The sequence below is a fragment of the Platalea leucorodia genome, assembly GCF_965183815.1.
Source record: "Platalea leucorodia genome assembly, chromosome: 3".
In the NCBI taxonomy this organism is placed as follows: Eukaryota; Metazoa; Chordata; class Aves; order Pelecaniformes; family Threskiornithidae; genus Platalea; species Platalea leucorodia.
This window is the reverse complement of record NC_138825.1, coordinates 124192324-124261614: the sequence shown is the minus strand read 5'-3', so window position 1 is coordinate 124261614 and position 69291 is coordinate 124192324. Positions and strand designations below refer to the sequence as shown.

The 69291-nt window shown below is 52.1% G+C and overlaps 4 protein-coding genes across 6 annotated transcripts in view; 2 read left to right on the top strand and 2 right to left on the bottom strand.

Moving 5' to 3' along the window:
• Positions 1-28710: 28710 nt before the first annotated feature.
• Positions 28711-29255, bottom strand: DEFB1 (defensin beta 1; the record flags this gene model as incomplete). Its single annotated transcript, XM_082305506.1, has 2 exons — positions 28711-28835; positions 29201-29255. The coding sequence occupies 2 exons, from the start codon at positions 29253-29255 to the stop codon at positions 28711-28713; spliced, it is 180 nt and encodes a 59-aa protein (XP_082161632.1).
• Positions 29256-32713: 3458 nt separating this feature from the next.
• Positions 32714-40557, top strand: XKR5 (XK related 5; the record flags this gene model as incomplete). Of its 3 annotated transcripts, XM_082307289.1 has the most annotated exons (7): positions 32714-32813; positions 33253-33436; positions 33538-33719; positions 34765-34974; positions 35092-35261; positions 35683-35794; positions 37199-40557. In XM_082307289.1, the coding sequence occupies 7 exons, from the start codon at positions 32756-32758 to the stop codon at positions 38284-38286; spliced, it is 2004 nt and encodes a 667-aa protein (XP_082163415.1). In that variant the 3' UTR covers positions 38287-40557. The 3 variants fall into 3 exon arrangements, with proteins under 3 accessions (XP_082163415.1, XP_082163416.1, XP_082163417.1); XM_082307290.1 differs by lacking the exon at positions 32714-32813 and having other exon boundaries at positions 33361-33436; positions 33557-33719; XM_082307291.1 differs by lacking the exons at positions 32714-32813; positions 33253-33436; positions 33538-33719 and adding an exon at positions 33453-33537.
• A 5104-nt stretch (positions 40558-45661) lies between these two features.
• Positions 45662-66911, top strand: TRAM2 (translocation associated membrane protein 2). The gene is made up of 11 exons (XM_082307280.1): positions 45662-45834; positions 54579-54642; positions 57056-57165; positions 57393-57509; positions 59184-59242; positions 59799-59883; positions 60021-60091; positions 60683-60787; positions 60924-61082; positions 61970-62133; positions 62385-66911. The coding sequence occupies exons 1-11, from the start codon at positions 45715-45717 to the stop codon at positions 62456-62458; spliced, it is 1128 nt and encodes a 375-aa protein (XP_082163406.1). The 5' UTR covers positions 45662-45714; the 3' UTR covers positions 62459-66911.
• A 1758-nt stretch (positions 66912-68669) lies between these two features.
• Positions 68670-69291, bottom strand: part of EFHC1 (EF-hand domain containing 1) — a gene marked incomplete at both ends in the record, with an annotated part of 17639 nt that continues 17017 nt past the window's right edge. The window contains one exon of the mRNA XM_082305505.1: positions 68670-68741. Coding sequence (XP_082161631.1) covers positions 68670-68741 — 72 coding nt within the window. The remainder of the gene's footprint in view (positions 68742-69291) is intronic.

Genomic DNA, 69291 nt, shown 5'->3' with positions numbered 1-69291 from the left:
AGCCCAGCCGCCACCTGCAGAGAGTGCAGGGGCCTTCCTGGGCTCTGGCTAGTCTCATATTTGCCCAGCCAATAGCAAGATTGGGAGTGAGTTTCCAGTGTGTGCACAAATAAACAAACACAAATGTACAGTCTGACCCTTCCCGTTGGAGCAATGTCCTAGTCAATTTGGGCACAGACATCTCCTGCATAGCATCCCAGGAGACTCCTTTCTCACTGAGCAGCAGGACGGTGCCTCCCTTGAACTCCTCACTTGGGCTGAGCACTTATCACATGGAAGGACCATTACCCACCACAAAAAGAGACTGACGTGGAAGTAGGGTCCTGGAAAAAGAAAGAAGTCTGGGCCTATGAAAACCAGGACAGGGCTCCCGCTCTCCAGGAGGGAGCACGCACACAGCAGCTCCATCACACCCACAGCAAACACCCTGGCCTGGCACAGACTGGCAGGCTTGGTGTCCCCACACCACGGCCGGGCAAGAGCATCCCCAGGGACACATGCGGTCGTCACCCCCAGCAGCCCCAGGCACTTCTCCTGACACCAACCCACCATCCCCTCCCTAGCGAGCAGGCACGGCACACCCTCCGTCACAAGGAAACGACCACACGTCCCACCCGCTGCAATGCCAAACTGCTCATCTTTATTCAAGCTGGGAAAAGCAACCTCTGCCCAAACACCACCAGGCCCGTGACGGGATGTCTCCAGCCCAAAAACACCCGGGCACCCAGCAGGAGCAGCGCTTCCACTCCTGCTCTCACACCACCTGGGGACGGCAGAGGCAGGGAGGGGAGAGGACGTCAGGAGATGGTTGCAGGAGCCAGAAGCGAGCGGGACGTCCTGCTGACAGAGTTGAGGGACTCAACCCCAGATACTGTACAAAGAAAGCAGAGAAGCACATCACCTGTTGTAACTCCCACTCTCTCCCACCTCCTCTCCTATGACAAGCAAGTGCAGGGAGATATGACTCAACCTCACAGAGGTCAACTCCAGTCATTTCAGTTGGCTTGGACCTGTGCTGTCCTTAGGGGTGGCAGCCTTAGCTCCAAGGCTTTTTAGAGACATCAGGAGAACGATCCTGTGCTTCAGACTACCCAATGGGCAGCTTTCTCATTTGGACAACACAGCTGAGCTTTCTGTATTGACAGTGGGCAAGCCTCGTGGGGCTGAAGGAGAGTGGGGAGACACTGGCTGACCTTGGGCTCCTTCAGCCCCACAACAGGCAGGTCCAAACCCACAAGGACTTTTTCTTCTTTCCCTGGCTTTTGCCTTTGTAGCATGAATGCATGAACCTGTGAACCAGGAGCTCGCTTGAAAGACAACAATAACTATGTCAATAAGAGCAAACCATTTCCAGAACTTACAATTTGCAGCAGTGGCTGAACGTTGAACAAACTCCCACAAATTTATAGGGGAAACGGCAGCCCCCCAAAACGCAGAATCCTCCTTTTCGTATGCATTGGTCTGTGTTTCCTGCTGCCATGGAAGATCAGGCACAGAGAAAGAGTTAAAACAATAACCTGGGAGAGCCGTGTGTGGTTGCAGAAAGGATGATGCTCCCCATGCGTTTCAGGCCAATACATGTGCTCCTCTTCAACCTTACCATAGCTGTGTCTTCTATAGCAATGTGTCTCACCTAGAAGGACTCTTTCACACCAGTGTGGGTGCACGCAAGAGCAGACATCAAGAGGGACCAGCGTCAGGTTGAGGAAGAGCCGTGCTGGCTCCCCAGCTGCATGTCCACCCCAGCTACGTGTCCACCACTGCCTGGCCCAGCAGAGCTGGCAAGCGGGGCACTCCTCGCATGCCACATCTCTGTCCTGTCTGTGCCCCGCCTTTGAGTGACTTCTCATGGAAAACCCTTGCCCAGCCCTTGCAGGGGTCATGGATAGGGGCAATAGTGTTTTGGGACACTCGGGTTCAATGCTACTGGACAGCATGACTGGTGTAGCCTAGAGAGGTCTAAGCTAGAGACCTGGTATCCAGCTGCCTCTGGCCATTGGGGTGCAGAATGCCATGCCATGGCCTCCAGCCACCCTCCAAATTGTTCACCTCCATGAGAACATGTCAGCTAGGTCAGACAGTACTGGGATGGCTTGGAGGTCTAAGAGCAAAACATGTCAAAAAGTCCCCAAACTGCGCTACGTACCATGGGCAGACAACTCTGCCCCAAAGTGTCTGCATCTTGGACAGCTAGGATGGTCTGTGTAGGCTGCACCTACAGTGACTGCAACAGTAGTTCATCTAGAGAGCTCCCCCAGAGAGCAGCAGCAAATCACAAGGGTTGGAGCCCAGAGCTGAATCCCTCCCTAACCTGCAGAAGCAGCCAAGCCCTTTCTTTGGGCTTCTTCCACACGCACTGCAAATGGTAACAGCTGCAAGCACACCCAGATGTATGCCATTGCATGGCTTTTCACATAGGAGCTCTAAGACGACCACAAAGCCATTCCCCTCCTCGTCTCTGATAAAGGTGGTCACTTCCCAGGACATGGAAGACTCCACTGATGGGGGCTCACACCTCACCCCGTCTCCCCTCTTCCCCCTCACCTGCAGCACCCTGGACCAACAGGAGGAAGAAGGGGAAGAGCAGGTACAGGATCCGCATGGCTGATGCCGATCCCAGGTCTTCACGGGGCTGTGGAGGGGAGACACCAAAACTCCTGGAAATGACAGCACACAGTAAGATGCCAAATTGCAGAGGGCCTATCTCAAGTAATAGAAGACAATGTCTTCTGTGGCCTGTTCCCAAGGATGTCTGTCAGATATGCACCTTTTGGATCTCCTGGGAGCAGCTGGGGAAGTATTAGCCTGTTGGGCAATCCAGCTGATGCTTTTCCATCATCTTATTTCTCACTTTTCTCTTTGTATTTTCTTGAAAACACGTGGGAGAAGTAATGCCTGACTATTGCACTTCTAAGCAAAACAACATTCAAAGACGTGTGGAAAATGCAAACAGAATATTTTCCCTTGGAAGCTCTACTCCCTCAGGCCTTATGCATCCAACCCTTATCTCTCGAGGAGAACTAAATATGTTTCTGGAGAGACAGAGCCAAGGGTGAGACAAGATACACTTCAAATGTAGTTACCAGACCAGATGCATTGCTCGTGCATTTGGTCTCACACTTCTGCTTCTCCTTAGCCAAGCGCCAAAGCAGAGAAGGTTTGCATATCAGGTGCCATCACTGAACACAATGCCAATAGTCAAACTGGGGTCAAGAACCGATCCAGGTTCTGGAGTTGAGGGAAATGCATGTACCCAGAGATGCCCTGCACTTGGTGAGGGAGGCCCCTGGTGACCAACATGGTCAATACAAAGCAACCTTCCAAGTTAATGTAAACCTGAAAGGATGGAAAACCTCTGTACTGCTGCTTGAATAGCATCTCCCTACTTTGTCCGGGACAGTCCCCATGTGCCCCAGAACACGAGGTCTCAGGGACCTTCCTCAAGCCTCAAGACACCTTTCCAGTCTCTCTTGTAGTCAGGAAAGCCAGTTTCACTTGCAGCGTATTCTGGGCTCTGATAATCACTGGCTCATACAACTAGTGCTCTTTCTTGGAAAGCTCAGATGGCCTCATTATATGCACGGATACTTCCAGCAGTTTGTCATTTAGATGAGTCTAGGGTGATGGGACTTGAACAAAGAAGCTGAATGGGCAGTTTTCCAGAGATGCACCCGGCAATTACCTACCTGATGAAGGTCTTGGTGTTCCGGCAGTAACAAACCCAGCAGGAACCGCTGGCGTCCAGATGCCCTTGAGTCCAAGGAGTACTCTTTTGGCCAAAACAGCCTGGTTTTATACCACTGCTGGTGGGTGGGACACACGTTTATTGCTGCTGACACATCTCCCCTTGGCCAATCAGAAAGTGACCCATCTGTGTGGGGATGATGGGGCTGTACCTTATCCCTTCCTGATGCTGTGGGAGAGGCTGAGGTGCCTCCTGGGGGCTGTTGCAATCTTCACCGTTATCCTCACGCAACACGTCTTGTGACACCCCACTGCTTGGGCATGAACTGCCTGGGATGGACAAAGCAGACTGGTTCATGCAGGGAATAATAGCACTGAGTAGCAAGTGTGCTCTCTTATTTTATTGATGATAGAAATAATCAGCTAGCGTGAGATGTGCAAGATCATGCCGAATATTGCAAACGTGTTCACCTCCGTACATTGCGAGGAAACTTTACCTCTCATTTTACTTCAAGAGGTTTTTCTGGGTAGTTTGGAAATAGCACATTAACTGCTGCAGGGATACAGCTGTATGAGCTGATGAACACACAGAAACATGCCCACATCTCAGCTCACTACCTCCACGTCAGTCGTCCTACATATGACAGGGAAGAGAAGAGGTCATGTATTCTAGATAAAAGACAGCCTTTCTCTCTTTCTCCCTCTTTCCCTTTCTCTCCTCTCTGTCTGCACTCTGAAACTCATGAGGCGACTCTCCACAACACCATTAGTCTGGTTAGAGATGTTCAGGGCCAAGGAACCCCTGGGGCAGTGGAACGGCATTGCACTGCAGAGATGAAGGGTACATGTGGTGACTGCTGCAGGCTCAATATAATGAGAGGTGATGCCCTGGTTTCAGCTGGGACAGAGTTAATTTTCTTCCTAGTAGCTGGTAGAGTGCTGTGTTTTGGATTTAGGATGAGAATAATGTTGACAACACACTGATGGTTTAGTTGTTGCTAAGTAGTGCTCACACTGGTCAAGGACATTCCAGCTTCCCATGCTCTGCCCGGTGCACAAGAAGCTGGGAGGGGGCACGGCCAGGACAGCTGACCCGGACTGGCCAAAGGGCTATTCCATACCGTATGACATCATGCCCAGTATAGAAACTGGGGGGAGTTGGCCAGGGGACAGTAATCGCTGCTCAGGGATGGGCTGGGCATCGGTCAGCGGGTGGTGAGCAATTCCATTGTGCATTACTTGTTTATTCTTTTATCATCATCATCACCATCACCATCATTATTATTATCATTTTCTCTTCCTCTGCTGTCCTATTAAACCATCTTTATCTCAACCCATGGGTTTCACCTTTTTTTTCCTGATTCTCTCCCCCATCCCACTGGCGGGGAAAGGGTGAGCGAACAGCTGTGTGGTGCTTAGTTGGTGACTGGGGTTAAACCACAACAGGTAAGCACAGGTGGGGAAAGGCCACAGTAGGCAGGGATGATCTGAACATCCCTCACCGAACTCTCCAGTTCCGGAAAGCAATGGCAGTGAAGGCTTTGCCTTCTCGGAAGGGAAAGCCTTCGCTGAAACAGCCAGGGTCACTAGTTGCTCCCATACGCATGTGTGCATGGGCACACACATGTATTGAACCACTCAGGGAACCTAAAGCATGAGGTTTGCTTTTGCAGACAGGTAGAGGTCACTGCCTTTGACAGAGAAGAGCATTGTCATCCCAGATTGCCTCCAGGTGGCAGACAGGAGAAGGCACCCTGCTTACTCCCTGTGGGACCACAAATTTGGGCTTTTCCAGGCCATAGTCAACAGGACCTGTTTCAGGTCACCTGGAGCAGGAGCTGCATAACCTCCTCCTCCTCCTGCCTTGTGGGATGGGGTGTGGACCACCACAGCTCCCTCATGGCCCATAGCAAGGAGGGCTGCAGCATGCTGGAGGAGGACAAGGAGGAGCAGCAGGGCCTCTAGGAGAGGTCGGGTGGGCAGGCCTGGCCATGAACACCCAAGGGGCACACCACCCAGCACAGCCCTGCGCAGGAAGCTGTGGCTGCCAGGGACAAGGGACAGTTGTGACCAGCAGGACCAGGACAGGGCTCCCGCTCTCCAGGAGGGAGCACGCACACAGCAGCTCCATCACACCCACAGCAAACACCCTGGCCTGGCACAGACTGGCAGGCTTGGTGTCCCCACACCACGGCCGGGCAAGAGCATCCCCAGGGACACATGCGGAGGTCACCCCCAGCAGCCCCAGGCACTTCTCCTGACACCAACCCACCATCCCCTCCCTAGCGAGCAGGCACGGCACACCCTCCGTCACAAGGAAACGACCACACGTCCCACCCGCTGCAATGCCAAACTGCTCATCTTTATTCAAGCTGGGAAAAGCAACCTCTGCCCAAACACCACCAGGCCCGTGACGGGATGTCTCCAGCCCAAAACCACCCGGGCACCCAGCAGGAGCAGCGCTTCCACTCCTGCTCTCACACCACCTGGGGACGGCAGAGGCAGGGAGGGGAGAGGACGTCAGGAGATGGTTGCAGGAGCCAGAAGCGAGCGGGACGTCCTGCTTGGAAAGTTCAGGGACTCAACCCCAAACGCTGTACAAAGAAAGCAGAGAAGCACATCACCTGCTGTAACTTACTTTCCTCTCCCTCCCACTCGCTCCCACCCGCGCTGTGATGACAAGCAAGTCTATGGTGCAGGAGAATCAGGCTCAAGGGAGGGGAGGTTCAGTCCTTATTGCAGACAGTTTGCACCCCCGTTATTCTAGTGTTGGCAGCCCTCACTCCAAGCCTATGCAGATGCAGCAAAACCAGGATCGTGTCCTCGATGCTGCCCAAGGACAGTGAATGCTTCACTCTTTGCTAGCTTGGGAGAGCCCTCTGCAAAGCCTGAATGAGTCTCACGGGACTGAAGGAGAGTGGGGACACGCTGCCTGACCTTGGGCTCCTCCAGCCCCACAGCAGGCAGGTCCAAACCCACAAGGGCTTTTTATTTCATTCTTGGGCCTCTGCCAAAAAGTATAAATGCAGGAGTGTATTTACCAGGCATTGGCTAGAAAGAAATTTTTAACACATATTTCTGTGGACATAGGAGGGAATTCTTTCCTCAGCCAGGGATCTAGACCTTACTTTTTGCAGCATTGCTGAAAATTCGAACATCTTCCAATAGATCTTGCAGGGTAGCGGCAGTTCCCAAAAGTGCAGATTCCCCCTCTTTGAATGCATCGGAATGGGCTTCCTGTTTCCGTGGGGAATGATACACACAAAACAATTAAAGTGATAATCTGGTATAGCAGTCTGTGGTTGCAGAAAGGCTGACACTCCCCAATTTGAGGCCAATATATGGACTCATCTTCAACCTCACCATAGCCACATCTTCAATAGCAACCTGTCTCACCTAGAAGGACTCTTTCGCTCTAGAGTGGGTGCACAGAAGAACAGACAGTGGGAAGGACTAGCATGAGGTTGAGGAAGAGCCACGCTGTCTCCCCAGCTGCGTGTCCACCGCCACCTGGACCGGCAGAGCTGGCAAGCAGGGCACTCCTTGCATCCCACGTCCCTGTTCTGGCTGCACCCTGCCTTTGAGTGACCTCTGATGGAAAGTCCTTGCCCAGCCCTTGCAGGGATCATGCCTTGTGCTAATGAGGTTTTGGGACACTCAGCTGAGACACCATTAGATGACAAGGGACAGCTTTATGCCCCAGGCAACTCACCAAGCCAACAGTCCCTTGGGGCTCTCTCCCATTCCCACACAGGGCAAATGATCATCCAGAGACACCCAAAGAAGAACAGCTGTGTGCAGGGTTGGAGCCTGAAACCAAACCCCTTCCTGACGCACAGAAGAAGCCAGGCTTCTATTTCTAGTGGCTCTCTCCACCCCCAGTCCATGTCCTCTTGGAAGGGCACCCAGAAAACGCCTTTTCCTCAATCCCCCCTAACCTTTGCGTCACTCCAATTAATATGGTCACTTACTGGGACATGGAGGACCCCACTGATGGGGGTTTATACCTTGCCCATCTCCCCTCTTCCCCTCTCACCTGCAGCACCCTGGACCAACAGGAGGAAGAAGGGGAAGAGCAGGTACAGGATCTTCATGGCTGACGCCTGGCCCAGATCTTCACAGGGCTGCAGAGGGGGACACCAAGGCAATAAGGACATAGAGGACCCCAGGTGGTGTAGAAGCCTGGGTACTGTGGTACACCAAACTGCAGAGGGGCTATGTCCAAGTAAAGCAGATGATGTTTCCTCTACCTTTCTCTTAAGAGCAGTTCCTAGGTCTGTACCACGCTCCATATCTTGGGAGTATTTCATGATGTCTCACTCTCTTGGAAACTGATTACCTAAGCTGATGTTTTTCCATTAACTTTCTCAAAGGTCTTTCATAGACCTTACCCAAAGCACAGACTGCAGACCTTGGGGCCAACTGTTGCCAATTCAACCAAAACAACATCCAGTGAACTTTGGAAAATGCAGATATAAAACGGCCATTGAAAGTTACAGAACTAATGAACTTTTACTCCCTCATGCTTCATGTATCAAACACTTTTCACATTAACAAAATACACATATATTCCCTGATTGCTGGAAAGACCCTAAGTTCCAAGGTTCTCTGAAGGTGCTAAATTCCTATGGCCTGAAATGGTCTGTCTCTAGGGTTGTCCCCAATCAAGGAATGAAACATGACATGATTTCAAGCAGATCAGAATTACTGCTTGTGACTTTCCTCTCTTATTTCTGCCTCTCCTTAACCAAGGACCAGAGCAGGGAAGGTTTGCACATCGGGAGATGCTTGTGTCAACCCTCAATGCCATGCCTATAGTCAGACTACATGAAAGAAAGGATCTAGGCTCTGGAATTTAGGGAAATGCATGTACCTGGAGAGGCCATGCCATATGAAGGGTTAGCTGGTGCTCTTCATCACCTCAGCCACTCCAAAGCTGGCTGCCCAAACCACCCTGCCCCGTCACCTCTGCTTCCTTGGGCTCAGGAAAGTCCTCCCAGCTCAGCTTGCGAGTGCTCGTCCTCAACTCAGTTCCCAGGCTTCCCAGCAAAGACACTCCCCAGCCCCACATTTCCTGCCCCTGGCCCGTGCAGCACCGACCCAGGGAGGAGCAAGGGGGCAGGGAAGTGTCTTGGTGGCCAGGAATGGAAACACAAGTCCACCTTTTGAGTCCACTGAAAGCCGGAAAGGATGGAAAATCTCTGTACTGCTGTGGGAGAAGCATCTCCTTACTTTGCTGAGGAACGTCCCCGTTCTCCCAGAACAGAAAGTCTTAGGGTCCCTCCTCCAGCATCAAGGCACCTTTCCCGTCTCTCCTTGACTCAGGAAAATCTGGTTCCATCTTCCACATGCTCTGGGCTCTTAAGACTCCTATGGAGGTTTGTATTCTCTTTCCCAGGCATCTCAGATGGCCTCATTATATGCACGGATACTTCCAGCAGGTTGTCATTTAGATGAGTCTAGGGTGATGGGACTTGAACAAAGAAGCTGAATGGGCAGTTTTCCAGAGAGGCACCCGGCAATTACCTACCTGATGAAGGTCTTGGTGTTCCGGCAGTAACGAACCCAGCAGGAATCACTGGCGTCCAGATGCCCTTGAGTCCAAGGAGTACTCTTTTGGCCAAAACAGCCCGGTTTTATACCACTGCTGGTGGGTGGGACACACGTTTATTGCTGCTGACACATCTCCCCTTGGCCAATCAGAAAGTGACCCATCTGTGTGGGGATGATGGGGCTGTACCTTATCCCTTCCTGATGCTGTGGGAGAGGCTGAGGTGCCTCCTGGGGGCTGTTGCAATCTTCACCGTTATCCTCATGCAACACGTCTTGTGACACCCCGTGCCACAGTGGGCACACGAGCTGCGGTGGCTCACCGTGAACTGCCTGGGATGGACAAAGCAGACTGGTTGGTGTAGACACTAGTAGCAACCAGTCCCATAAAAGGATAAAATATTTGTCTCTTCCTTTCCTCTCAGTTTACCTAGTAAGCAGGTAGTGTGTCACATGCAGGATCATGCAAAATATTTTCATCTTCTCCTCTTTTAACATTACAGGAACAGCTTCATCCTTGCCAAGGTGATTTGCATTTGACATGTCAGGATGTGAGAAGCATAAGGCTACCTTTCTGATGGCTGCTCAGATAAACAGTGAAGAGAGGAAAAGCAATCAGGTGAGACCACGGCTCACCTAATTCTGTCTGAATTCACTGCTCTTAAAACTGTCGCTCCTGGTACAAAACCCACAAATGTGCTTCAATAGAAAAAAGTGTCTGTGTAAAGGTATGCAAACTAAGGGAGACTACTGAGTGAAGGTGAAGGACTTATTAGGCCTTGGAGATGTGGACTTGATCAAGAGAGTTCGTGGATTTATAGGAGTTATGTGATGCTTCAGAAAGGTAAAGATCAAGGTGGGTCATGGAGGAACGGGTCACAGAGGAACAGTTCATGAGAAAAAAAGAGAAGCAAAGGATAACAGGGGCCAAGCTCATACAAGCAGGCTACTGGTCAATATGTTCCTCTGGCCATGCCCTACATCTAATCACCATAATTTGTCCTATATTCCTAGTAACCTTTATTTCTAGCTATTTTTTGTACAATCTGTCTATGGTGTGTCTGCATGGTTGTGCAGTCCTCTAGTAAACTTCGAGACAGAGTACTGGGTGTGGGAAAGAGTACCAAGAGTGCTGGTCCATTGTCCAGAGAGACCAAAGCTCCGGGATTTGGATCCTGGAGAGAACAAAGGGTCTTGGGGTTGGCTACATCAGAGAGAAAGGGTCTGGTGCCATCTATCAGAGACACGCATGATGGGGATTTTCCCTGAGTGGCAATCCATAGAAGTAGAATTGGGTGTCCGTGGTGGTATTTTCACGGGTATAAGGGTCCTGAGAGCGTCTTCATTCCTGGACTTCCACCGCATACTGCAGGGAGGCCATGGCTGGGTCCAACCACTGCCCAGGGGAACTACTTTGAGGTAGGGATCTTGTGCTGGACCCCACCAGAGCTGCAGCTTGGCCCTGCTGATCCAGACCTGGTCCTTGACCCACAGCTGATGTCCCTGCCTGGCCTTGGCCTGTGCCCACAGAGGTGCCCAATGCCCCAGGCTGAGGCTGCTCCCAGCCCCCCGTCCTGCCCTGCTCCCTGGCTGGGGACAGCGGCATGATCCCTGCCCTGCCAGCCTCTAGGGTGACTGCCCCATGGCAGTGCAGGGGACACCCCCACAGCCACCCTGAGCTGAGTGTCATCGATCTGCCCCAAGGCTCGCCCACAATGCTGGCCCACAGCCTGGCCCTGGGCTCCTAACTGACCTCCCCAGCCCAGCCCCAGGTCTTGAACCCCCCCCAGCGCTGACTCCCAACTCAATCCCAAGCTCCTGAGTGGCCCCCTGGCAAAGCCATCTGTCCCTATTTCCTCAGGGGCAGAATGACTTCCCCCACCACCCCAGCTACCCCTGAACCTCACAACACCCCCCTGGTGCCATGCACTCAGACCCCACAGCTGGGGATGGACCCAAGGCTGCCAGAGACCCATGGGGACTCCTGACCCAGCTTGGGACCCTGTGGACAACCATCAGGCACCCACTGAAGTTAGGGGGTTCATAGCAACCCCCCCATCCCTGACCCTGGATGTGAGGTGCAGGGATGCCCCTGCTGAGAGAGAAGGCTGGTGTTGGGGTCCCTGTGGGTCCCCCCACACACTGGGAGGGATGCTGCTGTGGCTTGGGGCCAACTTGGAGAGAGGGTAGGGTGTGTGTTTGTGGGTCCATGCCTATCGGGAATTCACCCTGTCTCCTCCACCTTTCCGTGCATGCAGAGAAAAGAGATGCACGCCCGCACATTGCTCCCTGAGGACACACGCACACACACTCCTTGGCAGTGGGAATGCAAACCACCACCTTGTATTGGGGACATTGGGGTAAGGGATTCCCATGGGACCGCGGTCTGGCTGTCCAGGGTTGCCGCCGTTCCCGGCCGTGCTTGGTGCCTTCACGCAGCATCGCCCCAACCACGCTGCGAGGGCATGGGCTGGTCTCAGAGGGCTGCTCAGAGATCGGCGCCGGGGACCCAGGAGCCCATCAGGGATACCATCGCCTGCGGAAAGAAAGGTCTGGCAGTGCCTGTCCCAACCAGGACAGCAGTGAGGGCTCAGGGATGTCCCCGTGCCCTTGGGTTGCATATTCTCCCCTCTTTGTCCAACAGCCTCACCTCTAACCCCAACAGGCAGCAACCTCAGCCCTTCGGGCAGCCGTGAACATACCTCCGACAGCAGAAGACTTGCTCAGAGCAAATGCCAATGCGACCGATCCCCGGAGGGCATGACCTGTGAGAGCAGAAGCCCCCGCGGCGCTCACAGTCCTGGGGCAATCCTCGAGCGAGGGACAGCCCTGCAGAGCACAGAAAAAGGAGACCTTTGGCATGGCCCTGCTGAGATGCTGAGTGCAGCCCCTGGTCCCTGTGTGGCCAGCATTAGCCCACCACTGATTGTCCCCTGCCACAAATGCCCAGGCAGGCATCTGCAGCAGAAATCAAGGTGATGTTTATGGCACTTAGGTGGGACACACTCACTACCATCCCTCAGCAGCCTCTAGGAAAGGCTCTCCAACAAGTCTGCTGGGTCCCTCCTGGCACAAGGGAGGGCTCCGAGGGTAGAAGCAGGATCTGCCGTTCTCCGTCCTCCCCCTCCTCTCCAGCAGGGCTGCTGTGTCCAATGCTGCTGACTCAGAAAGGCAAGGGCCAGGAGGTACAAAGATAGCACATCCTCATCTATGGAGCACAAGAGCTTTGCAACAAAGTCCCAGCTCTTGTCCCAGCTGCAGAACCTGCAGCAGGAGCCTTTTCTTAAAGGTATGGGGTGTGACGGACCCCAAGGGGGATGCCACAGCAACCAGGAAAAGTCACACGTGACTCATCATCTCAGCTGGCAAATCCTCCCTACAAAATATTGACAAAGGACAAATCCTCCATGTGCCCCCCACACCATTTCTTACCTGCTGCTCCCTGGAGCATCAGGAGGAGGAAAGCACAGAGGAGGGGAAGGATCCGCATGGCTGGCAGTCGCTGGCAGGGATGCAGCTCTGGGGAGAAGAGAAAGGGGGCAGAGATGAACAGGACAGTCCCTGACGGCGTGCCGTGTAGCACCTGCACAGGGACGGGACTGAGGAGAGGGGACAGCCCATCCAGGAGGAGACGTGACCAGTCACCGGTGGGAGGATGCGCTCGAGAGCCTGGGGGTAGGAGCCTCCCGCAGCTTCTCAGCTCCCGGCGGCAGCAGCAGCAGCAGTTTGGTCCCAGCCAGCTGGTCTCTCCACGTGGCAAAGTGTCCCTTGGGATGGCTGACACCTCAAAACATCCAGCTTAAAAGCTCCTTTTCCTGCTTATCCCCCCCGCCAGAGAAAAAGAGGCATCGCTTTCCTCTTCTAACACCTCTGAGAAGGATTCCCAGGCCTCCAGCCAGGGGTCTTGTGTCATCCCACCTTGCGTAAGGGGCATTCGGCGCTGTGGTTTGCTGGACACGTCTTGGGACACACTGCATCCCTGTTCGTTAGACCTTGGCAAGCAATCTGCTTTCGCAACACAAAGGAGCTCTGTATTCCTCCCCCCAAGTGAAGCTTGCTCTTTATGCTTCACTTGAAAATAACTGGGAAGACGCCACATGGGATGACATCTCCGTCCAACTGGCAATCCCATGAATGACAAGCTTTAATTGTGACTTTGTTGTGTTAAGAGTTTGCTGTGTGTAACCCTTTATTGGTTCTTAGCGTATTGATGGCCCCATCTTTGTATACTTTTTCAACCTTGTTGCAGATTCAGCAAGCATATGTATATATGTGTGTATGTATATAAAAAACATGCTCATGCATAATGTATATTTGCGGAGTGGTTACATGAATATACCTTTTATCATCATATTTCATTGCTCTTTCCAGCCTCAATTTCTCCCCTCAGCGAGGGAAATTGCACAAAGTATTTGCAGGTCTGACTCTGGGGGAATCTCTTGGCAGCCAACACTACGCTGCCATGGTGGTTAGGAGCAGGGCGCTCAGGACAGCTCCTCATTTCCTCCATCACCCCAAAACTAAGCTAGTGCATGTGTTGAAAAGCAACAGCACAACTGCCACCTTAACGAAACTCTGTAAGGAGCCTGACCACCAGATGCAGCTGCTCCCAGCCCATGTCCTCCTGTGACTCTGATGCCATGACAGCTCAACAGACAAAAAATGTTTGGACCAAGGTCTTTTCCCTTTTTCTGGCTGCAGCTGTAGGATCAGCATGCCATCAGGATAAGTGACAGTCCTTGCCTGGCAGGAGGGGGCTGTGCTGCATGCCTGAGTTTTGTGTTGCCTGTTGAGATGTTTGAAAGGGTACTCATGATTCTCCCAGCTACCAGGGGCTGCCTGCTGGGGATTTTGGCCGTGGAGGTTGGCAGCTGGGTTTTTCCTTCTCCCACCTTGTCAAGATGCCAGTGCCTGTGTGATCCAGCCACTGCAGAAATGTTGGAAGACAGCTGCTGCATGCTTGGACAAAGCAGAAGAGCCATGGACCCAGCAGGTTGGTCTGGGACTTTGCTGGGAGACAGAAGTCCTCTTGCAGGGGCTCACCTGTGACACAAGGATGGGAGCTGTGGAGGGTCCAGGAGGAGGCCACCGGCTGTTGCTCTTCCAAGGTGCCATCCTGCTTAGCACAACAGCTTGTCAATGCCTGCTGGACGAGGTGACACAGTTGAAACAAGAGCACTTGTCAACACATACCAGGGGCAGGACTCAGCTGGCCACATGCAGATTTTTGCAGTGATGAAGCAGTTGGGCTGAGCTCTTCATCTTCATCTCCCGCTCCTTCCACAGCAGATGGAGCACAAGTCATGTCATCCTCATGGTGATGTCCAAAACAGGCCTGGTGAATCCCACTTAAAAAACTCCTGTTTCTCTGCCATGGTCTATAAAGGGAACTTACCATGACCAGCTCTGACACAGATGTCTGTATCATTGTCATCGAATGTTAAGTGCAGATGAAACCACCTTGGATGACACTGGCTTCTCTGAATAGACTTCCAATCTATTCGCCAGTCCCTCCTGAAACAAGAAAACTGCTAATTCCACAGCCTGCTTCTAAGGAAATGTTATTTCTGTGTACTGTGATTACAAGAAGGACACTGAAAGTTGGTCCCCTCCCATGATATTTCGGACTCATGCAAACCAACACTAAACCAGTCTATTCCTCAGGCCAGCCGTCTCAGCCTTACCCCTGCGTAGCTGCATCCAAGCTGTTTATGGGGACTGGTCTTGCCCCATACACACCCAAGTCCTCCCTGAACATTTGTGTGTGCTCACCTTGAGGTAAGACTGAGCTCACAACTCCACGTCCTGCTCCACATTCATCATCTCTGTGACAGATGTCAGTCCACACCAAGCAGCATACTATGGAAAAGAGAGACCCAGACAGTGCTGCTAACACTGCTGTGCCTCCAGTGAGGTGCTGGGAGCGTCTGTCTTCTCCAGTGAAGCTTCATGTGCAAAGAGGGCTGCTGAGTCACTGGGGTGAACAGATCTCCTGTTCTTCATGCCTTTGTGCCATGAAACAATGATGTCCTCTCTCAGACCTGCACAGAGAGAGAGGGGCTGTGCTAAAAGAGTGACAGCAGTACCATTGGGGGATGTAGTAGAGTCCTAGTAGCACAAACTGTGATTTTGCATGACCAGCCATTCCACCAAGGGCTTGATGTGTATCTGCAATGAGCTTTAGATGCTGCACACCCTTACATTTGGCCATGGCATGGCCAGTCCCACTCCACTAGTTCTGGTGCTATCTGTATGGTATTTTCTATTCCATCCTCAGCAGCATCTCTGCCTCCTGGGAAGAGCTGTGAGATGAATTCAAATATGTGCAGAGTGCTGGGGAGATGGAAATGGGGTAAGAAGCAGGGAGGAGACGTGCAGCATGGATTCTAGAAGGTGAGGTTTCAGCCTGTGTTTCACTCTCAGCTGGCTCTTGAAGCCATTCCCCAGCGATAAATGCAAGGGCAGCAATTTGTGGCAGTGAGCTAAAAGCGTGATGATACAGTATTCTGCGTGATGCTAGCTACAGACACTGGATCATCTCCAGAGCTGAATCTAAAATAATAAGGGCTGAACCCTCTCTGCAAAGTCTTCGGTCCTTGAGCAAAACATCTTGTGCCATTCCAGTTTGTGAAAGAAACACTCACCTACTGTGGATTGTGCAAAACTTCTTAGGACATAAACTGTAAATTGCTGGTTTGGTTCCACTTGGCAACTTCCTCAGGTCTCCATCCAGGGGAATCCCTGCGAGGTGGCCGTTGGCCCAGTTTCCTGCCCTTCACAAGGCTGTGGTTTCAATGGTGGCAGAGTCATTTGCAGAAGCATCTGCTTTGAAGGGAGGCTGGATGCTTTGACACAAATGGCAAGCTCGGGGCTTCGAGTCAGTCCTTTGCATGTAGGCACTTGGGTTGGTTGTTTCCCTTAAAAGCCAAGTGAAAGGTCCTGCACCTGGGTCAGGGCAACCCCCAGTATCAATACAGGATGGGGGATGAAGGGATTGAGAACAGCCCTGAGGAGAAGAACTTGGGGCTACTGATGATTGAAAAGTTGGACATGAGCCGGCAATGTGCTCTCACAGCCCAGAAAGCCCAGCGTCTCCTGGGCTGCATCCCCCGCAGCGTGGGCAGCGGGGCGAGGGAGGGGATTCTGCCCCTCTGCCCCGCTCTGGGGAGACCCCCTGGAGCCCTGCGTCCAGCTTGGGGGTCCTCAGCACGGGAAGGACATGGAGCTGTGGGAGCGGGGCCAGGGGAGGCCACCAAAATGATCAAAGGGCTGGAGCACCTCTGCTATGAGGAAAGGCTGAGAGAGCTGCGGGTGTTCAGCCTGGAGAAGAGAAGGCTGCGGGGAGACCTTATTGTGGCCTTTCAATACTTAAAGGGGGCTTATAAGAAAGGTGGAGACAGATTTTTCTAATGGCGCCTGTTGTGCTAGAACAAGGGGTAATGGTTTTAAACTAAAGGAGGGTAGATTCAGGCTAGATAGAAGGAAGAAATTTTTTACGATGAGGGTGGTGAAACACTGGAACAGGTTGTCCGGAGAGGTGGTAGATGCCCCAACCTTGGAAACATTCAAGGTCAGGTTGGACAGGGCTCTGAGCAACCTGATCTGGTTGTAGATGTCCCCGCTCATTGCAGGGGGGATGGACTAGATGACCTTTAAAGGTCCCTTCAAACCCAAACTATTCTATGATTCTATGATTCTATGATTCTGTGATTAGTGTTCCTACCTTTGCTGAGCATCCATGAGTGCTGCCTTTCACACAGGCCACAGGAGAGCTGAGGTCGGTTCCCACTGTATTTCAGAGATGCATGTATTCCCCTTACCCCCAAAGATGTTCCCTAAGAGCAGCTAGCCCAGCCTGGCCATGTTTGCTATTAAATTCCCTCTGTTTGTGGGAAAGGGTTGCTACATCCAGTCTGATTTTTCAGAAGGGTCCTTGGCCTGTGCTAAGCCCCAGGGTTATTCTGGCACAGTGCTTGCTGGCGGGAGCTCAGTCCCTGGCAATAGCTGGGCAGGGCTCAGGAGACAGCGTGAGCACAGGACAGTTGTGAACAAACAAAGGCTACCCGGCTTTGGAGGCTGAGCTTGGCTGTACGTGCACAAATTCTGCCCTGCCAGCTGGTCTCAGGGCAGAAAACTATCTACTGCCTGCAGCCACGGAGTGCTAGTCTGGAAGCTGACTGCTCTGCACAAGGATGCTCCTGACCATGCAAGAGCAGCTGCAGAGACAGGAGCTCACTGAGCAACCTGCACCTTCTGAGTTTTCTATTAGGGTTCAGGGCAGGGCAGGAGAAACCTCTTGCAAGAAGAGTGATTTAAGTAGCAGGGGTATTGGCCTTCTGTACATTTTGTCTAATTTCTCAATGTCGTAGGTCTAACTCCGATCTCCTGATTTGCTACTGCAGCTGATATAAATTTTGCAGATTTACTCCAAATTTATACCAGCCAAAATAACCACGGGTAAAACCAAGCTTCAAGTCTTAAAATGGGGTCACCTGCCTGCTTTTGTTCTCCTCAGTGTCTCCTCCTTAGTTTACATAACAAAGCAGGACACTCTTCCCAGGTCTTAAACTTCTGGACTAGGAGGTGGGAAAGTTTTCAGAGCGGAGGTGCTATGAAGCATCACACTGGAGAAGATTTGCAGGCTCCCTATGGAAACGGTGACTGACCCCAGCTTTGGTCACGGCAGAGGATTCCTAGCAGGCATGAGTGGAGAACATGCCAGCACTCATTCAATCAGCAACCCAAGAGGGGAAAATATTTTGGTAAATGAAGCATTCCTGGTAGGTTTAACCTGATTTCAGAATTCGTGCTCAAATTTCTAAAGGCAAATAACACTTCTAAAGAAAAGAATGACAACACCACGCACAGCTGCCATACAGCCTCCCCAGATCTTGCATTTATTGAAAGAAGAATGTCAAATTCTTGATGACCGGTACAACGGTTCCCTGAATCCAACGATGTGAGAAGCGATCATCCCCAGATCCCTGGAGATCCTGTGCAATTAACCACACTACAACCTACACAAAGGAAAGAATATTTCAGGGTTTTCAGGCCTATGTTGATGGGGAAAATCCCACTACGCAGGACTTAACTGAAAATTTGGAAAGTCATCTTTGCCCTGGTTAAATCCTAAACTTACCATTTACAGCAAGAATGCCCCGAACGACACACCCCCAGATAAGCGTTGCCACGAGGGCACATCCCAGGGAAGCAGAAAGTCCCACGATATCCACATCGCATAAAAGGTCTTTGAGGTTTTGCAAAGCCTGTACCATAAAAAAAAAAAAAAAAAAAAAAAGGCAAGAGACAGTTATTTTCTGTCAGGGTTTTGCATTTTGCTAAATTCCTGTGGGCTGACACCATGCCACGCTGGTGCCCAAAGTCATGACAGTCCTAATGAAACCCTCAGAGGAGGAGGTCCATGGGCAGAATAATCAAGCAAATGCTCTAATCCCTTCTTCAAGTGTAAGAACTGTGTCTTCAAGCCCAGGACTCCCTTAGGAACTCAGATTTCAGGGACAGACACCAGAGACCTGATAGAAAACAGTAAGTGGACACTTACCAGCTCTCAAAGTCTTGCAGGTCACAATTAAGGAAAGATGCACCAGCTCAGCTGGGAGGCTGCCACTTCAAGGGGCAGAAAGATGAGGATTTCTGTGCGCCTGGATTTCCATAGATTTGGCCTGTTTGCCTCCCTATAAATTTCACCCATGTCTCAAAACAGGTCCTAGTGTCTAGCAGTCCATATAGATGGCTCCCATAGATGGGTAAACTCAACAATGCAGTACCCAGAAAATCCCAGGCAGCAATAAAGGAGTGCTGGGAATCATAGAATGCTTCGGGATGGAAGAGACCTTTAAAGGCCATCCAGTCCAATCCCCCTGCAATGGGCAGGGACATCTTCAGCCAGATCAGGTTGCTCAGAGCCCCGTCCAGCCTGGCCTTCAATGTTTCCAAGGATGAGGCATCTCCCACCTCTCTGGGCAACCTGTGCCATTGTTTCACTATCCTCATTGTAAAAAATTTCTTCCTTATACCTAGTCTGAATCTCCCCTCTTTTAGTTTAAAACCATTCCCCCTTGTCTTATTGCTACAGGCCCTGCTAAAAAGTCTGTCCCCATCTTTCTTATAAGCCCCCTTTAAGTACTGAAAGGCTGCAATAAGGCCTCCCCGCAGCCTTCTCCTCTCCAGGCTGAACACCCCCAGCTCTCAGCCTTTCCTCACAGGAGAGGTGCTCCAGCCCTCTGATCATTTTTGTGGACATTTTTGTGGGGAAGGCTGAATAAAACATTTTTGGTCCCAAACTATGTGTCTGTGGGACATTGCAGAGATGATTGTGAGCAGTCTCAGCTCTCAGAAACACTTTTTTCTAGATAAATTTCTTGCTTTACCATAGCCAGAAGATAGGTCCTACTGAAAACAGCCCAAATGTCCACCGTCTGTATCTGTATGTTGAATAAGGACATGAAACAACCGCTCCAGTCCAGACCAAAGGAACACTTTGCCCAATATTCTGCCTATAAGAACTGCCCTAAGTAAAGGCCCAGGTAAGAATAAGATCAGGCAAGTATATATGACACTTCTCCCATGGTCTTGGTCTTCTGCAATTCATCACAGTCTTTTCCCATCCTTACTCCCCAGAGGGCACTTTCCATCCTATTCCCACAGAGATCAACCCTAAGCCCCCTCTGGCACTTGTTTGTGCACGCAGTGCCCTGCAGTGTAATTGTGCCATTTTCAGGGATGGTGTTTAAACACAGTCCCCTTTTCTGGACAACAAGGTGGGGTTGGGGTTCCAGACTCCTTTGCAACCCCTCAAAAGGCACAGCCTTACACCACCACTTATGGTTGCACAGGCTTCTCCACCGAGCAGAAGCTACCAGTAACATTTCAATCTTAACTCACGATCTTCTGCCTCCCCACCCCAAGTACAAGGTCCTGAAGCAAAGAATATTTGGAAAGCATGGGACCAGATTCCTTTTTTTTCTGTGTGGCTTAAGAATATTTGATTATGAGTGGTTTGTTGTAGGGTGACCCAGAGACAAAGTGATTTAAGTATAAGAGTCTGAAAGCTTTAATGGGGAAAATGCTGGTGCTGAATGGTAATTTTGGGGCTGCCCCTAGTGCTTTCAACTCAGACTGGATTTTCAGAGGAATAGCAAAGGCACTGAATTGATGGCTGGAGTGTTTGCCTGCTAATTTCACATATTATCTGTAATCTGACAATAAGTTTTGATGATATGTGTGAAGATTCTTTGCAGCAGGCAGCTTGGCCGCTTCCCAAAGGAGACAGGAGACCTTTATAAGACACCGGTATCTCCTATATAGCTCTTCATCTTCATTTACACCTTACCTGCAGCTCCGTGAAATACCACCAAGAGGAGAGCAAAGAGAAAGGAAAGGATTTTCATGGCAGAGGGTGGACCGGGAACTCCCGTCACTACAGAGAAAGGAGACCAAGACATTAGTAAGAGGTTGTCCCTCCACAATCATAGTGGGCTGAGAAGTGACATAGAGAAATGTTCTTCAAGACCAAGCGTTATCTAGCAGAGGTATTACACACTTTCTTTATAATAATGTCTATTGTCCTAAGGGTTCCCTGGAGCATACATAGGATTGTGTCACAGGAAGAAACTTCTGTGCAGAAAGATACAATTTTAAATCCTCTTTTAATTAATGTATTAATTAGCCAGGTATTTATCCTAGATTGCTTGATACTTTGCAATACATTGCAATAAATTTTATTTGCCTTGTGGAAGTTAAAGGTGTCAATTCAGAAAGAAAAATAAGACAATTTTTGCTATACTTATACAAAAAAACCTAATGTGCATTCTCAAGATTTTCTAATTAAAAAAAAAAAAAGCAGAAAAAATTCCTTCACAGTTAAGTTACAACCCAGCTTCTCCCTATTCTTGCTTAGAGGTTGTTGCTTTTCCTTCACCTCAAGAATTACATGATTTCCAGGATAAATTTCTGAGTGTTTGTGTTTCCTCTCAGCTCTCTTCCCACAGCCAACAAAAACTCTTCTCCCTTATCAATACCTGAAATCTCTAGAACTGATTCTTGATAGACTGGAGTCACTGCACAGTTAAGGCTATAATAGTGAAATGCAGCTATACATGAAAGATATAAAGTCTCCGCCCTGTTTAAGAAGGACAGAACTTTTTAAGAGAGGCTGAAAAATGAGAAGATTTTGGTTGTTACCAGGTAAGAGGAGGCTCTAGGTTGGAACAGTCCTTGGATCAGTGTCAGCCACCCAGGTGCACTAAGATGAAGGAGCAAAACTTGACTTTATGCTGTTTCTGGAGGGTGGTGAAGGATGCTTGCTCTTCACAGCCTTCTGGTGGCCAATCAGACAATCCCCGCAGCTCTGGGGAGCATTGGGGAGGTCCAATGAATCCTCTCCGTTACCATCCTCCTATGAGGAACCAAGGTATCGTTTTCAAAATATTGCAGCATCGCTTCGGGAAATGTGCTGAACTGCATGCAAACCGCCTTGGGCCACCTCCGTTTCTGCAACGTGTTTGGCCACAGCAGCTCGCTCAAGGTTTCTGTGCCATGTATGCTTACCGGTTGAGGCTTGGTGGTAGTTACTCTCCAGCACGATACAAACAGCTATACAGGCTGCCGTGCTGCTGGATGGTCATTCTGCACAGCTTGTTTGGACGCTGATGCTGTGTGATGGGATCCCTCGGGGAAATGGTACATAGGGGGGTCTGGTGGGATTTACCCACCAGATGTCCACTCAGACATCCACAGAGCAGGTATCTTGCTAAGGCATGTCCCTCATTCATGACTTTTGGTCCCTGTGGCATGGAAGAAAATCATAAACCTGAAGCTATCTTGAAGCTGCTCGGTTCGGGTAGGTTTCAGGGTTAGCACGATCAGCGCCAGTTGTTACTCAATTTAACTGCCCTTTGAGCACAGAAGTATTTGCTGCTTGATGGTCATACGTCTGCTAGGAAGGTAACCTGCACCAGGTTTATCTCCAGGCCAAAAGGCAGAGTCTAGCCATGCCCATAGTATTAAACTCAGTCTCCAGCATGGATCGGCTTCACCTAAATTGCCTGCCAGGAATGGTCCCTGGTCTCTGCCAGCTTTTAGACTGCATCTGGAAATTGCAGGGAGAGCACAAGAGCCAAGCTTGTGCCAGGGGCAGCTCTACGGCTAAATTATGGAACGGTGTTGTACCTAAGCTTGCCTTTGCTCTTGTAAATTGAAAAGAAAAGAGAAGAAAAAAGTTGATTTTAATATAACGTCATCCAGTCATTTGAGGGATATGCAATGATTTCTAGCTCTAGCTATTAATTTTGCTTTCTGCAGCAATGCGCTTCAGGTTTTGATGAGGGTAGTCATATGTATCTGAGTGTTATTAACGAACTAGCCAGTTATTTCATTTGCCAAATAAATCCCAGCAGGAATTTCTCCTTAGATGCCCACAGCTCTCTAGTGGGGAAGCACTGTCTCCATCTGTTTTCAGAGATTTCGTATTAATTCCTTACAAATGTGAAAATATGTCACCATAAAAAGAAAAATAATCATCAGCTGGAATTAGGTTAAAAAGAACCCCATTAAATGGGAAGTTAGTGTTTCTTTGGAATGTGAGAAAGAGGATTAATGAGCTGTAATATTAATATATTACATTATTTCTGCTGTTGGAAGGGAAAATTTGGAGAATTCTATTTTGATTAAGAACATGCAAAAGAACTGCAATAGGGAATGGTAGGAAAAAAATAGGAAAGTAAAACAGAAATCTAATAGTTATGAGTAAAAAACAAAAAAGGAAAAGGTGCTTTTTTTTTTTTTTTAACTTTTGCACCAAAAAAATATTCAGTACTAATTACCTGTACCATATATAAGACATTTTAAGCCACAGCTATTTATGGAAATCATTCCTAGAACCACCCCAACGATGTGATGTTTTAAATCTTCTTTTTCATTTTCCCTCATACTGGTTTTCCAGGAACCTTCCTCTTTGGTATGAGCCGTGGTAAGCTTGAATAAGAAACCGATGCTGGGTGAAGTTGTCAGACGTGGGCAGGAGTGTTTGTTTATTCTTCTGTAGCTTCTGCTGCTGTTGGTCTACCTTTTCAAGGAGATACTGGAGCAACAGTTGCTGTCTTCCATATTTCAAGGACTAGGTGTAAGGACTGTCACGTGCTTGGATGCTCCCAATACCATACACCTGGAAAGGACCTGTAGGTCTATGCCAGCTTTCTTTAATTAATTTGAGGGGTCAGACAATGCTGCTTATCATCTGTGCTTGAGCAGGGTGGTGTCACCAGGCTGAGGCACAGAGGCACAAAAGACAGGAAAGGCAGTTTTTGGGTGCCTCACGGGACCCCAAAGCGTGTACAGTGGTGTAAATGCACCTTCCACGTTCTGCGATGCCTGTAGGCAGAGCTTGGCCACAAGCTCAGGGGCAGACTTATAGGTTGTGCAATCCTTTGTTAAAAGAGATGATAAGTTCTTCCCTGCTGTCTTACAGCACAGCCTCCTGGACCTCTGTGATATTGCCAGAGTTGAGGAGAAAGCAATCTCTGCCTTGACGGATCTCTGGCAGGTTTTCCAATGTGCCTCTCAGGTAGAAAAGAGGGGAAAGCCTCCTTCTGCCTGAAGTTTCTGGTGCCCAGCAGGATTAGACCCTGGGACCTTTTGGCAATGGGCTATCAAGAAGAGGAAGGCTGGAAGATCACCACAGTTTCCTTTTGGTGAGTCTTTCCATGCTCAGCCATGGGTGGATTTTGATCTTCATGATGTCAGAAGTTGGTGCAATGATTTCAGCAGATTTTCTTCTGATTTACACCTCTCAGAATAGTGAGGAGAAGAATATGGTCTTAAACTGTAGAAGACATTGCTCTGGTTACATTTACCTTTTTAGCTTGAATATATTTGCTCCTGATCTCTCTCCAAATGCAGAGGTTTTTATAGACCTCGAGGCTAACCTAGTTGTGGTTAAAGCTTTCTTCGCTGCCCACCCTGGGCTCACTGCAGTTTCTGCACCTCCAAGAACATGAAGCAGTAGCTTAGGTCTTGTGAGTGATGAGTCTGTCAACACTCAGGTGGCACAGTTGGCAAAACAGGGACTTACTGGGGTAACAATTCTGCAAAGCAAAGCCATCTGATGAGAGATGTTCCAGAGACCAACTAAATTATTTAAATAGTTAATGAATTGAGGATGGAAAGGGTTTCAGCATCTCAACAAAAGCCAAAGCCCATGGAGGCTTGCATCAATGGGCACCCAACTCATAAAAGCTGAGGAATGTGTGAGCAATCCTACCAGGGTGTTTCCCAGAGGTTTCTCCATGAGAAAGCTCTCAGCAGCTGAAGTGCCCGCTGTCACCTTTGCATGGGCGTTGCCATCAAGCAGGTCAGGCCATGGGCTCTTCCAAGGGCTGCACATTTTGGTTCACAGCTCATAACTGAGGAGAAAAATGGTTTACAGAGTCATTGCTTGCAATTAACCGCCACAGTCAGAAGCATATTGCCATTGGCCTGGCTCCAGACACTGCTCACCATCCCTTGCCTGTCTCTGGATACCATTTATCCTTCTTTTTTGCAAGCCCTTTTCATGCCTTTTCTTTGCTTCTCTTTACCTTCTCTTTCCATGCCTTCCCTGCTGTTCAGGGAGAGTATGTGAGGCTGGGCGCTGTCTGTGGGCAAGTCCTCCCATTTTGCCCCAGCATCCATAATTGCAAAAGCAGGAATGTTGCGGGGGACATCCTTACTCATCCTTCCAATACCCATGTGAGCAGCGCCTGCTGTCCGTGAACTTGCCTAACCCTTTTCAGACCTGCTGGTGTTTTCTACCTCCACAGCCTCCTGTGCCAGTGATGTCCAGAAATTCACTGCCCTGCTCAGCAACTTTATTTTTATTATAGCCTTTACTATCTTGCCATGGACAGAAGAGAGTACTGTGCTACAGCATACCACCCCTAAGTGCCCTGCTATTCCTTTCTCATCAAGGACCCCCCCAATGGCTTCCTGCTTTCCATGCATTTACTGACATTTCTACTATCAGTTCAGGTGTCTGTTGCAAAAGCATCTTCAGTTTCCTTTTTAGCCCTCTTTCCTACCTGAATCTGGCCTGGCACGTTTTATGGGAGCTGCTGTTCTCTTCTGTCAGCTGTTTGTTCACCACTGAGCTCTTCCCTTCGGGAGCCTCCCTTGACTTGCCCTTCATGCCCTGCAGGGATTTTTCTTAGACCTCTTTGTTTTCTTCCCCAGCCAAAGCAAATATTTTACTGAGGTTTCTAGCACAGCCTTCTTCACATCTTTCAGGCCGCCTGCAGGCTTCTTGCTCCTCTGGACTGCTCCTTTTGGTGCTTTTCTTTCCTCATTTTTGCTTTTTTTGAGATTAAATATTCACATGTCAAATGTATTTGGTCCCACAACATGGTTAAGTACTATGGTCATTTTTACAGAGCAGCTCTCTCACAAACAATTTTTGAATTAGGTCCTTTGCACCACTCAGGACCAAATCCAGGAAGGCAACTCTTCTCGTTGGTGCCAGGACTAGTTGTTTTAAGAATCACCCTTTTACTGCAACAAAAATTTGATCTCTGCATCTCCTAACATCATCCACAATCACCCCTCATGACTGCTCTGCTGCATCACCTCGAGCAGGGGAATGATCTGCAAAAGATGTGACCCGCTATCTGGGTCCATCAGGGAGGGACTATTGCTTAAACCCTTCTCTAAGGTGTTGAGAAATATTTGCAGCTGGGGTGTGTAGCAAAACACAGGTTGAAGCAGGTGCACACAGGTGGCTCAACATGTGAGGGATGGCTGAGTCCATGTGATATCATCCGTAGGCAAGCCAAGACTCCCTTTGCCTTCGCTACCTCCTCTCCTATCCACGGGGACAGTGCTAATTGGGGCATGTAGTTGTGCAGGTGATTTTGATGGTCCTCATTGTCCCTGTCCACTGGATGAGTAACACATGGGCTGTCCAGCTCCCCGGTTTCGCTGGGCTTCACTGAGCCCCAGATCGTGAACCCCCTTCAAATGATGAAGGCATTTCCAGGTCAGTATAGCCCTAACTTTTACATTATCCATCTTTCACATGGAGTGAATCTTCCTGAGTTCTGTGAAGAAGAGATTTTTTCCATGCCTGCCCCATGATGGCTATGACACGGCTATTCAGATTTCTGGGATGCGGTGGCCAGCAATCACGCTCTACACCAAAGCATCAATTGTCCCCAGTTGTTGGTCACAATTAAGAATGATTTTGCATGCTATTTTGTTAATGATGCTTGCATTTATTTTCAAAGGGGATAAACAATTCAGGACGTCACAGCACAACTCCCAAGATCTTTCTCCTCCTCCTGGCTGTGGGTGACCAGGAGGCAATGACCTTGCTGACACTTCCCTGTTCTGCACCCCATTTTCTTCACCAGTGCAACGTGAGCAGCAATTCTTGCATGCTCTGTAAAGCACTTGATTTCCTAATTGCAATGATTATACAACCATTGGGGAGTCTCACTTATTATTCCTGAAAGCCAGCCCCGTGACAGTCACTGCAACTTTTTGGCATACCACCAAATATCTGCTTTTTGCTATTATTATTTTTTATTCCTGAACTAAAAGGGTTAACATTAATCCTGGGTGGAAGAGCGTGGCTTAATTACAACAGCAGGTACCTTCTGTTTGCTTGGCTACCTCCTAGGGGTGGTGCAAGCCTCAGTTCACGAGTACAAAGGACTTTCAAATCCCTAGATGGAAGGAGTGATTAAGGTTCAAATAGCACCTTTGGGCTTGGAGAGCTTGATTATTCTCAATGTTTTTTTTTTTTCTTTGGCAGTGGCAACGTGCTACACAATAACGTCAGCTGCAGTACATTTGCAGGACTAGCTGTGCCTGAAGAAGCTGCTACACCAAAAGCAGCACAGATGTCCGATGAGATTTTTTTAAGCTGTCTTCCCGGGCTGAACAAATCTGAGCTCCCTGACTGTGGAGTTAATCAAACCTCCTTTTGACTTGGGCTCGGGTAGGAGATGACCTAGAAGACCTTTCCCAGGCTTTGAAGATGCCTGCCGATGAGGTGTGGCTGGATATAAGATCCACAGGACCTAGGCCTTACACCTTAGAAAACAGAGGGCTCAAACCACTCCTCACCAATGAATTGTTTAAAGCGCTTTGTGTTATTACTCATGCTTTATTAGATATTTACACAACTCAAATAGTTCATGAACCACAGCCTCTGTGGACACAGCGAATATGTGTTAGAGGAGAGAAAAAGAGCACAGATCGCTTCAGTACTGGAAGGCTGAGATATTTTGCAGAGCCTGCAAGAGAGCAGCAGAACATCCCTGAAGACTTCAGTTTGAGCCCTTGCTGTATCACGGTAGAGGTCAAATGAGAGTTGACCAGATCTCCCCTCCAGAACAGGGTCTGAATCAGCCCGATGTCCTCTGAGAAGCTGGACAGATGACCGAGCCAGGACGGCATCTTCTGAGGATACAGGATAGGAAAGGTGGAAGATAAAAGACCTTCTCTTGAGATGATTATAAGGGGATATGGGAAATAAATAGCCTTATGGAAGAGAAATGGGGTCCTACAGGGAAGATGGGAAAATATGGGTTATATTTCACATTTACCCATCTGTTCAGGAAAGACAGCCATTCTGCATGGAGAAGGTGAGCAAGTTAACAAGATATTTCTAAATATTACATTGTCAGGAGCAACTCAGTGCCCCAGGGGAGAAAGAAGGTCTGGCCAGAGGAGCTGGGACCTCGCCATGCAGGATCTGGCTGATGAGGATGAAGGCAGAGAGACAAATCACAGGCAAGGACAAGGTGGGACAGACAGGGGGAGAGAAAGCAGTGGTGTCCCTGCCCCACACCCTTTTGGTGGGTGGTGGGTGGAAAGGGCAATGCAGAAGTCCAAGAGCTGGAGGAAGATCCCAAGGGGCTGCACTGTCAGATCTGAGCCTTGCCTAGCACCAGCCCCCCACACCTCATCCCCCAGTGGGCTCGACCAAGGTGAAGCAGCAGGGCTGTAACAGGGAGCCCCTTCCCAACTAAACTTCTTCAGTGGTTGGAAATCAGCCTTGTGCTCTCCCCTTGGGACAACAGGGTGGCAACCGAGGCCATCAGGGCTCCATGGGTGGCTACCACAGGACAGCATATGGGATGGATGAGGTCTGCTGTGGTATCTCAGCATCTCATGGGACACATCACACTCTCCCCCAACACGAGGAGGAAATCTGCCTGTTTCCCACCACAAACCACCCTTGGCAGGGAGGGGAGAGGAGCTGCCCAGTATCAGGCTACCCATTCAACCCTGCCTTGGTGAAGCCCCTTCACGGGTGAAGAGCAGACACATGGCCACATGCAAAAGTAACTTCCACCAGCTCTGAGGAAAGACAGCACCAAAACCAACACATACCCATGTAGAGAAGGACAAAACTACGCTACTGCTGCCACTGCTACTGATGCTACCGACGCTACCAGCCCCGGCGTGGACTGTGGAGGGTCACCATAAGGGCCTGCAGCACTTTGCTAGTCCATTGTAGCAGGTACCGGTGGCTCTCTTAAACAAGGGACACAGCAGGAACGAACACTTGCCCTTGGTCTTCCGACACGTCACGGTGTCTGACACTGTAATTGAGAAAAAGAGCCAGTAAGCATCGCTGTTTGGATTTACACATGTGAATAAAGTCTGTCCCCATCTTAGTGACAGCTCGGTCTGCAGATAGCACAAGTGGCATCTCAGGGAGATCATCAGCCTGCTGTTGAGTTTTGCTGTGATGTCTGAAAGCATTCGTGAGTTCTGCAAACTGTGATGCTCTCTCCCCTTAGCTCTGAAATGGCTAACTGGAGTTCACTTACTCAACGCTAGGCAGGCAGGTCCAGCACCCAAGTATCACATCAGCTGCGCACGTATCACGAGTTTGTTCCTCATTGACAGAATCACTCCCCATTTCCCAAACACAAAAATGCACGCTGGTTGTATTTACACTCACCTGCAGTGGCCTGGGACACCATGAGGAGAAGCAGCAGCAGGAAGAGTATCTTCATGGCTTTCGTTGACACGGTGGAGTGTCACCACAAAGCTGCTGAGACCAAGAGACGCTGCAAGAGGAAGGAATGAACTGTATTTATAAGGCTTTGATGAATGCGATCTGCAGGAATTTAGCAATGGTATTTGGATCCAAATAATGTATTTAAAGGATGCACGTTGTAACCTCTAATTACAAACTCTTGTGTGGATAGATACCATGCCATGTCCCCACCCCGAAAGGAATTATCCTCTTAACACCGACGCCTGCTGACTCCCATGTCCTGATCCAAAGCACCAACTCCTCCATGAACAGCACAGACAGGCAGATATTTCAGCAACCATTTAGCCAGAGCAATGACCACATGCACAAGGCCCAGTTCACTTCAAGGTATTTGCACACTCAGATCTTCATAAGATGCATCTTTGCCTCCAGAAATTCAGATTTTACACAGAAAGGAATATTTGTTCCCATTTTGACCCCAAAAAAGATTGCCCAAAGCCACATAGAGAATGGATCTAGAACCAGTCCCACCAAGATGTTATACTTGTCTGCGTGCAGCTCCACTAGCACCGCTAAGAGGTCTCTGCAACTCCTTGTGCTTCCACTTCAAGAGGGGGTTAAAATATGAGAAGGTGCAGTAGGGAGTCCCAAAAAATCACTTGAAGGTTGGAGAAACAGCTTTGCATGGAGGAGCTGGAGGACCTTCATTTGCTAAGCTCACTAAATAAAATATGGAGAGGTGGCTTCACCATCTTCTGGATGTAGCTTCGTTGGAGTCCTGAGGGGTTTTTTAGCAAGAGAGGCTCCTGGGCGCTGAAATCCAGCAGAGAAAAGTGCAGACAAACCAGTGGCTGGAAGGCAGCCAGAGCAACTGGGAGGTGGCAAACTGGGGAGGGTGGCTAGCTCTGGGAACATCCTCTGGAAGGCTTTCTGGCTTTCTCCTTCTCTGGTTAGCATTGTTTCGGGGTGGTAATGTCACGTCTCGTGTGGCATGGGAATTCATTCCTGGGTTGGAACAAAGCCTTTGGGCAGAGGGAGGGACTGATTTTGTCATCAGTCACTTTGAGACTGAGAAAAGACAGCTGAGGTGTCTCGGGGTGGCTCCATCATGACGATGGAGGGCAGGGGGGATGAGATGATGAGGTTCACACCTCTTCTGTGGGCGACTGCTGTGGTTTAAGCCCAGCTGGCAGCTAAGCACCACACATCCGTGCGCTCATTCCCCTCTGGTGGGATGGGGGAGAGAACTGGAAGAGTAAAAGTGAGAAAACTCATGGGTTGAGATAGACAGTTTAATAGGTAAAGCAAAAGCCGCCCACACAAGCAAAGCAAAACAAGGAATTCATTCACTCCTTCCCATCGGCAGGCGGGTGCTCAGCCATCCCCAGGAAAGCAGGGCTCCATCCCACGAAACGGTTACATGGGAAGACAAACGCCATCGCTCCGACTGTCCCCTCCTTCCTTCTTCTTCCCCCAGTTCATATACTGGGCATGATGTCCTACGGTATGGAATAGGCCTTTGGCCAGTCCAGGTCAGCTGTCCTGGCTGTGCCCCCTCCCAGCTTCTTGTGCACCGGGCAGAGCATGGGAAGCTGGAATGTCCTTGACCAGTGTGAGCACTACTTAGCAACAACTAAACCATCAGTGTGTTATCAACATTATTCTCATCCTAAATCCAAAACACAGCACTCTACCAGCTACTAAGAAGAAAATTAACTCTGTCCCAGCTGAAACCAGGACAGCCACATTGCTCCTGTATGAACCCTTGCACCTTCCTCACTGCTGGATTTGCAAGCAAAGATGGTTCTTCAACAGCCCGCCCTCAGCTTTGGAAGAGGCTTTGGTGCCCATTAGAGGCTTAGTTGTGCTTTGCATGCAGAAAGTTGGGTTTTCTAGGAATGGGCCGTTTGGCAGCCATGGTATTTGTTGCACTAGAAACTGTGGAGGACAAGGCCTGGAGACAACCAAGACTGAGCTTCACTTGGCTCCAGAGCCCTCTTTACACCCCTAGCTTTATTAAAATGCTTCGCTGGAGCTGGGCCCAACAGCTCAACATCGTTAGTTAATGAAACACTTTGCTGAATAAGGACATGGCAGCAGGACAAGAGGAAAAGTAGGCTATCCCTTCCACCCGTCACTTTTTTAACCCACTGGACACAAAATCCAAACACTGGAGTTGAGGCTGCAAAGATTCAAAGTTCTTACATGCTTGGTAAAAACCGAGTGCCGGAGACCAAGGCGAGACCCTGGTGGTGCTCCCTCGAGAGGGGAAAGTCAGACAACGACGTCTCTGGGCAGTTGGCTCCCCGGCCAGCAGCACATCCACGGCCCTGAGCACACACAGGATATTTACTTCATCACTCACATGCAAATAATCGAAGAGGGGAGTTATAGAGCATGGCAGGGACAGGCATAATGTACTGGGGACCTATAGAGAACCCTGGCAACTGAGTTTTCATATTTCAAAAAGTCCCTGCTTCGGGACTCAGCTGAATGGGTGAAAAATTTTCCTGCTGTTAAGCAACAGAGTCCAGGCTTAGTTCCCAGGGCTGCAAAGAAACTCACTAAAATTTCAAAAAACAACAGTAAATGTGTGAAAGCCCCCAAACACATGTACACCCCGACAGCCCAGCTGATGTACAAACCTTGGGGAGCTTCCTGCATGATTTTGCAAAAGTAATGACAAAACCTTAGGTGATATTTGGACTTCATTATAACAGCTCATCATGGCCTTTCCTGAGGGTTTATTTTCTAGAAAGCATGTGCTTCTCAGGGGATGGAGTCGGACAAGACACGTCTCTGCACGCACGCAAGAGCACCTGCAACCACCAACGGTTGGGATGACGTTTCACGAAGGTTTCATTTCTTCGGTGGGGGGAAAAAAAACAACTGAATTAATTTGTGGTTCCCTGCACATCGTGTCCCGGCTGCCACCTAGTGCACAGCACTCGGGCATCGCACAAGGCGACATGGGGACGGGCTTGGGCAAGTGCACAAGAAACTGGGGGACATCGGGGTGGGCTTGTGCAAGTGCACAAGAACCCAGGGACACGGGGACGGGCTGGTGCAAGTGCCCGAGAAACTGGGGGGACATCAGGATGAGACTTGTGCAAGTAAGAACAGCTGGGGGGATATTGGGACGGGCTTGTGCAAATGCACGGTAACCCCAGGGGTCTCGGGCTGGCGCAACCACCGCCGGCCTGTGCTGCTGCAAAATCCCGAGGAGCCCGCGTGACGCAAGCAACGTGACGTAACATTGCCCGGCGGGAGAGAAGCGGGGGGAGGCACTTGGGGAGGTGCCCGGGCCGGGGCGGGCGGGGAGGGACGGGCGCTGGCGGCTCCTTCCTCCTCCTTCTCCTCCTCCACCTCCTCCTCCTCCTCCTCCACCTCCTCCTCCTCCTCCTCCTCCTCCTCCTCCTCCTCCTCCTCCTCCTTCTCCTTCTCCTCCTCCTCCTCCTCCTCCTCCTCCTCCTCCTCCTCCTCCGTGGTGCAGCCGCCGCGGAAGGGGCGCGCAGGATGCGCGGGGCTTTCCCGGGGCTCTGCTTGGCGCTGCTGGCGGCGGAGCGCGGAGCGCGTAAGTGAAGCGCGCAGGATGCGCGGGGCTGCGCGCAGGCGGAGGGGAAGGTGCGCGGTTCTGCCCGCGGGACTGATGGGCGGCAGCGCCCCGGGCGCGGGCTTTCTGCATCCGTGCAGACCCCAGCCATTTCCTTTTCTTTTTAATTTGAAAAATTGTTGTTTTTTTTTGTTTTTTTTTTTTTAATTTGGAGCATGAGCCCTTGTCCGAGCGCTTTTTATCACACCCCTTCTTTGGGCCGGGCCCCTCGCTGGCGCTGGCTGTGCCACAGCTGACAAGCCACCGGGAGCCGGCAGCTGGAGATAAGCCTGGGACAAGGGCTGCAAACCCCTTCGGCGGCTGGGAGTTGAATTTGGGGCGGGTTGTGGGTAGCACCTTTCAGTTGCTGGGCGTGCAGGGCTGTGGCATCCCTCAGTGGTGCGTCTCTGCCGTTCTCCAGGGCTCTGCGCCATCATCCACTACCTTGTCCGTGGGCAGCTGGGCTGGTTCGGGCTGACCGTCGCCTGCGTGGTGCCTGGCTACGTGGCTCAGCTCCTCAGCATCCTCTGGTTCAGGGCAGACGGCCACCCGCCCGGCTGCTGGCTCCTGGCGCTCCACATCCTGCAACTGGGCCTCTGGAAGCGGTGAGAGATGCTCCCCATGGTCCACCCAGCCCCCGAAACACGGGCGCAGTCCCAAACCTGCCAAAACCAAGGTGGACATTGTGTCATGGTGACTCTTGCAGGTACTGGGATGTTTTGCAGACAGCGGTAAAGGCGGGCGGCAGTGGCGGTGCCGGGGAGGTGCTGATGCAGCGCGGGGATGTGTGTGTGCTGCGGCTCCTGGAAGCCCTGCTGCAGACCCTGCCTCACCTCCTGCTGCAGGCCTACGTCGTTGTGGCAGTTGACCCAGCGGGCTTCATCCCCGGTGAGCGGGGAGTTCCCAGGAGGATGCTTCGAGTTGCGGAGGGGTGATGCATTTGGGCAGGGAATGCGTATGCCCACCTGGCAGGGTGCAGGGCAGGCTCTGGGTGGAGGAGCATGCTGCAAAGGAGCTGGGAAGCCCCAATGCAAAGCAACAGGGACAAATGTGTCTTAAAGATCTGCTGTGGTTGAACATGGAGGAATCCTGAGCTATCCATGGCTTTTCCTGGCCGGTACGGTCATTCCCTGTGGCATATAGGGGACTTCCATGGCAGACAGTGCCTTGGTTGGGTTTGAACCCAACACATGTTCCTATTGATGGTCCAGCCCTAATTGCAGTGCCATGCTGAGCATTTAGGGTTTTGGGGCTGCTTTGTAGAAAAGGTGAACTTTCAGGTGTGCAAAGGGAGAAGTTGGGGTGTGGAGTCACGGCGTGTGCAAGGTCACATTCAAGTCGGTGTCAGTCTCTGGTCCGATCGCAATGACTGGAGATGGACCTGCCCTGCCGCTGCAGAGCTCTCCCCGTGGGAGGGAGCTGTCAGAGGACTTAATCAGGGAGATGCCGAGCATGCAAAGGAGACCAAATTCAGCAGAAATTGGTTGAAATAGTCCAGTTGGCAGGACAGCGGGGTGTCTGGCTTGTATCGAAGTGCCATGCTACCAACAGCTCCTTAGCGTTGAGATATGGAGTTGGACTTTTTACAAGGGCACACAGTGATAGGACAAGGGCTAATGGCTTTAAACTGAAAGAGGGTAGATTTAGATTAGATAGAAGGAAGAAATTCTTCACCATGAGGGTGGTGAGGCGCTGGAACAGGTTCCCGAGAGAAGCTGTGGATGCCCCATCCCTGGAAGTGTTCAAGGCCAGGTTGGATGGGGCTTTGAGCAGCCTGATCTGGTGGAAGGTGGCCCTGCCCATGGCGGGGGGGTTGGAACCAGATGATCTTTAAGGTCCCTTCCAACCCAAACCATTCTATGATTCTATGATATGGTCCTACAACGCAGTCCGGCGTCCTTCAGAGTGCCTGATGACTCCTGTCCCCATGCAGGTGTCAGCGCGGGACTGTCCCTGCTCTCCCTCGCTTGGGCTTTGGTCTCTTACAGCCGCTTTGCCTGTCTACTGAAACCCGGTCACCTCTGCCCGCCGGCCGCAGCCATCCTCTGCCTGCTGCTCTGGAGGACAGGGATGCTGGGGACCAGGGTCCTGGCCCTGGTGCTCTTTGCCAAGCTGTATTCCTTTTGGGTTTTTGCTGTGGCAGGTAAGACCTGTGATCGTCTTCCCCATGTCCTATCCTGCTGTCAGCCACAGGGATGCTCCTGGTACTGGAAGCCTCCCCCAGGAACAGCTTAGCCCTTTCAGTCCCTTCCCCTTGCAGGTGTCCACTGGTTGCTCATGTCCTTCTGGCTGGTGGCCCAGCAGACGGACATCGTGGCCCAGCCCTGCCGCTGGAGGCTGTTCAATTGCCTGGTGGGAGCCGTGTACATCTTCTGCTACGTTAATGTCCGGCCTGGTCCCTCCAAGCACAGGGTGGCTGTGTTTTACTCAGTAAGTACCCAGGATTTTCAGTGTTCCACATGGATGCCGCTGCTGGGGAGAAGCAATAGCTTCAGACTCTCCTTTGTCATGTCCCACATCACCACTTGATAAAAATCCAGCATTTCCCATGTCCTGACAAAGCCACGTGGTCACCGAGGTGGCTGCACCTTCTGCGCTGGCTTTGTTTTCTTAGCAGCAGCCATACAAAGTCTCAATAACACCAGCACGGCCGTGCTGCTCTGTAGTTATTTTTCATGGTAAAAAAAGGTCGAGACCTTGCAGAAAGTTCAGTTCAGCAACCATTAAGTTTTAAGTGATAAGTTAGGTGCAAAATAAATCAGAAAAATCTAGAAACCGGGTGTTTTCTGTCATCGGAAACACGTCTAAAGCCATCAGAAGGATAAAAGTGACAACTCTCTTCTCTCTGCAGATAATGCTGATGGAAAACACCCTCCTGCTGCTGCTGGCCACCCGGTTCCTGCAGGCAGAGCTGAGGAACAGCCTGTGCGTGACCGGGGCTGTCATGTCGGGGTCTGTAATAGGTAAGATCTGCTGGTTTTCAGAGCCTGGGTTGCATGTCTTGAGAGTAAATGAGCATCATCAGTTATTTTAGTTGCAAATGAGCAAATGAGCATCATCAGTTATTTTACTTGTGTCAGACTATTTGCTTTATTTCTTCCAGCTTAAGCATCTGAATGTATATAATAATATGTGAATCCACTTTGAGTTTCGTTTTTTCATCATTTCTTAAAAACCCATCCCTGAAGAGGGAGGCTGGCAGAAATGATCGAGATGTCACCAAACGGCTCAGGTACCGCTGCCAAATACAATATATGCAATTTCGAAGCACATCTGTTTGTGCTTTCTGTGATCTTGGTGCTTGGTGGTCAGTGCAGGCAGCGGTAGAACACAGGGGATCGCTGCAAGGAAACGTTTTCATTTGAGCATATACTGATGATTTATGAAGGTGGCTTGTGACTGATCAGCCATCGCTGGGTATGTTTTGGAAATACGCTGGTGTGGGACCACGCAGACCTACAGCAGCTTTCTCCCACCCTGTTTTCTTTCAAAGACCAGCGCCGCTTCTGTAAATGGAAAAGCTTTTTGCGTTCATGGGGAGGATTTTTCGGTATGTGATGGACAAGGTACTCCATACCTTGCCCATACCCTGCCTTACTCCATGCCCTGCCCATAAAGCAGGCAGCAGCTATGGCCACCTGGTGCATTTAATTTCCTAAAGCTTTAATCCACAACTCAGCTGAAGGAGGGGAGAGCTTGTACGATGCTTGCAAACAACCCATCGGCACCTCTATTTGCAAAACTGGCACTGGGCAAGGATGGGAGTTGCTGTTTGCTGGGTGAGGTCCCCACCAGGCTCATCTTTTCCCAGTGGGATGGAGGCAGAGGGAAGAAGCTGTAACGCCCATGTGCTGGGCTTTGTGCAGCTCCCCTGACCGGCTGCATGCAGATCAGCCGTGTTCAAGAAAGGGCACATTTGGGCTGGAAAAGGAGCAATTCCTCTGGCCTTGAGTGAGTTTAGGACAGAAGCAGCAAGGTGTCTTAAAAACCTGCTGGTGTCTCATTTAATGGCTAGAGGACGGGGATGCTGCGAGATGGGCAGGATTCCTGCATCACACAGCTCCTCCCTGCCCTGTGCCCTGTCTGCTGGTGCTCAGCGGCTGCCTCGCTGTGCACCTACCAGTCTGCAAATCAATCCGGATTAAATTCGGTCTTGAGAGTGTGCTCAGCACTCCCTTTCCTGAAAGCTGCTCAAGTTAAAATGCTAAAAATGCTTGAAGGATGTGCTGCTCGGACACCTGATGCTCAGCAGCATCTCTGCAAAGGGCCTGTTGATCTGGCTGTGGCAACGAGGTCTGGTCGCTCCTCCAAACCTCACCAAAACACTGCTGGGACTCATCCCTTGACACCTTTCTGCTCTTTTTTAGGTGCCGCAGCTCTGGTGGTTTATTACAGCCTGCTCCATCCCAAGTCCACAGAGATCTGGCAGGGTTTCTTGGAGACAACCTGCAGTGCTGCAGCTGCTGGTGATGATGAGGTTGCTGGAGATGGCTCCCAAACAGGGCAGAGTTTGGGAATTTCGGGAAACAGAGAGTCCTCGTCAGGGGAAGGGACCATGGCAGGTCCCAAAAATGGGAACAGCTCATCGCTCCTGCAATTCAGAGGGCATCTGGAGGACAGCTGGACAAACCATCACCACTGGCTGCTGGTAAAGCTGGCCTTGAAGACAGGAGATATGTCCATGATCAATGCAGCTTTTGGAGATGGTGGCATGGGAGAGGTCTACCCTGGAGGATGGATGCTGGGGAAACTCGCCAGTGTTGAGCCTGGAGCAAACCTTTCCCTCCCCGTGAAGGAAATAGGTCCTCAGGGTGTTGAATCTGGTCTGACTGATAAGAAATTGCTGGCGGCGGGGAATGGAGGAGGTGGCAAACCCAGCGCCAGCGCTGCGAGAACGGCACGGGAGGACGGAGCAGGGCAGGAGCCTGGTTTTCACCCAGCTGTATCCTTTCCCAGCAGCTTCTCCCCGGATCCGGCCGCGGGCTCCTCTATGTATTTCAGTGCGAGTGCAGGAGGCATCACCTTGCCCGGCGCGGGGACAGCCACAGCTACGTGCATGGCCCTGGTGCAAAGGGATGGCGAAGCCCAGCCTCCTCCAGGCTGCCTGGGAGGAGGAGGAAGAGGGGATTTATCCCTTGAGACGGCGAGCATCAGCCCAATCCTAGGCACTTGTACTCATAAGCATCTGCGGAGCAGCTCTCCCCTCGGCAACACAGGGGGTTGTGGGGTGGTGGGTCCCCCCAAAGAGGGCTCGAAGCCCATGGGGCTGGAGGATGCCCTCATGGGGTGGCATCACCTTTGGGACACCCACCCTTGTGGCACACAGGGGACTGTCATGAGGAGCAAGCTGAGGCCACCGTGCTTCACCTCCACCCCCAAAGGTGACCCTAGATGCGCACAGCGAGGACTGGGGGAGCTGGGAGAGGGGACAGACCTGTCTGGGTTGCTGGAGTGACCCTGTAAATTGCTGTGCAGTCACTGTGGGTCAGCATTGGGGTGACTGCCTCGTCGACAGGGTACCGCAGGAGGTGATGGGATGTTAATGCTGGCCATGAAGACTGTCCCCATGATGCCCCTGCCACTGGGCAGATGTGGTCCTCCATCGCTGGGACATCACCCTCCCTCCCGGTGCATCTTCTATTTGCAGTTTTTGGAGAGCTTCAGAGGTCTTAAAAAGCCTTAAAAGTCCAGGTTTAGGTATTTATTAAACTTATTTATGTAACAGTCCTGCTAGGCAGCTGGAGCATGCTGCCTTTGATATATTTGTGGTGCTGTCTTGCAGCGTGTCCTTTAACAAGTGCCTATACAAGCTGCTGGCCTGTCCTAGCGTGGAGATCTGGCTGCTGTCTCCAGGGCATGCGATGCTGGCCAAAGCAGGAGTCTTCTCAGGACAAATAAGTGCCTAAACCAGAAAAATAATGAGTTTTACTCTCAGATGCCCTCCCTTCCCTCAAGTTGCACTGGGAGAGGTTTAGATTGGATATTAGGAAAAATTTCTTCACCGAAAGGGTTGTCAAGCACTGGAACAGGCTGCCCAGGGAAGTGGTTGAGTCCCCGTCCCTGGAGGTATTTAAAAGCCGGGGAGATGTGGTGCTTAGGGACATGGTTTAGTGGTGGACTTGGCAGTGCTGGGTTAATGGTTGGACTTGATGATCTTGAAGGTCTTTTCCAACCTAAACGATTCCATGATGCTGGGCAGAATAAGCCCTAAAGTAAGGCTCAGCGGTGCTTGATTTATTTTTCCCCCACCAGGTTCATCTTGAGAGCTTTACCAGCTGCATTTGTTCGGGCCACACAGGAGCCCAGACCCTCTTCATGCTGTAAACTACAACCTCAGGACGCTGAATTATAGACAAAAGTATGTCCTGCTTGCTTGCTTGCTGTCCTGCTTCCTCAAGTGACCTTTTCTGCCCAGCCTCTTCCTTGCCCCCTTCCACCCAGCTGCAGATAATCCAGATCTGGGTGGATGCTCCCTCCTAAATTTAGCTTCAAGCCAAATCTCGAAACAGATCTACATACTCCTGCCACCGTAAGATCCCCATTGTAGGCAGGGGTTATTTATATCGGAAACTAAAAGTCTCAATACCGTGGTCTCAGAAATAGCTAATGCTTCCAGCCAGGCTGGCTGGACATGGGTTTGTCCCCAGGACGTGGCTTGATATGTTGATTGAGGTCTGGTCGTCTGGGTTCACCAGTGAGCTTGTGGGTGCCAGCTGGTGCACATCTGGCCACGTCCTCCAGCTGTTGTCCCACTGCGGGCAGGACTCTGGTGGTGCCACAGGGCAGGAAAGGCAGCAGGAAGGACAGGCATGCGATTAATTATTTAAAAAAAGCTTCCATGTAGCATTCACTGCTCAGGATTGTCCCAGCCAGATGTTCCTTCAAGCTGATCTGGGCACTGAAAATCCAGATGGTGCCGGTTTCGGTGTGAAGCTGCTTTCCAACGTGGTGAAAGCTCCATGTCTGCGTTCGGATGGCAGCACCGCCGTGCTGTGGCTGTGCTCTGCAGGGAGGAAGGAGTTGCAGCGGTTTTTCCAGAGTCCTCCTCACTATGTGCATCACACAGAAGGCAGCAGAGCTGCCGTGGCATTGTGGAAATTTTTATCTAGTTTGTTTTTCTACCTTTGGTAATATATAATGATGGTTTAAAAAACAAACCAGCCTTTGATGTGTCTGTGTTATGTGTTGGGGGTGCACGTAAGCGTGGAGAGGTCCTCTCTGGACCTTGCTGTAGGGGATGTTGGACCTTGATGTCCTGCTGCTTTGCAAGCGAACGGCTGTGCAGCTTCCTGGCTGGATGTGACCTCACCTCCTCCCCTCTCCTTCGCAACTCCATTTTCCTGTTTTCTTAGATTTTTCTACCCATTCCGGTTCTACCTGCCCCCAGTCAAGCTGTTTTTGTTTAATTGAGCAGGGTTTTTCGCTTTCTCCAGCTGTAAGATGTGCAAAGATAGGACACAGATACGAACGAGCAGGGGACTCCACATCTCCTTTCTGTCTTCCCCACACTCAGGACGAGTTGCCTGTGGGGATTTTGAAGAAGGGTCTGCATCCAGCGTCTTTCTAGCTGGGGCCACCTCAGTCTGTGGGACCTGGGCACCTCAATGTGGCATGCAGAGAGCAGTGGGTTGGGTGAGTTTGGTTGCTGCAGACAAGTAGCAGCTCAGGAGGATCTGATTTTAGCAACCTTGAGAAGAAACACTAACATGATAAGAATCATTGAAACTGTATGCTAAATTAAAACTGGTAATATTTGGGGTAGATTTTGAGCATTTGCTGCAGATAGTAAGAGCATCCAACCCTAACATCTGAGGTCATACAGGTTGGAAAACAAGCCAGCAACCCAAGGATCACAATGCATGGCGTTGTGCTTGGTGGGAATCTCTCCTTGGACGCTCTACGCAAGCCACAGCAGTGTTGACCTTGGCTCTACACCTTAGAGTTGCAATCCTATGTGCCGTGATCATTTCCATGTACTACAAAAATCAAATGCTTAGTAGGTCAAGTGATGATTATCCAAATTATGGGCTGCCCTCAAACCTGTGCTGGTTATCACAAGGCAAGATTGGGCAGGACAAGCAAATGCATTGAGGGTTTGCTGTTCTGTCCTGGTCCAGGGCTTTAAGACACAGAAGGATTTACACCATCCTTGCTGCACTTGTGAGTGATTTATGTGTTTTTCAGCCAATAAATACAGGGTTGCTGCTGTTAACAGCAGACCGTAGGCTTTGTGCTAACTAAACTTGGGCTTACCAGGGACTGTCTTGAAGAGCCATGGGTCTGGTTTAGCTGTAACTGCAAAAATGGATAAGGGTCATGAAATGATTGGGAGGGCTATATCCTACAGCTTAATGCTAGCTCCGTGGTGGCCTGGGTTAACTGTAGATGGTAAAGGTCCAACAGCACCAAGCAGCTGTCATGAAACTATCCCACGGACCAGTCAGAAAAGAAAATATGGCCAGACAATTTTAAGAAAGCAGAGAAATACTTTTGGGCAGAGGAGACAGGCATGCCCGAGGACTTCCATTTCTCAGAGCACATCCATGATGCACAGAGGGCCTGGACATGCACCAAGAGCTGACATCTCTGACCCTGGAGGAGGTGGTTGTGGAAATCCCAGATGGATCAAGGAGAGGACAAGAGAGGGGGGACTTTGGGGACAGGACCAGAGGGAACATGATGGCTGGGGTACGGATGGGGATGTAGGTGTTGGGGCCATGTTCCCATGGCTTTGCTCCCTGATGATGGGAGATGGTCACTGGTGAGATCCTGCCATGCTCCCCCTCACCTTCTCCTTGGGACCAATGTGAAATGAGGTGAAACAATGTGGATTATCTGTCCTTAAAGACTTCCAGCCTGCATGAAAGCCCTGTTGCACCCAGGGTCCAAGTCCTGCATGCTGGGTACAATCCCACATATAGGTCTCCACCTACAGAAATTACTTATATTTAGTTAAATCTAAAGCCCTGTTTGTCCAGCTGCAAATCACAGCTCCAGGTACCACCCCCCTTCCCATCTCTGTGAGGGAGGGAACTCAAGATGCTCCGATGACCTGGTGCACATCCAGATTTTTCCCCAACGCTGCCAGACTGAAGAAGTCGTGCTGGGGAGGTGTTTCTCCCCATAGCTGCTTGTTCCTCAGCCACCAGAGGGAGATGCTGCTCAAGGCCACAAAAGCGGACTCCTTGTTCCAAATCCAGAGCCCGGGTTATGGGAGGAGAGGGATGCGCAGGACTGATGCTGCTGTGGCATCGCAGATGGGAGCTGGTGGGAGCTACATGGGGGGCTCTGGGATACTGAAGGTGGTCAATAAGGTGCACAAGCAAGTGCCTGGAGGAATGTGGCTGTGGTTGCAGGAGGCTCCTTCCACTTCCCCAGCCATCACTGGGTCATGGGGAAAGTTCAGGAGCCCCTGCCAGGGTCTGGCCAAGGTAGTATTCAGGGCTGGGAAGGGATCTGCAAATATCCCATGGTGACTTCAGGTCCAAAGGTGGGTGTGCAAGGGGAGCTGCCACCAATCGCATTGGACACGGCCTGGGAACCTGCTGGTTTGGTAGAACCAGCTCCAGCTGTGGCCACCACGGTGCTGAGTCCTGATATTCGGTGGCGCACCCACGGAGCAGTGCACGTGCACCTGGGTGACACGGTCACTCCCCGCTCTGCTCTGTCTTCACATCAACCCGCAGAGCACAGAGGTCCCACAAAGCCCAGGTCCTTGCTCTCCATGGAGCAACGTGGTCCTGGGCCAATCGAAACCCAGAGTGTGAAGCTGCACGAGAAACTGCAGCTGGGAAAAAGCATGGCAGACGGACAGCAAACCAGCTGCTCAGGGGAACCGGCGATTTTTCCTCCCTATGTCCCAAATGCTTGAGGACACCCCACCAGACCCTCTCCTACTTCTTCAGCATTTCCCATGGAGCTCTTTTCAGATGAGAGATGTTATCCTGAGCTAGACCTTAGGATCTGCCCAGCTTTGGGGGATGCTCATCACCAATGTTTGGGCTTCAGCCACCTATAGAAAGTCTGGAGGATGTCTCCATCCCACCACACTTGGCCAGATCATCCTGCGCTCTCGCCTGCCCTGGAATGGAAAATTTCTGCTCATTTGCCTCCTATGAGCCTTTTTTATTTTTTAAGGAAACCCTCTCCAGTGCTTTAGAGAGGCGGAGGCTCGTGCCCCAGCCCAGGAGAGCTCAGTGCCACCCATGAGAGGAGCTCTCGTGGGCTGTGAAAGGGCAGCAAGGGAGCGGAGAGCAGGGATCGACAGTGAATTTTGACAATGCAGGGAGTGACCCACGGGCTCCCGAGGAGAACTGGCTGTGCCGCTCACCGGTGATCTGGAAAAAGGAGCGAACAGGCAGGAACGGAGGCTATGTCCCTAATAAATTAAACAATACCCAAGCAAGCACTTTGGCTTGGGGACATGGCTGTCCAGGCCGCTGGCACCGTCCCCTTGGCTTGTTGTTTTTAATGGGTTACTCTCGTCCCTCTTTCAAGGTGAAATAAAATCAAGTGGGTTGGAAAGGTACCGACAGGGCACGAGGGTTGGCGGCAGCAGCCCTGCCCCAGCCCTGCTGGGATCTTGCCTTCCAGCAGCGCCATTTTCCGCCTCCCTCTGCAGCCCAATTTCTGAGCTCTGCCCACAGGCACCAGGTTTCGGGGTCGGTTTTGCTTGACCCACGGTGAAAAAACATTCTCTCCAGCTCCAAGATGTAACCCCCCTGAACTAACCCAGGAAAGATTTACCCAGAAAAACATCTTTTCATTTCCAAAAATATTGGAACACAATGCTTGGACATTACAGAAAATATAAGTATTTGCCCTGGGGTTGTTATTATTTGCTCGTTTTTTCCAAGCTGAAACTTTGGATATTTTTTTCCCCCTAATTAAACAGTTATGATTTGCCTCAAATCCCTTTCTGGTGTCTTTACTATTCCTGTAAATGGCTTGGCCCAGGCTGCATCTCCGTGCCCATCGCTCTAAGGCTAAACAATAACGCAGAGGGGGGGTTTGCGGAGGGTAAACACGGCTAATCAGGACTTGCCTAATACGAACGACTGCTTAATGAGAACCCAGGGACTGTGCTTCCTGTGCTGGATTTGGCTGGAGGAAAACGCTTTGTGCTCTCAGCACCAGGTTTGAGACGGCTCAGTTCCCTCGAACGCGCCGGAGCGGCGTTTCCTCCCTCCCGTGAATCCTCCCCAACGGCCACGGGATGGGATCTGCGGCTGCGAGGGATCCGTGGGGATCCAGGGATGCTGGAGGAGCTGGGCCAGATCCTGCAAGCTAAAGGATCTGACGCTTGTTCTGCTTGAAGGGAGATCTTTAAAACAAAAGCCCTGTTTGTGCCTTGCTTTTTTTAAGCAAAGCCACCAAAGGGCCCTGCCTGCTCCCCTTAATGTCCTTCAGGCTCCCTGGGGAGCTTTGGGGGGCTTTTTTAGGGACTGGCTTCAATAAATAACAGTGAACGTGCCACCGCTCTGCCCCGGAGACTGGGCTGGATCATCTCTCTGTCCATGCTGCAGAGCATCCCATGGCCGCTGCACCCCAGCCCCAGCTGGGATGGGGGCTTGGGAAGGGGGTGGGATGGGAAGGAGGCCCCGCGCCTCTGGCCTCTCCCTGGTTAATGGGGAGGGAGGGAGATTTGGGGTTCAGCGCCGGGGCGGTGGGCTTGGGGGGGCAGTGCAGAGGCAGGTGGGTGTCAGGGTGTGCGCAGGGAGGTGGGAGCTGGGCGCCAGCCGGGTGACGGGTGCAGTCGTGGTTGGGTGTGCGTGGCGAGGTGGGTGTGAGTGTGGGTGGGTGTCCAGATGTGCATGGTAGGTGGGTGCAGATGTGTGTGGGTGTCCAGACGTGCACCGTAGGTGGGCAGAGGGGTGGGTGGGTCTCTGAATGTGCATGGTAAGTGGGTGCCAGATGTGCATGGTAAGTGGGTGATCCAGATGTGCATGATAGGTGGGTGCAGATGCAGGTGGGCATCCAGACATGCACGGTAGGTGGGTGCAGATGTGGGTGGGAGTCTGGACACGCACGGTAGGTGGGCTGCAGACTCAGGTGGGTGTCCAGACAGGCACAGTAGGTGGGTGCAGATACGGGTGGGTGTCCAGATGTGCACAGCAGGTGGGTGCAGATGTGGGTGGGAGTCTGGACACGCACGGTAGGTGGACGCAGGTGTGGGTGGGAGTCTGGACACGCACAGTAGGTGGGTGCAGATACGGGTGGGTGTCCAGATGTGCACGGCAGGTGGGTGCAGATGTGGGTGGGAGTCTGGACACACACGGTAGGTGGGTGCAGACGCAGGTGGGCGTCCAGACAGGCACGGTAGGTGGGTGCAGATGTGGGTGGTAGTCTGGACACGCACGGTAGGTGGGTGCAGATATGGGTGGGTGTCCAGATGTGGACGGTAGGTGGGTGCAGATACGGGTGGGAGTCTGGACACGCACGGTAGGTGGGTGCAGATACGGGTGGGTGTCCAGATGTGCACGGCAGGTGGGTGCAGATGTGGGTGGGCGTCCAGACAGGCACGGTAGGTGGGTGCAGACGCGAGCCGGCGTCCAGACGCGCACAACCGGTGGGCGCAGACGCGGATGGGAGCCGGGTGCCGAGACCGGGTGGGAGCCTCCACCTCCCCGCCGCGGGGAGCCGGGCCGTGCGTGGGGCAGCGGCGCGGGCAGGGGTGGGCGGCGGGGGCCGGGGGGCGGGGGCCGGGGCCGGGGCCGGGGCGGGACCTGGCGGCGGGGCGGGCGGCGCCTGCGCGGGGCCGTCCCGGCGCTCCGCGAAGTTGCGCGGGGGCCCGGGGAAGTTTGCGGCGCTGCGCGGCGGCGGGGCGGCGGGGCGGCGGCTCCCGCTCCTCCCGCTCCCGCTCCGCTCCCCTCCCGGCGCGGCCATGGCCTTCCGCCGGCGGGCCAAGAGCCACCCGTTCTTCAGCCAGGAGTTCCTCATCCACAACCACGCCGACATCGTCTTGTGCCTGGTGCTCCTCGTCCTCGTCGCCCTCATGTTCGAGGTGAGACCCCCCCCCCCAACGCGCATACACACACCCTCACCCCACGGGGGTCACCCCCACCCGTGGGCACCCCCGCTGGGGACGGGGCGTCCCGGGGGGTGCCCCCCCACCCACCGCCACCCCCCCTCCCCCGGCTCTGCCTCCGCTCAGGGGGTGCCCGGGGTGCTGCACCCCTGCGAGGTGACCCCGTCCCGCTTGGGGAGGGGGCGATGGGGTGCGGGACCCCTCCGTCCCTGGGGTGCCAAGTGCTGCCCCATTCATTCCCCGTCTCTCTTCCACCCCCCCCCACCCCCCCCGATCCCCGTGGGGACCCATCCTAGTGCTGCTTTTTGGGGTGGTGCATCCTTCTGCCACCCCCGGCCCTGCCCGGGGTCCCCAGCTGGGGAAGGGGGAGCACAGGGGGGTGGCGAACCCCCTTCTCCTGCAAGCCCACCACCGCTGCTGGGGGACAGTCCCTGCCCTGCACCGCTTCCCAAGCACGGAGGGGTGCATCGGCCGCCCGGCCGCATGCAGGGAGAAGTCAAGCCCTCACAGCTTTTGGAAAAGGGGGTAGTATTTTTTTTACCTTTTTTTTTTTTTCTTTAATGTTAGCCCTTTTCCAGGTGCTTTCTCCTCAGCCTGCTGACCCTGCGCCGTGGGACGAGCACCGGGGGCTCCTGGGCCTCGTGCAGACGCCAGCGGCTCCCCGGCCTTTCCCCATCCCGGCCATCCCGCTCCGCCGCAGGCCGTGAGAAGCCATCCCTGGCTGCTCCACGGGAAACCTTTGCCCAGCCGGGGTGGCCGGAGCCCCCCGGGAAGGCTGCTGTCCCGCCGCCGCCCCAGCGCCGTACGGAGCCATGCCGGGAATGCCGCGCTCCCTCTGCTCCGTCTCCTTCCCTCCCAGCTTGCTTTTTCCTTTCCTCTTTCGGGGAGGAGACAAGGGGAGGGCTGGAGGCCACCACCGCCGTGCAGCTTCGCTCAGCTCCGGGCACCCTACGCGGAGGCACCTCAGGCGGCTGCGAGCCGCCGGATCGGACCCCCTCCCTGCTTCCCCCGCGCAAACCCTCCCCTTCAGCGCAGTGCCACGTTTCAAAGCAAATCCGGATGGGAAAGGGGTGGCCGGGGGGCCTGGCGGAGGAGGAAAGGCTCCTTCTGTAGCAAATCGCAGGAGGAGGAAATCCATTCCTTAATACCCTCCTGGTGGCAGCCCCCTTCTTTTTTTCTCCCCTCACCCCCCCTTTTTTTTTTTTTTTCTGCAAATGCATTGAATGAGCGAGTCGCTTCCAGTGCAGAAAACCCTTTCGATGTGCTTGTGCATATATATAGATTTATTTAAGAGTTGGGGGGGTTTCAAAACTAACCTGAGAGGGCCAGCTGTATTCCAAAACCACATGCAAATGCTGCAAAGTTGGGCTGCAAGTTTCGTAGTCGTACTCTAAAAAAAAAAACCAGGCACTGGGATTGCATCTCTGTCAGGGTTTTTCCCCGCAGCTGGTTTTTTCAGAGTGCTGGTGCCTGCGGTTGCACGCCAGGAACCCCATCCCGGTGAGGTGGTACCCGGGCTCGCTGCTGCAAGGGCTTTTGATCGATGTGGTGCTCTAAAGGTGGTTTTGAAATGTGATGGGATAAAACCCCCCATGGAGGTGGTGGCAAGGGAGGCTTTTGCGGCGTTTCTGATTTTTTTTTTTTTTAATATTTTTTAATTAAATTTCTCCCGGTTGCTGAGAGGCAGCAATTTCCTGCTGGTGCCGCCGCTCTCCCGGCGGACCTCGGGGAGACGGCGCTTGCCGTGCTGGGGTGGCTTTCAGCACTCCTCCCTCTGCACTGCCCAGCTGCGTCCCCGTTTGGCAGCATCTGCCCTCGTCTTCCCTTTGGCATGGGGTTTGGGACAGCTCTTTTGGTCCTTGTGGTTATTTCATTTTATTTATTCCTTCTGCTTTCTTTTCCCCTGGAGGAGAAATCGGGCTCTGCTCTTCCTCAGCCCTCCAAACCATCCATGCCCATTTTGGCCTTTCAGTACTTAAAGAGGGCTTATAAGAACGATGGGGACAGACTTTTTAGCAGGGCCTGTAGCGATAAGACAAGGGGGAATGGTTTTAAACTAAAAGAGGGGAGATTCAGACTGGATAGAAGGAAGAAATTTTTTACAATGAGGGTGGTGAAACACTGGCCCAGGTTGCCCAGAGCGGTGGGAGATGCCCCATCCCTGGAAACATTCAAGGCCAGGCTGGACGGGGCTCTGAGCACCCTGGTCTCGTTGAAGATGTCCCTGCCCATTGCAGGGGGGTTGGACTGGATGGGCTTTGAAGGTCCCTTCCATCCCAAAGCATTCTAGGATTCTATGATTTGCACCACCTCTACGGTGAGTTTTGGTGACAGCTCAGATATTTCTGCCTTTTGACGCCTTTTCAGCACCTCCTCTGCACTGGTGGGGAGGACATGTCGCCATCCCTTCTCCTCCTCCTTGTTGCCCCGCTTCCCACCCTGCAGCCGGGCTCCCACCTTCCCCAATGCCGGTGGCCACCGCCGAGCTCGGGCTTAGCGGAAACGGCTGAATCCTGCTCACAATAGGCCGTTTCCTGCAGGGGAGGTTTCTTTGAGAAGGCATAAACGGGATTTTTAACCTTTTCCCAGGCGGCCCCTGGGAGTTGAGTGCTTGCTTGCTCCGGCACCGTGCTCGCGGCGATGCTCGGGGGCTGCCGCGGGTCTCCCCCTCCCAAAGAGCGGCGGGAGAGCATCCTTGAGCATCTTTTTGGGTATGCGGCCTCTTCCCCATCCAAATGCATCAATGGGCTCCACCAGGCTGGTAATTTCTCCGCAGCAGGGAGCAGGTACCCGTCGCGATGGAGGTACTGTTCGCATCTTGCTTAATGCCTGGCTTCGCTGCCGGCTGCGCCACTAGCACCGTCCCGGCTCCAGGGAGGGGATTTGGGGACACAGAGCATGGGATGAGGCTGCTCGCCACTGTTACGGGTGTGTTGGACTTGATTATTCGAGTGTTGTGCGCATTTTAGATGATTGTAGGGATGGAAGATGCTCGGGGAGGGAAGCCCAGGGCTTGAAGGGGGTCCCCCCAAAAAGAGCTGTCCTGAGCTGGGCGCTGCGGGGTTTTCTGCCTTCCCGGCCAGCCCTAAGCCTTCAGGGTGTGAAAATGCACCCTGTGCACATCTGTGTGGTGCCGGGGACGGACTTTGCTGCTTCCATGAGAGAGCTGGAGCCCAGAAAGAAAAATGTCCCTTTTTGTTTTTTTGGTCAAAACCCATTTTAAGTGACTGTATCTAGAAACGCGAAGCAGGTGCTCTCCATCCTCGCGCAGAAATCGCTTTGCATATCTTTTTCCACCCTGCTTTGCAGAAAAACGAAGCCAAGGCCAGGCTGGGTTTAACCTGCAGCTGCCCGATGACCTGCGTCCCGGCAGGGACGGCTCCAGTGTGCCGTGTTGGATCGCTCAGCCTCCGTGCAGGTTGAGTTTGGGGGAGACCTGGCTGGTTTGGGGGAGCTGCTGTATTAAACGGAGGCTGCTGTCAGAATCTCTGTAAGATGGGGAAACTGAGGCTCAATCTTATTTCTCCTTTATGCCCAGTACTGGCTGCCACGAGCTCGGGGACAAAGCAGAGGACAGGTCCTGATGCTTATGCACGGGATAATGGTAATAAAGTTATAAAACGTTATAAGAGATGCCGTGCAAGGGCTTTCCCCCATGCGCAGAGCCGCGGCAGTGAGTCACGGTCTCCCAAACACCGGGTTGTGACACTGTCGGACGAAGGCGGCTGACGAATGAGCTGCTATTTCCAGGCTTCCTGCTAAATATACTTTCCCCTCCCCGGTCCCCTCCGTAGTACTCTGCAAAAATTAAGGCCTTCCTGTCATTAACGAGGGAAAACAAACTGTGTTTCTGCCTCCCTTGGTCTTTGCCAGATGTGGGAACTGAGGCACGCGAGTGGCTTAAAGGCTGAATAGTTGTGCGGGGGAAAAGGGGGGGAAAAAAAGCAGAATTGAGGTCTGCTTTTAAAAAGAGAATAAACGGGAGGGAGCGTGAGGCGATGGTAATGGTGTGGTGCTGGGGGACGAGTGTGTGGGTGCAAGCAGAGGGGCTGCGCTGCCCTCGGGGAGGATTTTTTGTCGAAGCCGGCTGTTTACTTTTAAAGGCTTTGGTCCAAAGTTTGGGCTTTAGTTTACATATAGGCCCTGTGTCAATCCATACTGTGGATCAACAAGTTTTTCTTTCAATAAACACTCCGGCTGGTGGGGGAAAAAAAAAACCTAAGTTGTGAGGAAAGCCTTCGGACAGCATTTTATCTTTAATTAGTTTGAGTTGTTTTTCAAGTCCTGGAAATATTTTCCCGGCTCAGACTGCAGAAACTCCCCCAGCCTCCCCTGCCAGAGGTTTGGAGCTGTTTCCTTCCTCCAAAGCGGTTTTAACCCAAACAGGACCGCGGGGACGGCTCCTGGCCAGGGTGAAGACAGCACGGATCCTGCAAATCCTGCTGGGCTGAGGCTTTTGGGAAGGGAACTGGATTTCAGAGGGTGACCTGGTACCTCTCTGCAAAGGATGCTCAAAAGTTATCCCCTGCTCCTGAAAATCTTAGAGCTTGAGCGTCTCAGCGGGTTGGTTTTGGGAGAGGTGCTAAGCTGCCTGGATGTGTGTGCTTAGATGCCTTTATTAAAAGCCGTTTGCGTGCCTGTAAAAGTGGAATTGGGATTTTGGTTTGGGCTCTTACAGCGTTTTGTGGCAGGGGAAAAAACAGCATCTTCTAAAAAGAGTGCGGGGAGCTTTGCTGCTTTATATTAGGCAGCAAACTCCAGGCTAGTGGGGGTGTGAATTTTCCCAGTCATTGCATTATCGGGGAGTAGATGTGTAGTAGTGGATAGTAGATGCATAGTAAATGCATAGTAGTGCTGGGATTGTTTGGCTTTATCCATCGCCCTGCCATCGAGGGCCGTGAAGTGGATGTCTGGCCACGTTGCTGCATGAGAAACAGCCCGAGCCCTGTCCCAGCTGCTCTGAGCGTCGCAGAAAACTGTGGTCTTGATGGATGCATCGTGTTTTGCCTTTTCATCGTCCGGCTGCCCTTTGGTCCTCGGGTTAGTGCCGTTAATCACCAGGAACCCACTCGCTGCTGAAGATGCTGTTCCTTCTGCGTGGCTGTAGAGAGCCCCCAGGACAACTGTTTCCCAAATTTAGCTGGTTCAGGCACATCCCTCATGCCAGGCAGGATGAGGCCGGGATGAGGAGCATCTCCCTCACCCCCTTGGGCAGTGGTGGGTTGCATGCCTTAATGCAGGGCAGGGAGCAAATGAGGAATATACGGCCTTTTCTATATGGTCCTTGCTCAGCTCATCCTATGCAGACAAATCCTTCTCCCACACTATAAAAATCCCTGCCCAAGTCATGGTGATGCTCTGTAGGGTTTGGATTTCTGGCTGCCTTGAGGAAAGGCTGGAGATAAGAGGGGAAAACCAAAGAAGCAGGTTGAGGAGGTGGCCTCACAGCATAACGAAAAAATATACCAATACCTGGAGAGGCCCAATTCTGCCCCTGCCTGCAGCAGTTTTGCAGTGGCTCCGGCTCTGCTCGCTGCCCTGCGAGGCAGGAACGTGCCTGGCGCTTCCTTTCCCATACCAGCATCTTGTTTCAGAGCAAACAGACAGCAAGCGTCTTATGCCGCTGAATAATCCTCACGTTGCTCTTCCCCTTACAAAGTTCTCCTTTCTTTGGCAGCCTGCGAAACGCTGGATGTAAGCTCTAAAGCTTTGCCATCCCCGGTGCTCGTCACTGCTTCCCGAGCCGACGAAACCTGGTTCTTGCCTTGCAGGGGAGCTGGAGGTGGTGTTGCTGGAGGTCATGGTTCAAGTGTTCCCCGTTTTCCAGGAGGCTTAAGCTGCTCAGTGGTGTTTCTGTCTCTATACGCTATGCAGGGCTGTGTAGCAATGGGTGCACCGTGGGTGCTCCCAGTTGACGTGGCAGAGGAGATGCTGTGGTGGATATGGCTACAGCGTGGGATTTTGGAGCCTGATGGAGCTCAGCTATGACCTTGATCAAGTCACCTGTCCTTACATACCCGCTGGTAAGGGGTGTGTTGTGAGCAATGGCAAAAAGATGCGAGTCCCTCTGTGGACGTGTAGGGTGTCCTTCACCTTCAAGGATGGAGGGGTGTCACCAGCGTCCTCCTCAGTCGTTTGTCCCGTGTGTTTTGTGCCACCTTGGCTGCTGGAAACCACAACTCCTTTCCTATCTGAACTGAAATGTCCTCGCAGTGGTGGCAAGGAGGTAGCAGAGACCTGGCCGAGGGTGTGCGGTGTGATCAGGACCCCGGTGGCCTCGCAGGTGGTGAGTCTCAGAGGACAGAGCTAAGCCAGACGATAAGTGCCGTTTTCTGGGTTTCTTGTGCGATTGCAGCGAGGAAGGCATGGACGTGTAAACACTCACAAAATGAGATGCAACCAGCCTTTTCAGCCCTTGGAAAGCCCAGGGACCCGCCTCTGAAAATGTTGTCTTGGCCATTAAAGTCGTGCTGATGCCCTCAGAGGAGCACGTGCAGGGACTGCGCCCGGGTGAAGGATGAAATCCTGCACATGTTCAGACGTTTCGTCGGTCCTTGTGAACGCTTCCTAACTGGTTGCAGGAGAAAGGAAAGCCTTTGATGCCCGAGAGGAGACCTTCCCTCCACATAAGATCTGTGAGACATCCAGTGGTGGGAGGTTGAATGCCCCGAGGTTCAAGTTTGGCTCCCAGAGCTGCCACTGTGGCCCTTAGTGAGTGGTTGCAGGTGTGTGCCTTGGCTTCCCCATCCTTCAGGTGGAGGAGGGAGGCAGTTCTCGGGAAATCAGTCTGTCGGGATGCTCTAGGGTCATTTTCTCAGACCCACAAGTCTGGTTTATGGCCCCTTCAGTGGATTAGCAGACTTGATCTAGAGATGATGCCTTGTTTCCAGCTGTTTACACCTCTGGATATCAGCCAGGTACTTGGGTAGGATGTAAAACCTTCAGTGCCTGCTGCCATCAGCACAGCCGTGACGCGGCCGCCCATCCCTGCGGCATCACAGCCACCACCAGCTTCGTGCGTGTCTTTCATGCCCTGCGCTAGCCTCTGACAAGGTTTGGATGTAAAGTCCAGGTCCCAGTTGTGCAGTACCGCTCTGGGATGAAGCAACTTTGCTTTCCTAGCCAGCAAGGTTTGCAAGAGCCAGAAGTGTCTGCTTAAGCCAGCTTGAGGCCAGGCGATGCGCTTTTTCCATTACCACCTCAACCTCTCCATCTCTCTTGGCAGAGTACTTCTTGCATGTACTCCTCCACAAGCAGAGCACAACACGTGGGATTTCTTTTTTTAAGTGGAAAAAAAAAAAATAATAATCCCCAAACATGAAAACACACCGTGGAGTGTGCTATCCCCCAGCCGAGGCTGCAAGAGGATGAGCAGCACTGCCAGCGCCGGCGGAGCGGAGCCACCGGCCGGTTGCTCAATGCTCGTGGGGGCGGGACGGGAACACTTGGCAAAGCCCCCGTGTCCCTCCCGCAGCTACATCCCGCAAGATGTGAAGCAATATTTCCAGCCAGTTTTTGAATAGCCTGCAGCTCTGAAACGGTTGCAGCGACATCTGTGTGAAATGCAGCTCATCCCTATCAGCGTTCGACGGGCACAGGATTTTTTTGGGCTGGTTGCGTATGAGGCTGGGCACTTGCGAAGCGTTGCAGGGGTGGCTGAGGAGCCATTGGAAACGTAAAAATCTCTGGTGACCTGCTGCCGGTGTGGGGTTGGATGGGATGAAGGCGTGGACGGAGGTTGGCGTTGGACATCTGTGCACTGGGTTTTGTTGCGGACCCGGCTCAGAGGTTCATCAGGCTCAGAGGTGCTGCTTTGGGGTCTCCTGCAGATGCACCGGGATGGGATGCTTGGCTCTGTCCCATCCCCACGAAGCCTCCTGCTTCACTGCTGGGGAGGATCATTCCCTTGAATTAAAATCAATAAATGAAAAGCAAACAGCACAGCCCTGGTTTGCAGGGGGCCTGATGTCTCATCCTAGGCTTTTTTTTTCCCTTTATGGGCCAGCCTGTGATGCTGGACATGTGCTGGGATTTGCGCACGGCCAGTGCAAGGTTCGGCTCTTTTGCCAAAGCTGCTTTTCCCCTGCCCTGTGGGACCCTCACGAGCACCTGCGTGGTCTCTAAAGGGGTCCGGCTTCCTCAGTCCCGTGGCTGCTGTTACTAGAAGAGCCTCCGCAAAGCTGTGGGGGCTGGATACACGCGTAGCTTGTGGGGCTTTGAAGCCACTGAGCTTGCTCAAGTGTGGATGTTGTCATTTCTACCCAGGCCAGGCTCCTGGCATGGCTGCCTGGAGTGGATGGGAACGAGGGATGGTTTTAATTAACACAAACGGCCCGCGGGGTGAGGCTCCCGGTGTCCCCTGAGCAGCGGGTCGCACGTGACGGTGGTCCATGCTACTGGAGGGATGCTCATCCCTGAGGGGAAGCGGGGAGCTTCCCCCATCAGGCCGTCTGGTGGCTTTTACGGTTGCATTGCTTTTCCAGGTTTCTTCCTGTTTTATCCACCCCTCTCTCCTTCCCAAATCCCAAGTCCCTGTTGGCAAGCCTCTTCCCTAGCAATCCCCTTGCTGAAAGGCACCTTTGTGAGTGAAGCTGGTGCCTGCACCTCTCCCTGGACAATTTGCCTTACCCGGTGCGGTAGGAAAGCGGAGTAAATGGTGGCAGAGGAATGGATTTAAGAACTGATTTGCTTTTTTTTCCCCCTCTGTGTTTCTTTGACAGGTTACAGCCAAGACTGCCTTCGTGTTTATCTTACCTCAGTATAACATTAGTGTGCCTACAGCAGGTAAGAGATGCTGCTGCTGCGGATACCCCAAGGGGAGGGTCGAGTCGTGGTCTGCCCCAAACCCTCACTGCCAGCTGGCCTGGGCTCACCTTCTACTGATGCACACTGCTCGAGCTGTTGTCTGGTAGTAAAAGAGATTTTAAAAATAAGATACGTGGGTGAAAAGCAAAGTTTGAGTGGCTCAGAGCATACTGGTTGTGTCTGCCAGCCCTTGTGCTGCCAGGGTTGGGAAGAAATGCTTTCCAGGGGGTTTTAGGGCTTCCTCTCTACCCTGTTTCTGCCATGGTGAGGCCTCTCTGTGTGCTTTGCAGGGTGAGGATCCTCCTCCAAGCCTGGTCAGGCAAGATCAAATTGCCTGATTGTGTGCCCAGAGCAGCTCTGTGCCCTGCCGAGGAGCAGGAGGGATTTAGCTCTTTGCTAAGCAGCCGGGGCTGCGCAGATAATTCCCATCTCGCTTTATTTATTGGGGATGGCACAAGGTGAGGGTGCAGAGATGCAAATGGTGCACAGCATCCCTGCTCCAGGCAGCTTATGGTCATGATGCACATGGAGAATAATTCAAGGAGGCTCTGAGCTGGCGCAGGTCTGAGCCTGATGGACCAGAGGACGTGCCCCAGCTCCCAGCCAGGAGGCAGCTGGAGCCTCCGTCCCTGTTTGTATTTTGGCTGCTAGTAGCTACCTTCCTAGCTGACAGCCCCGCCGGGGCTGGCAGCGATCTGGGCACCGGCATGGGGGCAGCAGGAGGTGGTTTGAGTAAAGCCCTGGGCTCAGGATGAGCCAAACGCCCGGGGCAGAAAACTGCAGTTAATTAGAAGTGTTTGAGTAATCATCCAAGGGAAGAGCGGGGTTGTTGGGATTAGTGAAACTACGATGAGGCAGACACGCAGAAGATAAAAGGTCTGCCCTTAAAATCTTTGAATGTTATGGTTGAAGAAATCATCCAGCTTCCAGATTAAATTGTAGTCTGCGCTCTGCTATGGCACAGTCCAGCCAACTTCCGCTGCCGTTAAGTGATTTATTCTTTCCTGATACCAGAAATCTCGGGGGGGGGGGCACATACCCATCTCGCCAGGACCAGGTATTGGGGTATCAATATAGGGCATTAGCTAGCTGAGGGTGTGGGGAGAGAGACCTTGGTGCAGCCAGCTTGCTCGGCGGAAGGCTTATTGCTCACCTGAATTTTTCCAAGGCTGTTTCACATCCCTCGCAACGAGGATGCTGTTGCCTGCCAGTCGGCAGATCTCGCTCTCATCTCCCGTGCTCAGCGCATGCACGGCTCCTGCTAGAGCAGCTTCTGAAGTGGCCTAGAGAGAGGAGAGGAGGCAGAGCAGTCGCGCACGTACATAATGTTTAATTTCTTTAATCTTGCAATTCTTTTATCCTGCACTGGGGTTATGAGCTCTCTGATACAGGCAACGTTTTTACCTCTGGATTTGCACAGCACCCAGCTGGGGGGCTCCTAAGGACCAAGTGTTTTCACATCCTTACGCCAGGTGTTTTCATAAATCCTATTCAAACCTTACTCATGTACTGCAAATCTTAGAAATCTGGACTGAAGCTTTGAGGGTAAACAGGGTTGGTGATAGACAAGTTACTTCCCAGCATTGATATTAGGAGAGGGTGGTCAGGATCAGGGTACAGGAGAGCAGCAGCTGGGGTGGGCTGAGCTTTGCATCGCGATGCTTTCTGCAGGGTGCCACGAGGACAGCAGCTTTCCCGACTCTGCTTCTTCCCCATAAGCTGCAGGGCTGCAAATAGTTGCCTAAAAGCAGACATCAAGGGTATTTTGGGTGCTGTTGGGTCTCCTGTTGCTCTGATAGAGCAGGACCTCCCATGGGTCCTATTTCTGATCCACCAGCCCTGTGCCGCTGTCTCGGATCTCTTAATAGCACAAGGCATCTGCGTTTAGGCAGCTGAATCCTGCTCCAGCAGCTTTCAGGGGTGAGTGGGAGAGACTGGGTGTTGGATGGTAACCGAGGGGGTGGAAATCCCATCCCGAGCCCTAATGCTCCCAGTGGGGTGTCCCTGATCCCATCACCTGCTTCAGCACTGCCTCCACGTCTTCATCCCACCAGGCTGATAAATTCCCGTCTCCACAGCCAGGCTGTCCGCAGCCCCTCAGCTCTGGCAGGAGAAGCTTGAAGCGTCCTGATTGTCACCTCCCTTGAGGTGTGTAACTACTGGAGGGGAAACCACCTACCCTCTGCCGATGAACTGACTCAGGCTAGAGCCCTTTTTTCCAGCCCTGAAGCCACTGGCACAGTCATGACCTCTCTCTGCCTCCACCTCTCTGGTGGCCCCATCCAAGCCGCATGTTGGGAATAGCCCCTCTGAACTTCAACTAACCCTTAAGCCCTTACCTGGAAATCATTTGGGTCATGGGGATTTGACCCACTGTTTGGTCTCTTTGCAGATGGGGAGCTGGTCCAGTATCACTATGGGCTGAAGGATCTGGTCACCATCCTCTTTTACATCTTGATTGCCATCATCCTGCACGCGGTGGTGCAGGAGTACGCCCTGGACGTGAGTGCTGTTTGGCGTCTTGAGTCACCAAAATATCTCAAGTAGCATGGGGGGATGTGGTCCTTCTGCAGTTAAATGCTGTTCTGGGGTAGTCTGGGGGTTGGGGTGGTGATGGGTGAGCCTTCATCTCTGGGGGCGGCTTGGGACAGGGAAGAGGAGGAGGGAGAGTTGTTGACCGGGTGGCTCATGTTTTCTTGTTCCTTTTCTCTCCCTCTGCTTCTTCCCAGAAAATCAACAGGCGTCTCCATCTCTCCAAAGTCAAACACAGCAAGTTCAATGAATCGGGACAGCTGGTTGCCTTCCACATCACCTCTGTGATTTGGTGCTTGTACGTCGTGGTGACGGTAAGGCACGGGGCTGGCCGGGCTTTGGGTTCCCTGGGTGGGATTTAGGGGTTTGGGACCACAAAACCCCAATGGCAGCAGAGAGTCCCCAGCCAGCCCCTGGGCCAAGACAGGCACGTTTCAGCCAATTTAATTTTCAAGTGTGGTGGGTCTTTACAGCCACAGAGTGAGGGCAGTTTCAGGACATCCTTCTCCTGCTTCGTGCAAGGCACAAGCAAATGGGCTGTAAAGTATTTTCAGAGCTGGACCCTAGAAATCCTGCCTGGCCCTGTCATCTCCATCCGATGCTCTGGGACCTGCTGTCTTTCTCAGCCTTACTTTCCTCCTTATTTGCATTCAGTGCCTTGGGGTTTTCAAATGCCCTTTACAGGGATGTGGGGTGAATGGACAGGTTTCTGTGATCCCTCTCTTGGTGAGCTGGCAGTGAGGGGAATGCTGAGAGCAGGGAAAAGACACCGTGCCTTGGGTTGCGTTGGGGATATTTCAACCCATAGCCCCTGGGAGAAAAATTGGGAGTGGAAACGTTTCATTTTTGGGAGGAAGGGAGAGGGAAGAACAGGCAGTGGTGGAGAGATACAACTATTTTAGCAGCGTGAAGGGATGATGATGCTTCACTAGTGTTGGCCATTGGGGTTCAGCTGTGGTCCCCAGCGGTGCTGGGGATGGATGCTCGGGGATCCTGCCAGCCCTCCTTAGAGGACTGCTACCCCCTCCAGGCCAGCACTTCTGCTGGCACTGCTCCTGCCCCATAGGGCTGTGGGGAGGGAAGCTGTGGCAAAACAGTCGAGGCCACCGTTTTTGGGCTGCCCTCACCCAGCACCAGACCCATCTCTCACCAGCTCCGGGGCTGCAGCCTCCTGCGCAAACCCATGGTGCCGTGGTGTGCTCCCCAAATGCCCCACGTGTGCAGAGCAGGTCACCTTTTACAGAACTTGCATCTCCCCCAGGCTCCCTCAACCGAAAAAAGGGCTTAGGGCAGACAGGGCATGGACAATGATGACAGGTCCTGAGCAAGATGAATTTTCCATGCCTGCATCTCTTTGCAAAGCCCAGTGCAGCAACCCTGTAGCAGGAGCTGTGCAAGCGTGAAACGAGAAGGGAACCCCGTCCTGTAATCTGCCCTGCAAGCATAAGGCGAGAGGCCGTAGGGGAAGGCAGACAGGTGGAAAATTAAACTCTGCAATGCATATTAAATTATTTTTGTAGGCGTTTTCTGTTCTCCTTTCTCTTTAGAAGTACTTCTTTTTGCTTAACTGATACTCGGGTTGGAAATGCCGGTGGGGAAGAAGCCCCCCCGGACCATGCACACGGTTGCCTATAGCCGTGCTACTGGCATCTTGCCCCCACGCCTCCAGAGCATCCCTCTTGCATTGCCCAAACCCCAAAACATCCTATCCTGAACTTGGGACCCTTTGTGCAACCGAGCAAGGAGCTTTCAACCACCAGACACGGGGGCCTCACGAAACTTGAGCAGGGTACTAGGGACCATGAACGTGGCTGAGCTTTGGAGAGCTCAGCCTTGGCCTGTGCAGGGGGCACGGTTTTTACTGCAGGCTGAAAGGACTCGAGTGTCATCCCCAGTTCCTAGTTTCGCTGTAGCATTAGCCCGCCCCATCATAACCATGCTCTGCCTGTTTCTTTTGCTGAAGGCTTGCATCTCTTCTCTTTTTTCAGGAAGGATACATATCGAACCCCCGGAGTTTGTGGGAAAACTACCCGCATGTTTATCTTCCGTAAGCACTCGCAAGGGCATTTTGTTCTCGGGCTGACCACTTCCTTCCTCTATATGGTTTTCCCTGTGGCTGGGAGCGGGGTGCTGACAGTGCAGCACCCTTTGCATGCACCCTGCTGCAAGGATGCTGCAGTCAGATCCCGGGGGATGAGGGATGGTGCTCCTGGGGGGTTTCCTCCATGAGGAAGGCCCTGCGAGCTTGGTTACTCATCCTGGCTGCTTACTGCCTGCATCACCTTAGGCAAGTTGCTTTGCTGTTCGTTTTTCATAGTAGAAACAAAGAAGTGGGGACAATCCTCCCTTCTTGGGTTTTTGCAAAAGTGAGGTTTGCTGAGAGCACGGAGACTGTGGCACAAGCAACCGCATAAACCCTGGGCATGGCTAGCTCAGCTGAACATATAATTTCAGCCCAGAAATTATGCCTCCTAAATCCCATGGCTTCAAAGCGGTGGAGGGATTGCCTGGTGCTGTGCGGCTGGGCACTTTCCCTGGTGCCCGGGTCCTTGGGGTCCTGCCATGCCCCAGGCTGGCTCACGCGGCTTGTCCCTGCGTTTCAGGTTCCAGGTGAAGTTTTTCTACCTGTGCCAGCTGGCGTACTGGCTGCACGCCCTGCCGGAGCTCTACTTCCAAAAAGTTCGCAAGGTGAGAGCCGGGTGGCTGCTCTCGTGTGCCCTGGGGATGCTTGAGGCGGTTTGCCCACCGGCTTTGGGGAAAGCAGGCTTTGGGAGAGGGTGGGCAAAGAGGGGCGAGGGGTTAACGTGGCTTTCTGCCCCTGCCAGGAGGAGATCCCCCGCCAGCTGCGGTGCATCGCGCTCTACCTGCTGCATATCGCCGGCGCATACCTCCTCAAGTGAGTCGGCTGCCTCGGCGTCCCATCCTGCACCGTGGATGGGGCTGAGCGGGTCCTTTTGCAGTGCGAGTCACCCGGGAAGCCTCAGCGGGGTGGAGGGCTTAAAAGGAATAATGGCAAACAGTTTTCACAGACCCACAGAGCTGATTTTGAAGGAGTTCAGCAGTGTTACACAAGTGCATAGGCGGTCCCTGATCACAGGGCGTTGCAAAGCAAGTGTTAACCAGGGACCCAAGGTGCAGGCGGGTGGGTGCATCTCCCCTGGGTGTGGGAGGCATCCTGGGGTGCTCTCCCAGCTCAGCACGGGCAGGCAAACTCTTATCCTTCCTCTGAATGCGCGCACAGAGAGCAATGCCAGTGGTTAGGGCCTTGTTTCGTACCCATCCCAGCTATGCTACTGGTTTGAGCTGCTTTGATGTTTTGGGGACAGGGATTTCCCCGTCACAATCCGACCCCCGCTGCTGCGGAGAGGTCCGGCTTTGGGCTGGTGCTTTCTGCAGTGCAGGGATGGCAGGGGAGATGCCATTGCTGGATATGAAGGACCAAGCTTGACCAGCCCAGTGATGCTTTTTTCTTTCTCTTCCCTCCTAGCTTAACCCGTTTGGGGCTGATCCTCTTGCTGTTGCAGTACTTAGCCGAATTCTTCTTCCACATGGCCCGGCTGGTCTGCTTCACGGATGAGAACAACGAGAAGCTGTAAGCAGGCGAGGTGGCCGTGGCTTCCCTCCCCTGGTGCCCAGGAGAGCCGACGGCATGACAGGGGGCTCGTTCTCACCGTCCAGCTCAGTGCTGGAGGCTTCTCCTGCCGACACCTCTGCTTGCTCTCCTGCAGGTTTAACGTCTGGGCTGTCGTATTTGTGGTAACCAGACTCTTCACCCTCACCCTGTACATCCTGGTCATCGGCTTTGGGCTGCCACGGGTGGAGAACCAGGCCCTCGACCCCGAGAGAGGGAACTTCTTCAGCTTTCTCTTCAACAATATCATCTTCAGGTAGGAATGTCCCTTACTGTATCTTCCTTGGTTGTGTTGTCCCACAAGGTGGTTTTTGCTGAGTTTGGAAATGCCAGTGGGGATCTGATCTAGGTTCCCTTTAGGGAAGGTCCTAGTGAGCTGGGAGGGTGTGGAGGGAGTGAAGAGGGGTTAAAGGCTGCGGAGCCACAATGGAAGGGAAAAGCCAGCAAATAAGCTGTTCACTGAGTGAAGTTACAAAGCATGAGTCTATCTTAGAGAAAGGCTTGCAGGCTTCTGTGCCCGTAACTGCGCTCACATGGATGTGGTCAATGAAAAGGCGTTTTCCCTTCTGCTTGGACATGTTTTGCTGCCTGTTGACGTGGGAAGCAGAGGATGGGATGGGTTCCTCATGCCTTGCAGTCTCTCTGTCAAGACTGGGAGCCTTTCTCACCCATACAGCGGCTGTAGGTTCAGTTCAGAAGTTGCTAGGACAGATGCCTGATCATTCCCAAGGTTTTTGGAGCTATGGACTGCTGGCATGCCTGAGGATTTGGGGGACTTTCTTAGCTCCCTTCCAACCACATCTATCTTTTAGTTGTACAGAGCAGCTGAGGGCATCTTACCTTGACCGTGTAGACTGTGGTTTGGGCGGTGCTGGTTGAGATGATCCTATTCATCCATTCCTGCCCTAAAGTCTTAAGAGTCAGCAATGCCCTGAGCACCTGAGAGCTTCATGGTGGGGAGAGAAAGGGAAGTGGCTGCCCTGAGCTCAGGGGGTGGCAGAAAGCAGAGACGGGGGCTGGAGGGACGGCACCTGCCTCCGGTCCAGCGGGACCTTGGCTGCCGGCCCCGGTGCGGGTGGAAGGCTGGGCTGGTGGTGGCCTCGCTCCTGTGTTCTCAGCCTGCCTCTTCTCCGCCCCTACCAGAATGAGTGTGCTGCTGTTGGTGTGCCTCTTCCAGGCCTCGGTGATGTGGCGCTTCATCCACTTCCAGCTGCGGCGCTGGCGGGAGTACTGGAACGAGCAGAGCAGTCGGAAGCGAGCCGCCTCCGGCGCCAAGCAGCAAGCCAAGCCGCTCAAGAGGGACTCTGGTGAGTGCCAGTGCTGGCGTGCCGTGGGGTGGCACCGTGGGAGATGAGTCCTGTGGTTCAGCAGCCCCTTGGCAGGCTGCTGCCTGTGCAGGCGATGCTGCGGCAGTGCCTCCTGCCACTCCGCGCTGAGCCTGGGGGTCCCCAGCAGGATCGTCCCGCGGTGATGGTTTTCTCCGTATCTGTGGGCCAGCCCCTGGAGGGTTAGGGTTTTGGCCTGTGCATGGGACAAAGTTTTCTCTCTCCATCCCCAGGTTACCATGAAAACGGAGTGGTGAAAGCGGAGAACGGCACCTCGCCACGAACCAAGAAGCTGAAATCACCGTAGAAGCAAAGGCTTGTCTCCTGGAGAGGAGGGCGAGATACCGGGACTAAGAAGCAGCCCCTCCTCCCGGTCCTCACAAGCAGCATCTTGAACGGCTTGGAAACCGGTCATCTTCCCAAGGTGTCTCTCGCTCTCCTCCCTTCCTTTCTTACTTGCTTGAACCATTTGCAATAAAACCAAAAAGGTCCTTTTCCCCTGCTCCCTTCCCCTTGTAGGAACCTTTTCCAGCCCTCCTGGTTTTGCCTTCCTCTGTTTCATCGTAAATCAGTGTGCAATTTTTTTCTTTTGTATTTTAGTGTTTGGTTATTTTGGATTATTGTTACAATTGCATCGTAGATGGTTCCAAAAAGTCCTTGTTTTCTTCTACAGCGTGTTCCTCCCCTCTCTCTGTGGTGCTTCCCTGAGCCCCGGGGTCAGGGCCGTGGCAGCTTGAAGGCACCATGTGTCTGTTATGGGAACAGGCTCCTGGGGGAATGCGCTGGGGCTCTGTGACCCTGAGGCTCAGGGGTGCTCTGGGGCGAGGGTTGCCTCTCCTGGGGCACGTCTGGCCAGCGCTTGGCAAGTGCCACGGGATGGTGGTGCTGCAAATAGAGACCAGGGTCTGAGGGAGGAATCTCAACTATGTCTTGTCTCATGGTGGACTTCTGGTTAAGTGGGGTTCCTCTGGCCCCTGGTTTTGAGCTAATTTTGGAGAGCCGGGCAGCGGAGAAGGGAGAGAAGTTCCCTCTTCATATAGGACCCATCTCCTAGCCTTTGCTTGCCCCAGCTCTTCTGGTACAGCTGGGTTCTTCTTACCCTCTTGGCTGCAGGAGGTAAGCTGCCCCATAGTTCTGGACCTCCCAGCCCCAAGAGCTGAGCTTGGGGCTCTGCAGCTCACAGTGCCTTGTGGGGCAGCAGCATCCTCAGGTCCAAGTGAAACCTTGAGTCCTGCCCCACTCTGAGCGCTGGCCTGGCTCCTGTCAGCCCAGGCCCTTTGCCAGCTTGCGTGTGCCTTGTGGACCTGGTGTTCTCATGGCTCATGACCACGTCCAGATGACAAACTGGCTGCTGCAAAGGGTTTTTGCATCAATGGGACTGTGCCCCTCACGCTGTCACCTTAGCCTTCCTCATCCCTACCGTACCAGTCCAGCCATGCCATCAGCAGCCACCAGCTTCACTCTTTGTTTCCAAAGGATACAGAGCTTGTATCCACCCAAGGTGCTATCAAATGCAGGGTTTCTTCCAAAAAACCTAGCCCCTTCATCCCTTTCTGAGCTGTGAATGAGATGACAGGGAAGGGGAAGGAAGCCGGGGCTGCAAGGAGCAGCTCGTATATTAGGAAGAGCCTGACCTGTGACGCGTAGCTGTTGGCAGATGGAGTTGTCTCAAATCTACCTCAGAGGCCATCTGTTGCTGCAGACCACTTTCCCCTCTTGCTCCTGCCCGCTGCCACCTGTACGTGGTGGCAGGAGATTTGTGGGAACCCCAGATCCCACTGGCTCAGTCCCCTGCTGCCTCTTTGCTGGGGAGCAGCATCTCCTGCCCAGGGTTTTGTGGGTCAGTGCCAGCTCGCTGAGCTGCTTTGGGGTGCCATGCACCAGTCTGGATTTGCTAGGCGTGCAGTAGACAGGCATCTCTCCTCCGGGGCAGTTTCTGTAGCTGGGCTTTGCTGTTGGTGCCTCTTGTGCAGCGAAGCCGGCTGTAGCTTTCGTTCTTCACCGCGGCAGGAGCAGGCGAGTGGCGTGCTCCCTTGGCTGGGCAAGAAGAGGGGGCACAGGGTTGCGGGGAGCTTGGATGCTCTTCGATGCGCAAGCCAGGATTGAGGTCCACCTTCCTCGCGGGTGAGGGAGGCAGGTGGTCCTTAGCGTGCCTCTTGCTCAGCGCTTTGGGCAGCTGAACTCTGGCTCTCTCGGAGTGCAATTCTAGCTTGCGGCTGGCGCAGTTGTCTTTCGCATCATTTGTGTTTTAGGGGATGTGTGACGGTTGATTTTCTGCCTCTTGGAGTTGGGTCAGGTGTTTTTCCTCCTTCTGTAGGTGTCTTTTCTCCCTTCTTTCCCCTCTTCTCGTTGAGCCCCAGCTAACACTGGGCACTGGAGGGAGAAAATGTGCAGGGATGTGAGGACAGTTGGTCAAATTCCACTTGTTCCTCCATCCCCACGACCTCTGAGTCCCAAATGAGAGATGTCAGCAGGACTCTGGGAGAAGGATTCCCCCATTTTCAGGGGAACTGAGGAAGGAGGCTTTGGATCAGAGCCCTTGGTGGTATCTTGCAATTGCTCCTCACAGCCCTTGCTGGGTAGATACTACACATTTTGGCTCAACCAGAGGCAGCGGCAGTACCTGCAGTGCAATGTGATGAGAGGGGGGAAAAGAGCTTTATGTTAGGGAGGACACGGAAAAGGTCTAGCATGAGAGGTTTTTCCTTTCTCCTGCCTCTTCCCATCCGTAGCCATCCACTGCCACGTGCCCTCCGAGAGCGACTGCTGGCCGGCATCTCTCCAGAGCCTCAGCCGGTCCTTTCTGCAAAGCCGGTGCCTCGCAGCGGCTGAGGTATTGACTCTGTTAACAGGTGACACATACAGTCCCCCAAAAAACTGGCTGCTGAAGGATTCCTCCTCCTGCCTGCTTCGCTTCAGGCAGCTTTTCCACTTGCACAATCCTGCATCTTCATAAAGTAGCTAATGATGCTTTGTATCCCAAGTGCCTTATGTTGCCATGTAGTCTCTTGAACGCTTGATCTGTGTACTATATCAGTAGCTGAACGCCCTCCCTCTTACAATGTATGTACAACATATGCTACATTTATGTGGTTTTTGTTTTCTTTTTGATAGAGCTACCAGTAAAAGGGACAGTTTGTTTTGGAAGCATTTCCATGTGTTTTTTTGTTTTTGTTTTTTTTAACCTGTAGATGATGGGCCTTTTTTTGCCCTCCCTTGTCCTTAGTCCTCAGAAATCCCCATCCTTCCCCTGTTATGCCCAAGCGTGGCAGGATCCCTGGGGCCTTTTTTTGAGCTGAGCCTTTGCTGTAAGGCAATATGCGCCGTCATCCCAGAGGTCTGCAATCCACCCTCCCTTGGAGGGGCTGCCACGGGCTGCTTCTGCCTCTGTCTCGTAGTGCGAGCACCATCCTTCAGCTGCAAGCCCGCAGTAACTGCTTCTACGTCCATGTCCTTTCTCAGCAGACCGAGCCTTCTCCTCAGCCCAAAGAGCTTTTTCTTTCCCAGATGGAGTATTTTCATTGCAAGCCCTTAGTGGTCAGTCTTCCCTTGACCACTCTGCGTACAAAGATGCCGAGAGCCCACTTTCCTCGAGTGGATGCTCTTCTGGTGCCCCATCTTGTCAAGCCCTGTGTCTTCTCCAAAAAAGACCCAACCCCAAACAGGAGCTCTTGTCCACCACAGTGCAGCAAGTGTTAGAGACTATGCAAAACTGGAAGTCTTTACTTTCAGTGTAACGCTATTGCTTGCACCCTTCCTGTGGGCTTGAGGCTGCTTTTGTAGTCTGTGTCCATTATCCAACCTAAGAAGGTCGGGGATTGAGCAGTCTGTGATTTTTGGTGTCAAGCGTAGTTTTTTCTTGCCCTAGCCTAGAGGAGCTGTGAAATACCAGCAGTAGTTCATCTTTTTGTCTTAGATAGTCGGGGAATGGGCTTGGGAAGAGAAGGGGACAGAGGAAGAACAGATGTAGCATTTCACATATAATTTTTGAGTGACTCTTATGTTATGGGGCATTACAGTTGTGTTATTTTTTTTGTTGTTTAGGATTCTTCTTCTTACTTATCGTGTTTGGGTTAGTAGTAAAGAAGACAAGTTCCAGTTCCCCTATAGGTCCCCTTACCCTTAACTCACCACTTTAAAATGTATTTTTGGTAGGCTTCCCGGTTGGAGGGAAGAACGACTACTCTAGGATGCCTTCCCCTTGCCTCCAAGTGACTCTCGAAGCCTGTAGCTACCCTGCCTTCGCTGCAGTGCCCGGGGGTTTACAGCAGCCTCGATCTCTTGCCTTAGGTGAAGTCTTGGTAGATGGACCCCGACTTGCATCAGCAGTAGATGGAGATTACGGGGTTTGATTTACAGCCTTCTGGTAAACTTCACGAGTGTGTAATGGATGGTTTGGCAGGCTTTATATTTAAACTGTGAAGTATGTTACTTTGCCTGGGGGCTGCACGTGGGGTTTTGCTGGCAGCGGGGAAGAACGGCTGTTGTAAAAGCCAGGCAGAAGCATGTAGTTTTTTCTTTGAATATGTTGAACTCGATGGACCAAACTTCAGCAAAGGAACTCAAGGAAAATTTCTGTTCTTCCATATTTATGCTTTAGTGCAAATTTCCTAATTTTGGAGGGGGTGGGGGGAAGTAACAGTCTGATATTTTATCCCGTTTGTTTCATTCTTCCTGTCACTTAAGTTTTTGTACGGATTTTGTTCGTTGTTGTTTGTTGTTAAATGACTTTTGTGATAAACTCAACAAAAGTATTTTTCTGGAATAAATAAATAAAAGGCATAGATTCTTCCGTTGCTGCTATCTGCTGATGCTTTATCACTCTGCTAAGCTGTACGCGTTTCCAAAGCAAGCTGCGATGGGTCGTACTTGTCGCTCTCCTGCCATACCAGTCTGTTCCCTTCGGCGCAGCATCTTGTGTCCTTGCGTTCCCCGCAGCTGGGGTTCATCTTCTTGCTTTTCCCATGTCTACAGCATGGGCAGCTGCTTCTGAGTTAGTCATCTGCGGCTGCCTTCATCGTTGGGAGTGGAGGATAAGGGCATTTGTAGGATGTGATTTATCTGATGTGGTTTAGGTGCATACTTTATGGTGAGCTAAATTGTATACTTTCTGCAGCTGGCCCCGGGCATGCTACATGATTGGATGAGTATTAGGTTACAGTTTCATAGCATGTGCAGAAAACAGTTTCTGACTTTCTTTTCCACAGCCTACAGCTCCAGTAATCTCATCTGTAAGTTCTTGGTTTCTGGAAAAGCCGATTAAGGTGGCCTTTAGAAGTTAGCCTTTGTCCGCTGCCGCTTGGAAGGCACCTCGTGCAATGCCGAGCCGTGCTTTGAAATCCGAGGTGGACCTGAGAGAGCTGTAGCGGTTCTCGTTCGGAGCGAGCAGCAGCACAAAATGGGCCCAGAAGGGAAGAGCGGTGACCTTTCCGAAGAGGCAGGAGGGAGCTGTCACGTGGAGCCTCTCGGCTGTCTGAGGGGAAATGGGAATCCACAGCACAAAAGCTGATTTTTCTTCCAAAGAGCTTTGTTCTCTACTTGTGTGCGTGATAGCTGCCTTTCATATGTGCTCAATGGCAATACCTGGCATTTGGGGTGGCATTTGGGGTGAGAAGGTCCCTGCCGCATTTACCTTCATGGAGAGATGAGCAACGTGACTCTACGTGGGGCACAAGTGTCATAACTCTTGCTATGCCAGCAGCTAGTTTTCCCTTTTCATTGGACCTGTCTGGTAAGACGACACGTTGCGTAAGATGGGTTTAGATAGTATCTCAGTCCTAAAACCATTCTCCCAACCCTTTGTTAAAAAATGCAAAGCTGCTGTCAGCAGATTTGTGTACAGACCCCGCTATCTCCATAGCTATGTGAGAGCTAAACTCACCGCTCCATTTCAAGTAAACCCAGAATCACAGTTTTGTGGGTTTTTCCCCCTCGCTTTAACCCTTAGTTATTCCAGCCATCAGGTACTTTTATTTAAAGCAGCTTTATTAACACTTTTATAGCAGCTATGCATGAATTGCTTACATTCAGCAAGCGTGAGTCCATGGCAGGGCTCTTAGATCTCCTTGCAAGGCAAATAACAATTTAAGCTGGCAGTCTTCGCTGCTTGAAGGTGAAAGGCCCCTTTCGACTCTGTAAGAGAAATCTAGAGTGGTTATCACTCCAGACTTTACAGAGCTTTGGCTCTAGCAAGCCTTGCTGTACTGTTTTAAAAACTTGAGAGATCAACAGGAGAACCTGGCTTTGGTCCTCTGAAGTTCTTCCTCATGTGAGTTTCATTGCAATATCCAGCAGTTGTGAGGTTGAGTTTGGTGGTGGCTTGAAGGGCAGGGAGAGGTTTGGAAGGAAAAAAGTTAACAAAGTGAGGGTGAAATTAGTTGGCTCTAGTGAGAAGGGAAGGGGGAGAGAGAGTGAAGCAAGGGTAAAGACTGGAGCGTCCTTTTTGAAGTCCAATGTCTTAAAGTCAACTCAACGAAGAATTTTATTGCTGGTCTTGTTCCTCAGCTTCTGCGGGAAGATCACAAGGGGAAGGCTCGAAGGAAGTCACGGTAGTTTATCTTGTCGTCTCCACAAGAACATAGGTCAATCAGCTGGGGGGAAAAAAACCAACAAACAACATAAAGAGTTGGAAGAAGCTGCAAATTTAGGTTTTTTTAGGGGAAAGTGCCCAGAGTACTCCTTGTGTGACAGAGCAGAAAATCTTATTCCCCTGTGTGGAAGAGCCTACCACCTTAGTAGTCCTGAATCACAGGTAACCTTGAATGCTTATAGGTGACACTAATCCATGCAAGAAGAAGAGTTTAATCCTGATTGCCTTCTAAGTATCATCACAGTGGCAACAGATCCACAAAAAAAATGAAGTGTGGCCACAGACTGGCATAGGCCATGGCAAATCTTCCAGAAACCCCGTAGAAATCCCTGCCAAAAGTGGGATGGGGGCAGCATATCTGAACGGTTACTGTTCACTGGTGTCGCTTGGGTGTGCGCACATGGCATAAAGTGGAGGCACAGATAACTGAGCTTAGTGACAGCCGGACTAATGAGCCGGCTCTGGTATCCGTGCCTGACCCTGCGTTGTGTTACAGAGCTATAGCCTTTGTGTGCTTAAGGGGAAGAAAGAGGGCTTTTGTTTCTTTAATT

Bases quoted from the DNA above. Each gene is read 5' to 3' on its own strand.
- TRAM2 (XM_082307280.1), top strand. From the start codon at position 45,715: ATGGCCTTCCGCCGGCGGGCCAAGAGCCACCCGTTCTTCAGCCAGGAG. The intron at 57,510-59,183 runs GTAAGGCACGGG...CTCTTTTTTCAG, and splicing joins GCTTGTACGTCGTGGTGACG to GAAGGATACATATCGAACCC. The intron at 60,788-60,923 runs GTAAGCAGGCGA...GCTCTCCTGCAG, and splicing joins GATGAGAACAACGAGAAGCT to GTTTAACGTCTGGGCTGTCG.